General features: G+C 53.4%; 6 protein-coding genes and 1 pseudogene across 10 annotated transcripts in view; 3 read left to right on the top strand and 4 right to left on the bottom strand.

Annotated features, from left to right (window-relative positions):
- Positions 1 to 5680, bottom strand: part of HINFP (histone H4 transcription factor) — an 18751-nt gene extending 13071 nt beyond the window's left edge. Inside the window, exon 1 of the mRNA XM_075546705.1 lies at positions 5618 to 5680. The gene's annotated coding sequence lies outside the window, so the exon portion shown is untranslated. The remainder of the gene's footprint in view (positions 1 to 5617) is intronic.
- Positions 5681 to 10479: 4799 nt separating this feature from the next.
- C2CD2L (C2CD2 like) lies at positions 10480 to 20037 on the bottom strand. 2 transcript variants are annotated; one of them, XM_075546703.1, is made up of 14 exons: positions 19362 to 20037; positions 17190 to 17285; positions 16686 to 16805; positions 16420 to 16530; positions 16220 to 16336; positions 16016 to 16127; positions 15768 to 15876; positions 15200 to 15264; positions 14976 to 15103; positions 14713 to 14887; positions 13972 to 14070; positions 13689 to 13825; positions 13316 to 13601; positions 10480 to 11508 (listed from the first exon to the last, which is right to left on the bottom strand). In XM_075546703.1, exons 1-14 carry the CDS (start codon positions 19713 to 19715, stop codon positions 11297 to 11299), a joined length of 2121 nt encoding a protein of 706 aa, XP_075402818.1. In that variant the 5' UTR covers positions 19716 to 20037; the 3' UTR covers positions 10480 to 11296. The 2 variants fall into 2 exon arrangements, with proteins under 2 accessions (XP_075402818.1, XP_075402819.1); XM_075546704.1 differs by having other exon boundaries at positions 13689 to 13822.
- Positions 20038 to 28181: 8144 nt separating this feature from the next.
- DPAGT1 (dolichyl-phosphate N-acetylglucosaminephosphotransferase 1) lies at positions 28182 to 35242 on the top strand. 3 transcript variants are annotated; one of them, XM_075546697.1, is made up of 9 exons: positions 28187 to 28690; positions 28941 to 29061; positions 29205 to 29418; positions 29603 to 29749; positions 33246 to 33330; positions 33684 to 33872; positions 34230 to 34317; positions 34483 to 34635; positions 34714 to 35242. In XM_075546697.1, the coding sequence occupies exons 1-9, from the start codon at positions 28530 to 28532 to the stop codon at positions 34777 to 34779; spliced, it is 1224 nt and encodes a 407-aa protein (XP_075402812.1). In that variant the 5' UTR covers positions 28187 to 28529; the 3' UTR covers positions 34780 to 35242. The 3 variants fall into 3 exon arrangements, with proteins under 3 accessions (XP_075402811.1, XP_075402813.1, XP_075402812.1); XM_075546696.1 differs by having other exon boundaries at positions 28182 to 28690; positions 34483 to 35242; XM_075546698.1 differs by lacking the exon at positions 34714 to 35242 and having other exon boundaries at positions 28183 to 28690; positions 34230 to 34336; positions 34483 to 34620.
- Positions 29761 to 33239, top strand: LOC142445142 (vacuolar protein sorting-associated protein VTA1 homolog pseudogene; annotated as a pseudogene).
- Positions 35243 to 36023: 781 nt separating the features above from the next.
- On the top strand, positions 36024 to 37134 carry H2AX (H2A.X variant histone). The gene has a single exon (XM_075546702.1). It carries the CDS (start codon positions 36121 to 36123, stop codon positions 36550 to 36552), a length of 432 nt encoding a protein of 143 aa, XP_075402817.1. The 5' UTR covers positions 36024 to 36120; the 3' UTR covers positions 36553 to 37134.
- Positions 37135 to 37339: 205 nt separating this feature from the next.
- HMBS (hydroxymethylbilane synthase) lies at positions 37340 to 45087 on the bottom strand. 2 transcript variants are annotated; one of them, XM_075546699.1, is made up of 14 exons: positions 44912 to 45087; positions 42022 to 42075; positions 41716 to 41788; positions 41354 to 41403; positions 41210 to 41265; positions 40784 to 40861; positions 40262 to 40339; positions 40078 to 40153; positions 38799 to 38912; positions 38573 to 38611; positions 38223 to 38342; positions 38016 to 38069; positions 37836 to 37922; positions 37340 to 37746 (listed from the first exon to the last, which is right to left on the bottom strand). In XM_075546699.1, exons 1-14 carry the CDS (start codon positions 44942 to 44944, stop codon positions 37576 to 37578), a joined length of 1083 nt encoding a protein of 360 aa, XP_075402814.1. In that variant the 5' UTR covers positions 44945 to 45087; the 3' UTR covers positions 37340 to 37575. The 2 variants fall into 2 exon arrangements, with proteins under 2 accessions (XP_075402814.1, XP_075402815.1); XM_075546700.1 differs by lacking the exon at positions 44912 to 45087 and adding an exon at positions 44669 to 44778.
- Positions 45088 to 47230: 2143 nt separating this feature from the next.
- VPS11 (VPS11 core subunit of CORVET and HOPS complexes) lies at positions 47231 to 58499 on the bottom strand. The gene is made up of 16 exons (XM_075546695.1): positions 58290 to 58499; positions 57274 to 57422; positions 57041 to 57176; positions 56551 to 56714; positions 54812 to 55059; positions 53980 to 54181; positions 53467 to 53618; positions 52509 to 52695; positions 51557 to 51703; positions 51282 to 51470; positions 51001 to 51162; positions 50666 to 50805; positions 50373 to 50575; positions 50117 to 50288; positions 47816 to 48038; positions 47231 to 47701 (listed from the first exon to the last, which is right to left on the bottom strand). Exons 1-16 carry the CDS (start codon positions 58474 to 58476, stop codon positions 47537 to 47539), a joined length of 2826 nt encoding a protein of 941 aa, XP_075402810.1. The 5' UTR covers positions 58477 to 58499; the 3' UTR covers positions 47231 to 47536.
- Between the last annotated feature and the right edge of the window lie 8968 nt (positions 58500 to 67467).

The raw sequence follows: 67467 nt of genomic DNA, 5'->3' as shown, positions 1-67467 counted from the left end.
GGAGGTCTAGACAAAGACATGTACATGCAAATATATATAGGAGGATGGGGAAATAGATCTATGTGTCTATATTTATAGGTCAAGTATTAAGGTGGCGGAAGGACCTTGGGCCTCTACTCAAACACTCCCTCAATGCATGAATACCTTCTTTTATTAAATTGGAACTCTATGATGCTCACTCTCCCGACACAACGGCTGGAGCCAAAGTGGGTGAACAAGTAAATGTGGTGAAGAAAGCTGATGGTGCCCGGCTATCAAGAGATAGTGACTGGGGTCTTAAAGGCTTGAAGATAAACAAGCGGCCATCTAGCTCAGAAGCAACAAAGTCCACATGGAAGAACACACCAGCCTGTGTGATCGAGTGGTCCCAAAGGGATCAGTTACCAGGCATCAAAGAACAAAAAATCTTATCATTGACTGCACACCTCCATGATAGGATCGCTGAAGACAAATGGGTGCATAAGCAAATGTGGTGAAGAAAGCTGATGGTGCCCGGCTATCAAAAGAGATAGTGTCTGGGGTCTTAAAGGCTTGAAGGTGAACAAGCGGCCATCTAGCTCAGAAGCAAATAAGCCCACATGGAAGAAGCACACCGGCCAGTGCGATCACGAGGTGCCAAGGGACCAGGTATAAGGCATCATGCAAAAAAAAAAAAGATATGTGTGTATGTATGTGTATATGTATATATATACCATATTAAATGAAGGGGGAAGTGCAGAGTGGAGACCCAAGGCCCAAGTGTTGGCCAATGGAAATCCCCTCATAGAGGGGTTTAGGAGAGGAGATGGGTTAATTAGGGTGTGAGGTAGTATCGATGAAAAACACAGCTTTCCCCCAGATCCTGGATGCTTCCTCCCCCCAACTACCATGATCCGAATTCTACCTTGCAGGCCTGGATAGGACAGAGGCTGTACACTGGTGCATATGAGGGCTGGAGGCACAGGGAATCCAGGGTGGATGATACCTTCAGGACCAAGGGTGTGAGGGGCGATGCTGGGAGAGTGGAAGGTGAGTGGGTTGGAAAGGGGCAACTGATTACAAGGATCCACATGTGACCTCTTCCCTGGGAGAGGGACAGCAGAGAAGGGGGGGAAGGGAGACTCCGGATAGGGCAAGATATGACAAAATAACGATGTATAAATTACCAAGGGCACATGAGGGAGGGGGGAAAGGGGAGGGAGGGGGGAAAAAAAAGAGGACCTGATGCAAGGGGCTTAAGTGGAGAGCAAATGCCTTGAGAATGATTGGGGCAGGGAATGTATGGATGTGCTTTATACAATTGATGTATGTATATGTATGGATTGTGATAAGAGTTGTATGAGTCCCTAATAAAATGTAAAAAAAGAAAAGAGGAGAAAAAAATGATTAGGGCAAAGACTGTACAGATGTGCTTTATACAATTGATGTATGTATATGTATGAACTGTGATAAGAATTGTATGAGCCCCAATAAATTGTTAAAAAAAACATTTTGAGAATGATGGCAACAAATGTACAAACGTGCTTGACACAATGGATGTATGTACGGATCGTGATAAGAATGGTACGAGCCCCCAATAAAATTATTTTTAATGCATATGATCTAGCAATGTATAAATATAAATATATGTATGTGTACACACCCACACATATCCCAGAGAAATCAAACCGGGGCTATAAACACATATATGCACAGCCATGTTCACTGTACTATTCACAAGAGCAAAATGACAACAATAACCTAAGATTATCACTGGCTGAATGGCCAAAGAAACTATGCACGTATCGCTTCTCGGCCTTTTGGCTGAGATCAAGTGACGAAACTATGCACGTATATATATAATAGAATGCTATGCCATGTTAAAAAATAACGATGAATCCACGAAAACACATCATAGTATGAATGAACCTGAAGGACATATAGTGCTGAAATACGACAATTACTAAAGGACAATTACACAAGACAACTATTAAAAGAAGTACAGAAAAGGCTTACACACAGAGAGAAAGGAAGGGGAAGGGTCTTGCGAGAGAGTAGATGCACAGTAATGAGGGTGAAGTTTAAGGCAATGTTCCATCCTGCAATAACAGTAATAATAACATCTCTGAGCAGATACATAGGTAAGCATAGAAGCTGAACAGGTCTGTGAGGCTGCATGTGAATATACCAATACGTGTGTTTGCATGACTATATGTAGCAGAAGATATATACTGGGTGTGTGTGTTTAATATCTGAAAAATAGGCAATAGGACAAAAAACCCCAACAACTTACTCTTGAACACAGAACCCACAAACTAAAACCACTGCCATCAACTTGATTCTCATGCCAACCCCATACAGGCTTTCGGAAACTAACTCTTTACAGGAGCAGACAGCTCAACTTTCTCCCACTGAACCACTTGTGGGTTTGAACCACTGACTTTGTGGGTAACATCCCCAACACCAACAGTGCCACTACCGCTCCTTCTCAAGCCCCAAGCCAAAAGACACTGCCATCTAGTTAATTCCAACTTGTATCAATCCTGCAGGACAGAGAACTGCACCTTAGGGTTTCTGAAACGAAATCTTCACAGGGCCACGCAGCCTCATCTTTCTCCCCTGGAATACAGAAAATTTAAAGCAAAAAGAAGAAATGAAGTAAAAGAGTTGAACATAAGATTTCAAAGAGCAGCTCAAAAAGAAAAAAGTATTATAATGAAATGTGCAAAGGCCTGGAGTTAGTACATCAAAAAGGAAGAACATGCTGGCATTGCTCCCATCCACACCTTGAGTTGCAGTACTGAAGTCAGGTCAAAAACTTGAACGCTACAGATGCATCAAAGGAAGCACTACCCAGAGTTACCGTACCAAGTGAACTGGTTGACATGCAACCACTTCAGGAGCCTGCATATAATCACGAACTGATGGTACTGAAGAAAGAAATGCAAAGTGCGCTGAAGGCAGTAGTAAAACACAAAGCTCCAGGAACTGACAGAATACTGATTGATGCAATGCTAGAAGTGTTCCTTCATCTACATCAAGAAATTTAAATAAATAAATTTAAAAGACAATTAAATAACTGCCCAATCTCCTGGAGATCTACATTCATGCCCACTCCAAAGAAAGGTGATCCAACAGAATGCAGAAAATATCAAACATTAATATCCCACACAAGAAAAATGTTGAATTTTAAAAACAGTTATAGAATATTAACAAAGTACTATCAGAAATTCAAACCAGATTCAGTTGGATCTTGGCTGAAAGCAGAGACTACTAGAAAGATGTTCACTTGTGTTTTATTGACTATGCAAAGACATTAAAATAGCACTAAGATTGGTTATTATACAATATTGAACTGTGTTCATGCAGAACCTGTATGTGGACCAAGAAGCAGTTGTTCAGAAAGAACAAAGGAACAAGGCAAGGTGTGCGACAGGAGTGTGTTCTTCCACCACACGCACTCAATCTGTATGATGAGCAATAACCTGACGAGCTGGACCAAATGAAGACGGCAGCAACAGGATTGGAGGAAGGCTCATGAACAAACTGTAATATGCAAATGACACACACATGCACTGAAAGCAAAGAGAACATGAAGCATTTACTGGCGAAGATCAAAGAGTAAAGCCTTCAGTATGGATTACAACTGAATGTAAAGAAAACTAAATCCTCACAGTAGCACCAATAAGCAACAACATGTCCAGGATTTCATTTTAGTTGGATCCACAACCGATGCCCATAGAAGTAGCAGTCAAGGAATCAAAGGACATATTGCACTGGGCAAATCTGTTTCTCAAGAGCTCTTTAAAGTATTGAAAAACAAAGTGACCACTTTGAGGACTTGGTGTGCCTGATCCAAGGCATGGCACTTTCAATCACCTCCTATGTCCGTGACAGGTGGACAATAAATAAGACCTATGACGACCTGGTCCATTTCAAATAGGGTGTTTGTGAAGAATTCTGATTAGCAAGATTACAAACTGATCTGTCCTGGAAGAAGTACAACCAGAATGCTCCTTAGAGCAAGGACGATTAGATTGTGTCTCCTGTATCTTGGACACATTAACCGACGCGAACAGTCCCTGGAAAAGGACATCATGGTAGAAAAGAAGACCCTGGGTGGCCTGGACGGACACCGTAGCTCTAACGGTGGGCTCAGAGACAGTGAAGATGGAGATTCACGCCGGGCCGGGCAGCAGTTCATTCTGTTGTACACAGGGCCACTATGAGGCAGAGCCAACTTGATGGCACCCAGTAACAAGTGAAGTTAGCAGCCAAGGTGCAAGTGCCCGACTCCAACCTAACCAAGGCACAATGGAACAAATCCTGTCCAGTTTTACACCATCACCATGGGTGGTTGCAGAGGTAAGAACTATTAGTTTTTCTACTTTACAAACGTAGAAATGGGCTCAGAGAGGTTGCTTTAGCCAGGGCCACAACACTAGGAAGGGACAGACACAGAATTCAAACCCAGGAAGGTTGGCTCTCTTTTAATTCCCACATCTGCCTTGTCTTATCTCTTATTGTCGGGATCCCCCCTCCTCAGTCTTCCTAGCTCTATACACAATCACTGGGACGTGAGGCTTTTGTCTGTTTGTTTGCACCAGAACATATTTCGTGAATTACATTGTTTCATCAACTGCGCTGTGAGCAGCCTGTGACTTTTTCATATCTACAGGGACAGCAAACATCCAATAGGAGTACTTTACATGTTTAAATAAATCTGTAACTTATCGCTGCATTTCAGGGGTGTCACTTAGCTCATCTGAATCTGTTTCATGAAACATAAAATGGGACACCAATGTCAGTCACAGGTTTTGGATTCAGGAGTCCTGGTTAGCATGCACCAACATTTACCAGCTTCCTGACCTTGAGCAAGTTACCTAAAACTCCCCATTTGGCATAGGAAAAAGTAGACCTATCTCAGTGCATTCGGGTTTAAAATAGATCATGGATATTAAACACACTTAGCTCAACACACTGCTAAAATCCAACAAGTGTTAGCAATTAGTGTTCTTGCCAATCTAAATACCAGCTCTGGGAGGGGGGAAAAGTCAACGAAAGGTCGAAACTCACTGCCATCGAGTCCATGCCGATCCTATAGGGCAGAGTAGAACCCTTTGGTTTCGCCCAGTCTTTCTCACACAAAAGGCAAAGTAAGGGAACCCCTAACACGTATTCACCTGGAATCACAGGAAGGAACAACCAGCAAGTACACATCAAAAGGACACTAAATTAGAGGAAAAGGGCCCAGAATTACCATCTGGCGAAGAGACGAGACTGATGCGTGAGGACCATAACCAAACAAAGCGTCAGGGGGGGAGAAAGAGAAGAGAAATCTCCGGGGGCAGACGGACAGAGTGGGGCGGGGTCTGAGCCAAGGCCGCAAGGGCAGGCGGAATTTGAAGAGAAGGAAGGGGTCTTTCTAGGCAGGTGGAACCTCTCACGCGACGCCCCCCAGACTTCCGAAATCCTCCCCGCTAAGACGTGGCGCTGTCCGAGTCTCCGCTGTAGCGAAGTCGGAGTTAGGGAGCCGGGCGGACGGCGTGGGTGTGCTGAAAGAAGCCTCGCCGGCTCCGGACGAGCCTGGCCCCCGGACGGAGCCCCCGGACGGAGCCCCCGGACGGAGCCCCCGACCAGCCCCAGAGCGCTCGCTCACCGTCGCTGGGCTCGCGGGCCCCTCCGGCGCTCCCCGCACCGCGCACCATCTCCGGGAAGAGAGCGTGAGCGACGGCCGGCCGCAGCCAATCAGAGCCCCCGGAGCTGACAACAGCCAATCACCGCTGCGCCTGACGGAACCCGTGCGAGACCAAAACACGGAAGGGGCAGGACCAGACGCAGAACGCGTAACAAGGTAACGCGGAACCGGGCGCGGGTGCGCCTGAAGCTGCGGAGGCGGGGCTTCCAAGGGCCCGAATTCCACCGAGTGCGCAGACTCCGTGCGCGGGACCCACGGACATGCGCAGTGCTCCAGCGAGGCTCCTGCAGCGGCCCCCGCGCGGCGGCCTCCGCGCGTTAATCTGCCGGCCCGGGCTTGCAGGGACGCGGGCGGGGGGGCTTGCCGCTCAACGACGCCCGCCTGCTCGGCCCAGGCCGGGCACCTTATCGCTGTTCTCCACCGCCTTACGCTCCTCGCCCCTTCAATAGTGGTTTTCTGTGCTGTGCTCCCTGGACTCGGCGGACACCCTTGTCATCCACCCACTGGTTCATGAATCATGCTTGATTCCGCCCTCACTCTTCTTTTTTCGTGATTTGTTTTTTTAGAACCCACTCTGGCCCCAGCGGAGCCTGGGTCCCCCTCACTCTTAACAATGTGGAGCCTAGCCCCCTAAACACGAGGGTCCTCAAATTCATCCACTTTTTCTCACCCCCACTACCCCCATCCTAGACCCTGCGGATTTTTAAGCTAGTTGATTGCTTCCCTCCAAACCACAGGGCGCTGAAATGATCTTTTCAAAATGCAAATCGTTTTCAGGTCACTGCTCAGCCACATAAACAACTGAGAGGATTCTCATAAGGCTCTTGGGACACGGCCTTAACCTTCCTGAGACTTTCAGGCGCTTAGCACCTTGGGCCCTGCCTACTTCCCTAACCCACGTAGTACAGCGCACTTCCTGGGCTCCACGGCGCCCTCCCCTCCCCTCCTCCCTCCCTCCCCTCCCCCGCATAGTTCTTTTTATTTCTCCTTCACACCAAACCTCTCATACCTTGTATGAGTAACCAACCTGCCCATTCCCCTATTTATTTTCCTGGCCGATTCCACTCACTCTTCTGAAAATGTAGTTATCTTTTTTTCTCAAGGTTTTGTGTGTGTGTGTGTGTTTGGCTGCTTTTGACGTCTTTTCCCTCTGTTTCAGCCACTGGAGCTTTATCACAAATGTTTGCTGCTTACTTGTCTGCTGTCCGCTCTAAACTATGTTCCTTGAAGGAGGGGAAGAGATGTACTATTCTTCACTTTTATAGCCTATTGGTTGAAACTCAGCGAAGGGTTCAAGACTTATTGGTTATATGAATGATATAGCCTAGTAAAGTTCACTTGTAAGATTGATAATTATTTTATTCCCTTGCATCATCCTATCTATTTCTTTGTTCCCCTCACGTTTTTATTGTGCATTAGGCCTTTCTGGGTTTTCTAACTTACTTAACCTTGTGTAATGAGAATGCACATTGAATATTCCATAGAAATAAGATGTATTTAAAGATACCTTTAAAAATAGTACAATTATGCAATCAGAAGCTTGTTCGTGAGTTTTGCTGAATTACAAGCTGTAACAAGGAGTCCTGGTGGCTAGTTGTTGTGCATTGGGCTGTGATCCACAAGTTCAGCAGTTCAAAGCCACCAGCGGCTCTGCAGGAGAAAAATGGGGGTTTCTAGTCCCGCAAAGGGTTCCAGTCTCAGAAACCCACAGGGACACTGTTATCCTGTCCTACCAGGTCGCTATGAGTCGGCATCAACTCGATAGCAGTGAGTTTGGTTTTGGTTTATAAGCTACCCCTGAACTCCAGCATGTATTTAAAATTAGGTGTTTTTAAATATAATTCAAAAGTAACATAAGATATGCTTTATCAATGTTATGCATTCAAAGTGCATAGTTGTGGTAGTACTTCACAAATAGGCTCATTATGCTGTCGTTGCTGTTAGGTGCCTTTAAGTTGGTTCCGACTCATAGTGACCCTATGTGCGACTCTGTAAGCTGAATGAAACAGCCTGCTTCTGCCCCATTCTCAAATTGTGGCTGTCTTTTGTTAAAGAGTTTGATAAAACTGTGAGCCGCCTCATGACAGATGGATGTGGAGAACATCATGCTGAGTGAAATTAGATAATAACAAAAGGACCAATATATATATTTTTTAATTCAAGAAAGAGTTTGCATACGGAAAGAAACAGACGTTGGTGGTTAGCAGGAGGTTAAGTGATAGGCTAAAGGGTAGCCAGCTGTTAACTGGGTGAAGGGAAAATAATGCCCTGCAAGAAGGAGATGGGGAGACAATGACCCTGCAAGAGGGAGATGGGGAGACAATGGGTGGAGGGGACAGAGCAAGCCATTGGGAGGTTTGGCAAGTTTCTTCAGTTGTTGAAGGCAAAAACAATGATCTTGATATGTGAACCCCCACCTGATTTACTATGTATTTAATTTGCCATTGGAGGAAATTGTTGCATCCACTATGTCAGTCCATCTCATTGAAGTGTTTCCTCTTTTTTCGTTGTTGACCCTCTACCAAGCATGATTTCCTTCAGCAACTGAGCCTTTCTGGAAATATGTCCAACGTACATGAGATGGCGTCTCACCATCCATGCTTCTGTCCATCCTTCTTCCAAGACATGTTTGTTTGTTCTTTTATTCAAACTGTATTTCAAGTGCATCGGTTCTTTGTCTTCTTTATTCATCTTAATTCAGGTCTGTACCACAGATGATGATGCTTCATGTTGAGTTAGCAATTTCAGGGGGTGGGGTGGGGGGAGTTCATTCACAGCTGTGTAGAATCAAAGACAGATTAGAGTGCAAAAATGTCAGGGTAGTTCTGGGATTCACATGTTTCCAAAATCTGAGCCAGTGTCGTGCTGCTGTCTAGCATCGTTATTTCCATCTCAATCTGCTTCTCTTGAAAATAAGCCTACAGTTTGGCTTGATACTTCATCTGTTCTTCAAAAACGTAAAGCAAAATTGATATTCATCAAAAGTGTAGATCTCTTCTAAAAGTGTGACGTGGGCAGAGTTGATGAAACTGTATTTTGGGTTTCTTTTGGATTTCACTTTTACATGCCTCGTTCAGAAGTGTGACCAGGCTCTGTATCTTCTTCACTATCAAAAATGTGCTTCCAAAGCGCTCTGGGGAGCTCAGCCTGGAAGCAGTGGTTTCCAGTGACACTCAGTGCACAGGCCCAGTGGGAATCAGAATACCGGCCCTACCTTTAACAATATAAAAATGAAATAGCCGTACTCCATGGCCCCCTTCCCCCAAATTCCCACAAACCTGGAAATGATTATTCCATCCTGGGCCCCCTGTGAAGTAGAATCATAGAAATGTCAGGGCTGGACATGACCTAGGCCAACCTTCATTTTAGAGATGAGGAAGTTCAAGTCCAAAAAGAGAAGTGCTCTACCCACGGTCACTCTGTAGGTGTGTGCCAGACTCAGGTCTCTGTGCTCCTGGTCCTGTGCTGTCCGATACCCTACAGCAGCTTATATGGTCCATGTCTTATGGAAGGGCCCAGAAAATAGTAACAAGGGACATAGGAAAGGGCTTCAAAAAGTGTGTGACAAAGTGGAATTGAAAGATAGTGGAATTTTCTGGAGAACCTGTTAAAGTCCCCTTGTACTATTTGCTAAGACTCACATGTATAGCTCCTTGCCATGTGTCCCCATTTGTGAGTGAAAGAGGTTTATTTGTTTACTTGAAGTAGACATGTCATTTCTAAAGGTAAATGTTTACACCCATCATGCTGTTCAACCTTTGTCTTCATCCGCTCCTGAAGTTCCTATCACCCTAACAGAAGCTCAGTGTCCCCTAAGTTTTGTGGCTTTCATACACCCTCCCACTCTGCTGGCCCTGGGGAAGCCCAACCCACTCGGATCTCTCGGTACACTTGCCTATCCGATATTCCCTATAAATGGTTTTGGTTTTGAACCTTGTTTGTGACTTAGGGGGATCGTCATTTTTGCTGATCAAACCTTCTAATGGCTTACCCACCTCCCTTTCATAGGCTATTATCTTCTTCCAACGGAAGGGCTGTGATGGCGACACACTTAGAAGACTTCCGCCTCCTAATCGGTCTCTTCTGAGGCAATGGCTAGCACTTACTAAGGACTGAGTGTTTGCAGACAGAGCTCGAAGAACTTTCTATTTCCTTCTCTCAGAGCTGAATGAGGGAGCCACTAATACCACAGTCCTCATTTTACAGCTGAGAAAACTGGAATACTCAGATGTCACATCACCTGCCTAAGATCAGACAGAGGAGCACTGATGGCCCAGTGGTTATGCAATGGGCTGCTAACCACCAGGTCAGCAGTTTGAAACCATCAGCCGCTCCTTGGAAGAAAGACCAGGATCTATTCCCATCAAGAGTTACAGTCTTGGAAACCCACAGGGGCAGTTCTACCCTGTCCTTCTGTGAGTCAGCATCCACCCGATGGCAGAGTTTTTACTTGCGGTGCTGAATCCTTACATAGGAAGTCTAGCTCCACTCTGGGCTCTGGACTCTATGATTACGTCCTCCTGGAAGGAACAGCTTGCCTATTCCAGCAAGGACCATAACAATACTGTATGAGCCAACTGACTCTTTTTTTAAATTTTATTTTCCTGGTTGGCTTGTTGACTTGTTCATCCTTCAGAGACTCTTGTTCCACTTATCCTATAATATATGCTCCATCTTCCCGATAGGAACTTCTTAACCACTGTATTACATGCCATCTACCTCACCTCGATCTCTGGGCCCCTGCCTCCCACACCACCCCCTCACTGCTCACTCCTCTTTCAATAAATAAATAGATAGATAACAATAACTAGTTATCCTGTAGATAAACTCTGATTTGACTTTTATTTAATAAATTAAACTCCACGCCATCACACAGCAATGGGAATGCCTCCTCTCCCACATACAGCGTGCAGCCTTGCGCCTGCTCCATCCGCAGTCTTGCAGTAAAGCCCCTTTGGTCGTCGCTCTGGGGAGCCCTTCCACCAGGCCCGTGGCTCGCCCCCTCCACGGAGCCCACGCTCCCGGGAAGGCATCAAGTACAAAAACAGTAATAAAGGGCGAAGGGGAGATGAGGAGCAGGAGAGGAGGTGGGGACTACCTGCCCCATGGCCCCACACCGGCCCAGCTTTGCAGGAGCTGCCAGTGTTCCGAGGCCCACCTGGTGCTGGTTGGAGTGGGGACTTGAGGAAGGCATGAGGGCTTCATCCCAAAGGGAGCTGGCTCCCCTGCTGGGACAGAGGGGAAGGTCACGGGGAGATGCCCTCTCCTGCCTAGTCACTGAGGGTCCCGGAGCACACATATAAATAGAAAAGGGAATAAATAAGGGCGGAAGATCAGCTGAGGCGCTGAGCACCCCGGGACTCCTCGAGGGTCCGGTGTCAGAGGTCTCTGCAGAAGCCCCCCATGTGCCCACACAGAGGTCCTCACTCCAACCACCCACTGCCTCGCCTCTCGGCCTCCGCTCTCGCCATGCCCGCTGGGAGCACCCTTCCAGCTGGCCCCCCAGCCCAGGGTGGACAAGGCTTCCTGGAGCCCACAGGGCTTCCTGGCCTGGAAATCCAGGGAGGGGGGTTGGAAGGTGTGGGAAACGGGTGGGCAGGCAAAACTCCCACACTCAGGAGGTCTAGCTCGGGAGGGCCCTCAGAGCTGGGGGCTGGGGTTGCCATTAGCCTTGGGTTTGGATTTGAAGGAAAAGCGCTTGATGAGGCGGCGGGAAAAGCTGCCGGCCTTCTTCCGGACGCTGGGCGCAGCCGCGGTGTTGGAGAGGTCATCGTGCGATTGGCTCAGACCCGCTTCCTTCTGTCGGGGCCTCCGGCGGAAGATGAGCTTGGTGCCACTTCGCAGGAAACTCACTGTGGGGAGAAGGGGGCAGGCAGCCAGGAGAACGCGTGCAGGGCACGGTGGGGTGGGGAGCTGAGAGCTAACAGGGGTGGAGGGGTAGGAGATGCAGAACAAATCCAGTCCCTGGCGTTAGAAGCCAGACTTGCTTCAGAGAAAAAGGGGACAAGGAGCCCTGGTCCCGCAGTGGGTTACCACAAGGGTAGCAGTTTGAATCCACTCTTTCTGCTGCCCTGGAGATTAACCGTCTGGGAATCTGCCCTCTAAGGTCCCTGTGCGCCTCTCGGGCCGCTGGAGGTGGGAGCCAGCTTGATGGCAGTGCGTTTTTGAGTTTTCCTCTCTCCTGCAGGACAGAATGAGTGGCCCTGCCCTAACAGACTGGGAGGATTGTGCCTTTGTAATATGGATGACAAAGGCTGAGTCGTCCGAAAGCCTATAAAGCCACCGTGAAGCGAAAACATGCCAGCACGTGAGCAATGGTGTGGGAGCTTCAAAGAGATCCATTCCAGCCCAGCCCAAGGAGGAAGGGCTGACCCAGAGGCTGCTGGGAAGGACTCATCATCCCCCAGTGATGCCGCCCTCCGTCCCCAAGACACGTGTGGTTGAAAGACTCAGTGGCAGAGGATGGCCATGACTTGGGGCAAGCAAGTTTCAAAGAAGTACTACATCTGTCCCCAGCTGTCACTGTCAGAGGGGTAATCAATCCTGGAAAGCCAAGTTCGGGTCAGATAGTTTATGCTCCTAGGGGAGAGGGCGCGGAATGAGAACATTTCAAAAAGATGAAAACCAGAAGCCAAAGGAAGACAGGTATGTAGAGTCACACACACACAAACAACCAAAAAAAAACTCAGGCCAAGGGCCATGCGATTTGGCTTCTCAGATCCGGGCCAGGAATGAAGGCTTCGGTTTGCCCTTCCTGCTCTGGCTTCAGAGCCCTTGTGGCACCATGGTTAAAGCATGCAGCTTCTAACCTAAAGGCCTGTGGTTCGAAACCCACCAGCCGCCTGGGAGGGAAAGTTTGTCGGTCGGTCTGCTTCTGGGGAGGCTCAGGTCCTTGGAAGCCCCGTCCAGAGGCCTTGTCCTAAAGAGTCCCTATGAGACAGAAATGGGTCTGCGCGTTTGGCTTCTAGGCTGGCTGAGGTGAGCTAAGAGCTCTGACGACATCTTAGGGGGGAAGGAGAGGCAAGCTGGCTTGTGGCACTCACACCCCTCGGTGTCCATGGGCTCTAGGTCACAAAACAAACAAAACCAGCTGCCCTCAGGAGATTCCAGTTCAAGGTGACCCCATGTACGGAGGGGCTTCGAAAAGTCCACAGAAGAATGCCGTTCTTTCTCCATGCTGTGTCCCCGTGCGCCTTTGAAAGGAAGCCCCGTCCTCCCTCAGAGTGGACTTGCGTTCCACAGCACAACTGCAGGTTTTCAAGGAGACTGAGACCACCTTGAAGTGCATCGCCAAGCCTGCCTTCCAAGGCACCTTCAGGTGGACTTGAACCAGCAATCTTTTTGTTCATAGTTGAGTTCTCAACCATCTTGTGCCACCCAGGGAGTCTCAGAGATCACGAAACCAAACCCACTGCCACCGAGTTGATGCCCCCTCAGAGCGACCCTACAGGGGAGTGAATTGCCCCAGAGGGTTCTCAGACCGGCAGCCCTCACGAGGGCAGGCAGCCTCGGCTTCCTCCCATGGGGTGGCTGGTGGGTTCAAATCACTGACCTTGGGGTTCGCAGCCCAACCCTTACCCTACGGGACCCACCAGGTCATGAGACTGGACATAAAACAGAGACAAGTGGAGGGGAGGCGTCCTGCCAATATCTGCCCACCTTTGTGGTCCTTGAGGCTGCGGGTCTCCAGGGCACCCGTAGACCCCGTTTCTGACTCCACATCATCCACGGACGGTCTCTCAGAAATGTCTGACCGGGTGGTCTCATCTGCTTCCTGGACACTGGTAGGGCTGGAGAGGGCATCCAGGGGTCCTGGGGACATGGCTAGTGGGTCTGAGGGAGATGAGGAGGGACCTCCGCTGCTCCCTGCCTCATCCTGCAGGGAGGCTTCCAAGGATGCCACATAGCCCAGGGACAGTGCCAGTTCATCCTGCGCGATGGGCACCTGGCACGAGCGACAAGTTTTCAGTGAGTGCCCGCCAAGTGAGGGCCTCCTCCCCCCCCTCTACCTTCTCTCTCCTGGGCCCATTACCTTGGACACACCCGAGATGATCAGAGTGCTTCGCTTGGTGGGTGTCTTCTTGGCCGCCCGCCCACTGGGCTCAGTCAGCTGGCGAATTGCTGTCTCGGCAACAGGGTCCAAACCATTGGAAAGGTGGCTCTCTCCTGCTAGGGACACATAGTAGGATGGACACCCTGACTTCCGGGCCCTGTTCCCTCTTCTTGGACTTGAACGCTTCCTGCCTGACCCAGAGTTGTTTGGACTCCGGGGTCCCAGTCCCCACCAACCCTCATCCAGCCCGTGCCCCACTCACGGCTGCTGTGCGAGGTGCTGCTGGGGCCACTGTTCTCACTCAGCACAGTTGTTGTCTTCTCGGTCACCTCCACCTTGGACGGGGAGCGGGAGGGGGAGTCTGGTGGGTGGGGGAGGGTCAGTGAGCTGCTGGGAGGGGCTTTAGAGTGGCCCCTACCCCGTATTGTCTTTGTTGAGCCCAAGACTTGGGCTGGCTCTTGGTGACTAAGAAGATGGCACGGAGTCACTTGGAGGGGAGGAAAGGTCACAGGGGACACGGGAGTGTGAGGAAGTGCCGTGGGGTGCACTGAGGATGTGAGGGGGTGCTAAAAGTGTGTGGGATGGGGTGTCAATGGAACTGGATGTAGAGGACATTCCCTGGAGCCCCAGGAGGTGAGAGGGTCCCAGGGGTGAGGCAAATACAGGATGCTGAGGGTCGACTGAGCCAGGTGGACTAGGGGAAGGGAGAGATGTAACCTGACAGAAGGGAACTGGGGATCTGGGAGCGCGGGGGGCGGGGCCCTGCCTGTATGAGGTGCTGGCAGAGTCAGAAGGGCAAGGGGAAAGGTTGAGGAGGAAAAGGCTGTAAGAGGGAGTCTGGAGAAGACCAAGACAAGGAGGCAGGTGTGGTAAGAGCTGAGCGACATGCAGGAAAATAGGGTGTAGATACAATATGCCTTCCCGCCCCTGCCCCTGCCCCTGCCCCAGGCCTGCAGCCCAGGGCCCTTGGCAAGATCTGGCCTCCCAGGAGCCCCCTCTTTACCTAATTTGCCATCCACACGGGGCCGGGACTGGACAGTGGTGACCGTTGTGACAATGGTGCCATCGGGCATGATAGTCCGGTCCAGCTCAATCTTTTTGGTAGGTGTGATGCTAGGGCGAGGTGTAGAAGGGGTCGGGGTGCCTAGGTTCCGGGGGGAGCCCTCCTCATACTGAAGCTGCCAAGGGAGAGAGGGCAAAGGGGCAGGTCCTCAGAGACGGCCCTTCTCCTGTGTCCTCCACATCCCCTGGGGCTCAGTCACTCACCTCTGCTGCCATGGTAGCTGCGGGTCCCAGGACCTTCCCTGGCCCTGGGGTGAGTGGACACACCTGTCTTCGAGACAGTGGTCTGGAGGGTGAGCCCACAGGCAGGGTGGCCTGGCCCAGGAGTTCGCCTGGGGGAAGGGGTGGCACTGTAAGCTGGACTCGTGGCTGGGCCCCACTGGGCATCCACCCAGCAGTGCTCCCTCCTACACCGTCCCCATACTCACTGTCCCCACAGGTGCTGCTCCTTAGTACTTTAAGGGTAAGCTCCCGGCTCTGGGGGCCCAGATCCCTGGGGACGAGAGGAGAGGAAACATCAACAAGGTAAACTCACCCTTGAGCTGAGGCAAGAGGCAGAGACCAATGAGATGGGCAAGAATGCCCTGTGATAGCTTCCTTCCTTTCGGACAGTCTCTCTGCCCAAGACTATGGGATGCCGCCCCTCACTCAAATCCTCCCTGCCTCCCTAGCCTCAAATCACCCACTTTGCTCAAGCTGTACCCTTAGCCCCCTGTTTTTCCTCTGTTGAAATCTTAGACTTGCTCTAGGGTATGGTTTAAATACCACCTCCTCCAGGAAGCCCACTCTGATTTTTCATTCCCTTGTACCAAAGAACCCCTCCCATCAAAGTGCTCCCCACCACCCTGATTGGAGGGCTTGTACCCTCTCAGTTATGTGCATGTGGCTTTGCCTCTAGCCTGTGATCAACCAAAGAATGGGGACTGTAGCTTCGTCTACATCCGTGGAAGCCAGCTTGGGGTCTGATGGATGCTGGGGACAGGGGCCACTCCTTACAGTGCCAGGTCCTCTGTCCACTCCACCTCAGGAGCGGCCCTCGTGGGCTTGGTCCACTTCTGTTGCAAGGGGTTGTCCAGCTCAGCGACGCAGCACAGCTCCGCAGTGCCTGCGGGGAATGAGACGTTGGAAGATGCCAAATGAACGGTGGGAAGTGAGGAGGAATAGAGAGGATGCCCCTTGGTGGAGGGGCAGGGGGTACCTGCCACCACGGCCTTGTGAGTCCCCTGGTCCCTTTGAAGTCTCACCTCCCAGCTCACTCCCCAAGTGCGATGCTTGAAGCTGCCGGAGGAGTAACCGAGTGGGTCTGGGGATAGCTGGCTGAGCCTGAGGCACTGGGGGTGGCTTCTCACTGGGTGTCTAGGAGCAGAGAAGGAGGTAAGAAGAAGAAGAGCCTGAACAAGGCAGCCTGGGAACAGGAGCAGAACCGTGGGCTGGAGCGGCCCGCTCACCAGGCCTCCAGGGGCCGAGCAGGCCCGGAGGTTGACCATCATGGCTGGCTGGGTGCTGACAATGGCATCCTCGATCAGTTCCTGGATAGTGGAGAGCTCCACTTGTTCCTCGCCTCTCTACAGGGACAAGAAGGAGAGGTGTCGCCTCCAGCCAGCCTCACCCTCCCTGTCTGCTCTCGCCTCCCTGCCCTGGCCCTTACCTCCCTGGCCTGCAGCTTGGGCAGCACCACCAGGTGGAGATCAGGGCGATCAGGGAAGGCCCAGGACACCAGCAGCCCCTCACCGGGGATTTCCTCCAGGTTGACTTCCAACTGCACACAGGGACAAGGGACTGGTTTGCTTGCTCCAGCTACCCCCGCTCTCAAGGCTTGCCCTCCCCAGATCCAGCCCCCAGAGGAACCACTCTGCCACAGCTGACACAATGGATCCCCCACCCACACCCAACTGTTCCCACATCCCCCTCCACCTGTGTTGGTGGCAGTGTCAGAGTGACGTGGTAGGTCTCCATGGAGACGGCAGCAGGGGACTGCTGGGTCACGGAGACTGGGAAGCGCACCTCCTCGGCGATGAGCTGGCAGTGCAGCACCTGACACAGGCAAGGCAGGGTCGGCAAGGTGGAAGTGGCCAGGTCTGCTCTCCCCGGCCCTGCGGTGGTTCAGCAGACCCTTCCCCACTAGTTTTCCTTAGAATTTTTCCTCTTTGAGGTCACACCCCTCTAAAAGAATCAAGGAAAAGCCAAAGACATCTCATCCCAGGGAACTGCAGGGATGCGCAGAAGGGTCATATTTTGCACCCAACTTCAGGGGCACAAGGGGTACTCCCAGACTTCCTGAAGTCAACTAAGCTTGAGTCCCCAAGTCATTCATTCAGCTCAGGGTAAGAACCCCACGGCTAGAGGACACCTTGGGGCTCAGCCCCTCTTGAGGGGACAGGAAGGGGGAAAAGAGGGCAGTACCTGGCAGACCCTTACCATGGTGTGCTCTGATTGGTCTAGGCAGGTCACATGACCGATGCTGGCTCTGGGTGGGAGTTGGGGCACTTCCTCAAAGGTGATTTGGATGGAGCTCTGCGGGAGTAATATGGCACGTATTCAGTTCTCTGGGACCGCCCTGCTCCCCACCAGGGCTGTCCTGCCCAGAAGCTGGCTGGGTCTGGACACTGCAAAGGCCTGAGCTGCAGGCTGGCTTCTGGCCACTCCTTGGCTGGGGCCCTTAGGGCAGGAAGTACCCCTCTCAAACTCTGCTTCCCCAGAGACCACAGCTGCTAGGAAGACTGACAAGTAGGAAGCTGGACCACCTCAGAGATGGGGTTCCCTGGAGCAGCAACTCTGGGTTCCTCCCAGAATTCCAAGACTCTCCTTCCTCTTCTTTCTCCACACCCCACTCCACCCCCACCCCTACCCCCAAAGGAAGTTGTAAGCAAGAGAAAAACAAAAGATGTTAGTTACTGCCTAGATAGAGGGAGCCTCAAACGCTTTGTGGAAACATCCCATTATCATTTCTATTTTCTTGGACAGATCGTCTTTTCCATTGTCCTTTCATTCCACTTGCCCATTAACTTCATGAAGGCCCTTCATGGAATAGCCCGGGAGAGGAGCCACAGAGTCAAGTGCAGGATGAAAGCAGGAAGGTCGGTTCTGGTCGGACAAGAGCTAAAGAAACAAGGCTGACCCTTCTCCACCAGATCACTGGGATGGAGGGCACTGAGGACCTGGAGGCTCAGGAGGGTGACCTACCCGTGGTTTGGGGTCTTCAAGACTAATTCAGCACAACCTTGGGGAACATGACCAGAGGTGTAAGGAAGAAAAGTCAAGTCAGAGGGCTCAAGTGCCCAGGGGCCAGGTCAATTCCTCAGGGTTGACAGCAGGGTGGCATTAGGGAGCAGAAAGCCGATTATTAGCTCAGGCCTTGAAAGAACTGCTTCTGAACTCTTCCACAGCAGAGTGCTCTGGCCAGGAGAACGGAGATTTAGGAGGGGCCCAGAATGAGCTGACAGCTCTTCTCTGGATCCTGGTAGAGGGCAGGCAGCAGAGCCCATTTGGCTAGCAAAGTAAGCACAGCTTCTGTAGCTATCTTGTTCCATGGCCAGGCCCAGGGAGAGGGCAGCTTGGCCTCCACCAGTCTCTCCACTTCCTATAGAGAAGGCCAATGTCCAGCTGAGTCAGCTGTCCTGGGAAGTTGCTCCTGACCCAGGGACAAGGTACAGGCAGAGCTGGGTGGAGGAATGGGTTAAGGTGTCGGCTGCTGTCTGCCAACAGCTCCTTTTGCTGAGCAGAGGAGACGACGCGATTGCATGTGTGTCCAGGCATCAGGGGAGCTAGTAGAGCATGACGCCCCAGACTGTGGGGGTGGGGTGGAAACAACCCTCCCTCGGAGCCAGGGCTGGTGGATGGTGCTGGCAATGAGAAATTGCTGGGCCAGGATGGGAGGCCTCTACTTGCCACCCCACCTCGGTCTCATGACTACTACCATGCTTCCTGCCCCACTTCCTGGGAGGCCAGATGCCCTGGTGCAATGGGAGGAAGTAGGTTGAGTTGGTTTGTAACTGACCATTAAGGATCAGCTCCAGGCTCACTCATCTACTGCGAGGTACACGGGCTGTCAATCTGGTCTCCACCTGACACCTTGCCTCCCTTCTCCCAAACAAACACACCCCTGGCCAGCCAGGGAGCTGGGTGTGTTTGACAGTAGCAGCGAAATCAGTAAGGGATTGAGGGGGTCATTCGGGCTCTCTGGGACCTGCCCGGACCACAGCAGGAATTTGCGGGCATGAACTGTTAACCGGGAGTGGTAGCTTGAGGACCAGTCAAATTCCTTCTGCAGGTGCACCTGCCCCCACCCCCAACCCAACCCAGGCCAGGCTGAAGCGCCATCAGGCAGAGGGATTAGCGTTGCTATGAGAACAACAATTCGTGAACAGGTTTGGAGCCCAGAGAGTACCTTGCCCACAGGAATAGACGCTCTGGAACACAGCCGGATTTGTGCAAACCGCCCCCCACCCCCACCCCGAATCTCCCAGCCTCTGTCGGAGAGGAGAGGGGGCCAGAGGGTTCCCCAATCTCTTTGGCTCTTCTAAACCCCCACAGACCCTCGGCGGCAAGGAAGGGCTACCGGGCTACCTCTGCGACCCTCTCCCAACTCACCCCATCCTTGCAGGCCTGCTCGTTCAGCGCTCGCACCCAAGCTCGCTGCCAGTTCTCCCGGAAAGACTTGAAGGCGAAGAGCGACGCGAGGAGGCCCCGGACGCCTGGCTCCTCGGGGACGCCAGCCCGAGTCGCCCGCAGCCTCAGCAGCGAGCGCCACACGCCCAGCTCCCGCAGGGAGCCCGTGGGCTCGGAGGCGAAGGCTGGCCCCGGGCTCTGGCCCCCGCCGGCCCGCGCCCGCCACAAGCCCCGGGCGTACTGCAGCAGCCAGCCGGCCACCGTGAGCAGCGAGGCGGCGAAGAGGAGCAGCAGGGCCGCCCAGCCCACGTCCCGCCGTCCCCAGCCTGGATCCATGCTCCGCTGGCTCAGTCCCGGCTCCGGCTCAGCCGCTGCCCCGGGGGAGCATGGCCCGAGCGGGCCTCGGGGTGGGGGCGGGCTCCCCCGGGGCTGGGCGCGCGCGCTCGAGGCCGCTCCCGGGCTAAGCGCCGGGGACCCGGGGGTGCCAGGGATCCAGGGAAGAGATGCTGCGGCGGGCGGGGGTCGCGATGCCGAAGCCCCTCTCTCTGCGGCCGGAGCCCGTGCCCCGCCGGTCCAGCAAGTCCACGCCGGGAAGGTGGCCGGCCGGCCGGGCGGAGGACTGGTCCGCAGCGGCGCGGGGGCTCGCGAGCAGACACCGGCTCCGGGAGCGCTGCGTGCGCAGAGTTGACACTGACAACCCGCCGCCCGCCCGCCCGCCCCGCCCCCACCAGCCTTAAAGGAGCCGCGCCCGCGCGGGGGGGCGGGCCGCTGGGGGAGGAGGGCCGGGGAGGAGGCGGGAGCGGCGCCGGCTCCCCGAAGACGCCGCCGGGGATCGCGTCCTCCCGCTCTCCCAGCGCACAGCCAGCGCGAGCCCGCATCACCTCACTGGCCGGAGATGGCCACCTCTGCTTTCCCGCGCGCCTTAGATTTCCCTAGGCGGGAAGCCCCCCGGGGGGGCGGTTTCAGGAGGCAGGGACTCCCACGGAAGGCACCGCCCATCTCCCCCTACACCCCCACGCTCGCAGCCTCTCGGTGCCCGTTTCCTAACGAAGCTGGAATCTGGATAAGGAGATGCGGCGCTTCCCTCCCAGGTACGCGTGGCTGACAGGTGACCCCCGTAGATGCTGGGTCGGCAAGCACGGCGATCGAACCTGAACCTGGTACAGGTTGGTTCGAGAACGTGGAATATGGAGCCCCCGCCACCACCACAGGCCCCCACCCCCTTTCCACCTGGGAGCTAGGATCCCGGAAGGAACCCTGTTAACCTCCCTGCCGGTGTGGCTTCTCCTGGAGCTATTTCCCAAACCCGAGGTTGCTTCTGTTTTTTAAAATAATGTATTTCCATAGTAACCGCTGCTGTCTGGGGAACACGTGTGGCGGGGGTGGTAATGATGGGGGAGCTGGCAGCGTGGCGCAGGGCTATCAATAGATTCGGCCACAAGCCCCTGCCAGCCAACTCTGACGATCCCAACCAGCCAGGAGGAAGGGTGCAAGCACACCCCCGCAGCCTCTGGTTCCAGGCATGGGACTGACTTAATCCCTATAGGGTGAGGGCTGAGCTTTGCTCTCTGGGAGCCAGGGAAACCCCCATCCCTAAGGAGCCTCTTTTCCTTACACTTGAGAAGATCTTGAGCACGTGGTCCTTATCTCGGAGAAGCACGGAGGAAGGGGTTGTGTTCTTCTCCCCAGTGCAGTTAGTAATCTGAGGTGTGAGTGACCACAAGGGAAGGAACAAAGCCCTCTAAAGTGTGGCTTTGTAGGGCTAAGCAGAGCCTGTCAGGTCAACAGTAGGGTGCTTGAGCCCAAGTGAGTGAGGGTGGGGTCACCTGGCAAGTGAGTTCCTGGGTTTCACTGTGAAGCGAGTTGTAGGGATCATGGGGTAAGTTCTCCTGCATCACCCCTGGGCTCCAAACACCATAGAGACACCTGCAGGCTGGGCTTCTAACCTCAGGGGAAGAGGAACAGGAAACCCAAGAGAGGAGAGACGGGCCAGAACCCAGGGACCAGGGAGAAGTGGTCAGGGAACAATTCAGTTGGGCCTGGGGGCAACCGGTTCTGTAGGAGGTTTTGCAGGTGCAGGGATTTTACTGTGAAAACTCTCTTCCTCCAAGAACCGTTCTCCAACTCACAACCTTCCAGGGACCTACGTTCCCTGAGCTCCTGGATTTATCCCCTCAGCTTCCACTGAGAAGTGATGGATCTGGTGTGGGCGTCACAATTCTGTCTCCCATGGGCTCCCTTCACAGTCCTCCCCATCTTCCAGCCACAAGTTCCTTAGCTCTCTGGCACGTGTGGCATTCTGCTGTATAAGAAGATGTCAAAAAGTATTGCCACAAAACAATAGACGCCTCTATTCAATAAAAATTACAAAAAGTGAAGGGAATGCTTATTGACATATCAATTGTCTTTGTAAAGTGTGGCTTTGAAGGGCTGAGCTGCAGAAAGTCTATGCTTCTGAGGGCAGTATCTCCATTCCTCGAGCCCTTCCCCGAAGAACTCCAGGCTCTTTGATTTACACCACCTCAAAACAGACGTTGGAGCATCTGTGGCAGTTACACAATCTCCTGTCAACTTGTGAAGGGGTGGGGTCTAGCCTGTCAATCAGGTCGCAGCTTGACGGCCTCATTTGGAGGCTGGAGGAGATAACAGCTCCCTGGAGGCCAGATAAACTCTCTGCAAGACTTTCCTGCTGACAAACACATGGAGCCAAGCTGACAGAGCCAGAGCCCTGGAACTGGAGAAGCCACGTGGAGACCCGTGCCAGCGCTGAGATGCTTCCACCGCCACTGGATCCACAAGACTTCCCACCTTTCCACTGGTCTGTGATTTCCAGCACTCTGCATCATTGCATGCGTGTGTGAACCTGAAGAGGAATTTGCAGAATGGTATCAGACATATGGGCTAATATCGGGCTTATGGACTCGATCTGGACTGGGCTGAGATGTTTTCTTCATGTACAATGGCTCTTTTGATGTAAAACTCTCGTATACACATGTGAGTGTCTCTGGATTTGTTGCTCTAGTCTACCTGGACTAACACAGCATCCTTGAGGATCTCAATTTGTATTCCTTTTCAGTGGTGTTTAGGGAACAAGAAGCAATCTGAGAGGGCAAAATCAGGACTCCAGGTAGGTGAGGTGAGTTTCCTCCATGGAAGGAGCCAAGACAACCACTGCTCCCTGCCAAGAGGAAGCAGGTACGTTGTCCTGATAGAAGAAAATTCCTTGGCACACCATTTCCAGCCTTTTTCTCACCAATAAAGCTTTCACTTTTCTAGACCCTTCTTCATAGTAAGGCCCCATGATCATTCTGTCCCTCAAGAAAAGTCTATCAAGATCACCCATGTGAGATCCCACACAGCAGTCACCGTAACCTGGTAACCTGAGCTGACCCCTCTGCCTTGAACTCAGTAGGCCCCGAAGATGGGTTTAGAAGCCACTGTATTAAATGGCTGTTTCTTTTTGAAGGGCATCTAACAAGACGAAGACCAGTGTACTGCTGAAGCCACCACTGGCCACAGGAGTATATCTAAACACAATTGGCTGGGAATGCACTGTGCACAGATGAACTGCAACAGTCGGCGAGCTGACAGGCTCTGCGGAGTTTTATTTATGCCCATTTGCTCATTCCTCAGATTACTAGATCTCATTTTTCTACTCATCAGTACATTGTTAAATAATAGGCCTTTGAAGAGGGAACACTGGTGGTGTAGTGGTCACATGTTGAGCTGTGATCCGCAGGGTCAACAGTTCAAAACCACCAGCTGCTCCAGAGAGAGACAGGACTTTATGCCCTTAAACAGTTACAGTGAACTCACAGGGGCTGTTCTATCCCGTCCTACAGGGTGGTTGTGAGTTGGCATTGACTCAATGGCAGTGAGAGGGGAATGTCTTAATCATCTCTCTCATAATCAATCAAGGTGCTTAAAATCTACTGAAGTCAATTCCTTCGAGGAAGCAAGTACATTTCTATCAGGAAGAGCGTCCTACACGCATAGTGAATGTAGCCCCTGTTGTGCAAACCTCAAAGATCAGTGGGTCCCATGATATCTTCCTCAAGCAAAGACCTTCCAGAAAGGCTTGGGGGATCTGGTTCCCAAAGGTCGCGGGCCTTGGAAAGTCTACGGAGTTCAGTTTACTTTGTGTACAGGGGCTCACCGTGGGTTAGAATCAACAACCAGTGGTCTGCTTGTCTCAGAATGTGCACTGTGTTGTCGATGGTCAGGACCATCGAGCTGGTCCTGACTCACAGGGGCCTCATTCACAACAGAACACAGCCTGGTCCTGCGCCGTCCTCCGAGTCCTTGTGGGCGTGAGCCTCCGGTGGAAGCCACCGTGGCAGTCATCCTTTGCGTTTGTTTGGTGTGCACAGTAGGGATCGGCAATTTCTTTGCAATTTTCGGTAGCCTAACAAGCTATTTCAAGATACTGGTAAACATTAGGCATCTCTATATTGTATCCTTTAAGAAACTATCACTGGAACAGGGGAGCTGGGGGCTTGCTTTAAGAACTTGGACAGACTTGGAGTGGCAGGTTAGGACGGACAGGAGGAGCCACAGAGTTACATGGACAGAGCCACACGGGTGGTTCTGCAGGTGTCACGGCTCAGACTCTCCAGAGACATTTCAGGTCTTTGTAGGCAGCAGAATGCAACTTTGGGCCACATTTTCCCTGACAATCAGACTTGATACTGAATTGGCTGTCTTCACTGGGAGGCACTTGAAGCTACTTAGGAGCAAATGTACATTTAAGACATTGTTTCAGCGCAAGTGACCAGCCAGTCTCTTGACAGCTCCCTGGGTCTGTGATGCGAGTCCTAGAACCAGTTTCGGTATTCAGGCAAATGCTTGAATTTTACCTGGACAGGTATACAAATTCAAGTGTAATCAAGTCATGTGTATGTTTTTTCTTCCTTGGCTTAGTCTCATAATCAACTGGGCATTTATCATCATGGGAACAAAAAGTTTCAGATCCTATCCAAACAACCACGACGGGCAGCCACATGGATATGTGGATGATGAGTCCCTCGCATTTTCCCTTTGAACAAATCCGCCTTTTTCCCACAGTGGGGGTGGTTGTGAGGAGGGAAAGCTAATGCGCTCCAGAGAAGAGAGGCAGCGTTTCTCAATGCTAGGCTGAGAAGGAAGGTTTATTGGGACTGGCCTCCAGTATAAAAGGAAATCCACTCAGACTATCCCCCAGACCTATGGGACTCCCAGCCTACTCCTGATCAACAAGATAACAATGTGCAGATCATCTCAAGAGAGACGAATGCTGTTTCCTCCTCTGGGGACCCCACAGGCTCCTCCTTCCCACCTGCTCCTGACATTTCACTTTCCCTACTCCCTGTTTGGGAAGCCCTTCCCCTCTTCCCACCTGCTGAAATCTCTGATCTCATCATCCCTCGCCTCCACTGACAATCAATCACTACTTCCATGCCCACCAGATGCCCTCTGTACCCGTGGCAGAGACTTGGAGCCATTTTAAGTGAAGCTGCCTTGTCCCGAGGTAGCTGCTCGCCCTGAGCCCTGTAGACACACCTGTGGAACAGAAAACACACGTCTCCAGGGAGCAGCTCCACGTCGCAGAGCACAGACACACAGAGGAAAACATCATCAGCAGGATCATGATGACTGGAAATTTGGTGGAACATTACGAAGTAAATTGCTGGCGTTACTGTGTGTGTGTGTTTCAGATAGTTGCCATTGTGTGCCTTCTGACTCATAGTGATTTTGTACGTGTTTCAATAGCTGGGTTGTTAGAAATGGACCACCAGACCTTTCTTCTGAGGTGTCTCTGAGTGGACTCACTGCCAACCTTCCAGTTAGCGGACAAGCACTTTACCTGTTGGTGCCACCCCGGGTCTCTGGAGATGTAAAGGGTGTTAGTCGCGAACCGTCCAGTCCAGTCTACTCAAACTTGTGTGTCCCCATGTGTGGATCTTCCTCAGAGGTGTTCCTGACTGCGGTCTTGAGGGGAAGCAGACCCCAGAGCGTGTCTGCTGGAGCCAGTGAGCGGGTGAATCTTTGGATTGTTGTGATGTGCCATTGAGTCGGCTCTGACCCTTAGCGGCCACATGCGTAACGGAAGGAAACACTCTGTCCGTCCTCCCAAGTGTCCCGTGGCAGCCGCCTTCCTCTCCTTCACCAAGCATGCGGTCCTTCTCCAGGGCCTGGTCTCTCCTGACAGCACGTCTGCAGTGTGCGAGATGGAGACTCGCCAGCCTTGCCTTGGGATTAGCACTGGAATACTGTCCAAGAGTATGTCAAAGGCATTGTTACAAAATCACAGAAAACTTTATTAAGCAAAAATACGAAAATGTGATGCAGGATCCACCATCGAGGTCCACCCCCTTCTGAAAGCGCTGTAGCCGTCTCTGCTGTCCTCTCCCAGAGAAGGGTGCGCCGCCGTCCTTCGGGGACTCCAGGTGGGCTCCCAATGGTCTTTGAGATTGGGGAACAAGAAACCCCATCAGGAATGTAGGGTGGGTGAAGTGAGGTGAGGTTCCCCGGTGAACTTCTCTTAAGACAGCCTTTGCTAAGGAGCAAGCGCATTGTTTTGATGCGAAAAAATTCCTTGACACACTGAGTTTTTCTTACCAATACATTAAAAAAGAACAAAAAAAGAATTTCCATTTCATTTCCTTTCAGATTTTTCTTCCCTTCCTAATCTTTACGTAGGCTTTGGAAGAGGTCCTGGGGCAGCACCTGCAGGTCTAAATCGAGGTGGGGAGCAGGGGTGGGGGAGGTGTTGGTCCTTACAGACTTCCGGTGACCGGTTTCTGACCGCCCAGCTGTGAATGGCACAACTCACGCAAGAACGTAGCTTCAAGTACAGCTTGGGAAGCACGGTTGCGTCAAAGACGCTTGCTTCGGAAACGTCTGACTGCTGCGTTCTTGTTCCGAACTTCTTCATGGCCGTGGCCTTGGACACGCAGCGGGCGAGTTCGTGCAGCGAATGGGCTGCACATGGCCACCTCCTTTCTAGGTATGACCAGTTACGCCGTGTGTGTGCATGGGTGTGAGATATCTCGGAAGCAAGGGATACCAATACATTTTTTGTCTTAAAACTTCTTCCTAAAAAAACAAACAAAACTTCTTCCTAAGAAGCCCTGTGATCATCCAGTGTCCTTTGAGAAAATCTCTCACGATTGCCCTTCTGGAATCTCCACCTATGGTCACCACAATCTGGGGAGCTGACCTCTCTGCCTTGACAAGTTTAACTGCCTCAGCAGATTTCCTCCGAAGCTACTGTTCTGATTGGGCTTTTAAAAAAATTAATTTATTTTAAAGGGATCCCATTGAGACTAAGGTGAGTGAGTTACTGAAAACACTTGTCTGCAGCCACCCACTGACCCCAGAGACAGGTTTAAACACCTTTTATTTTGCATAAACCTATGTATGGTATGAGATGGGGCCCTAGTAGCAATGTTTTTACTTCATTTCATATATTCTTATTTTTATGCATAAAAGGAACAAATGTATGCATTCATGTCCATATATTCTTATTTTTATGCATAAAAGGAATTATGCATTCGTGAATCCATTATTTACTATTTTCTGTAACATCATCGATGTCCGCATACTTTCTAAATGATCATGACCTTCATGGAGCCGGGAGCCTTGGTGGTGGAGTGGGGTGTGGTGGGGCAGCCAATCACCAGGGAAGCAGTTAGATCTGCGGGAGATCTACAGCCTCAGAAACCCACCCCGGAGAGTGTGCCCTCTGGGGTCAGCCTGTTGGAATTAAGGTTCTTGGAGTTCATGTTGGAAGGGGCACTTCACACCTGACTGAGGGAAAGGAGGGACTGTCCTTGGCCTAAGGAAAGCCAGCCTGTCCCTGACTCCTGGCGACTTCGCATTCAGAATGGAGGTGATGTCAGGCTAGTTCAGTGCTCTCTCTAAATCTCACATGAGTCTGCCGCAGAACGAAAGGGAAGGAAGATGCTGGCGAGCTGTTAATTGTCGGGAAGAAAACTTAGACCGAACTCGTGCTATCAAGTGGTTTCCAATGCATAGCCACCCCGTGCGGCAGAGTAGAACTGCCCCTGTTGGCTCTGAAGACGATATCTCGGACGCAGAGAGCCCGGCAGCCCGCAGAGGGGCTGGTAGTTTCGAACCGCTGACCTTGGGGGTGACAGCCCACAAATGAGAGGATGAAACCTGAGGCGGCGTTTCACAGGCTCACGAAAAGTCAGGTTCAGGTCTAGGCTTCTTAGTTCTTCGGTCGCCTTGGTGGCTCTGTAGTGATCCTGGACCAGAGAGCAAGCACAACCCTAAACTCACTGCAAAGAGTGGGTGCTGACTCATCGCGCGCCCCGGTGGGTTTCCGAGACTGAAGTAGAAAGGCCAGCTTTTTCATATTCCGGGGAGCGGCTGGTGGTGGTTTCGAGCCGCTGACTATGCAGATCTCAGCCCAGCTCGCCGTGGGGTGAAAACGAACGCCTGCCTGCAACTCCCCGGGGTTGCCCGGCAACTAGCAGTTTCGGGCGGAGAAGTGGAGTGGGCTGGAGAGGAAAAAGTACTTGCGTCAAGGTCAAGGTCAAGACTAACGTCGCTTGGCAAGGGCTCTTCGAGCGCCTGCTCTTTAGAATTGAGTCTTACGTCATCCTTCCAAATGGTCCCCGAGTTTACCTGGGACTCTGAAACACGGGCCACAGGTGGGCGACGAGGAGCAGGGCCCGCTCCGCTTCCCCTCCGGGCTCCGGGGCACCCCCCCCCGGGGCACCCCCCCCCCGGAAGCGAGCCGTCGTGCTCCTTCAGGTGACGTGGCTCGGCCTGGAAGGTGGGGCCGGACACGTGGTCCGGGAGGCGCTCATCTTGCAAGGCGGCTAGGTCGGTCCGCTCTGCGTTGCACACTTGCAGCGAGGCGAACGGCGCGCGACCGAGCCTGGGGGTCGCTCGAGACTTCCTTTCCCACGCGTCCGTGCCGACCGCCCGCGCAGGTGAAAGCGCGCTCCCGGAGGGCCGCCCCTCCTGCCCTTACTAAAAATGGCTGCCTAGCGCCTTCCCCGCGGGGGCGTCTGCCCGAGAGCCGGGCGGAAGCGGCCGCAGGCTCGTCGCCGCCCAGGCCCGCGCGGTGCTGCCCGGCCGCTGCGCGAGCACTCCGCCCGTCGGCCGGGAAAGCGGCGCAGGGCGTCCCGGCGGGCCGCCATGGGGGCCTTCCCCGAGTGGCCGCTGCCGCTGCTCGTGAACTTGCTGGGCTCGCTGCTGGGATTCGTGGCCACGCTCGCCCTCATTCCAGCCTTCCGCGACCACTTCATCGCCGCCCGCCTGTGCGGCCTGGACCTCAACAAGCCCGGCCGGCCGCAGCTGTGAGCCCCGGGGGGCGCGGGGGGCGCGCCCTGGGAGGAGGGCGCGCGGCGTGGGCAGGGCCGCCCAGACCGTGCGAAGACACGGAGAGAGCGGATTTGCTTTGGGGAAGAGGTGGGGGTGGCGCCTCGGGGACCCCAGCAACGGTGCCTTGCACCCCAAAAGACGGGAGGGAGAAGGTCATTGGGATACGGAACGCCGGCCCTGGTGAGCGACCACGCCCCCTTCCCCCCCTCTGCTGCCGGGCTGCAGCCCAGAATCTCAGGGAGTCATCAGTGGCGCTGTTTTCCTCATCATCCTCTTCGCCTTCATCCCCTTCCCTTTCCTGAACTGCTTCGTGGAGGAGCAGTGCAAGGCCTTCCCCCATCATGAAGTAAGTGGACACTGGGAGCTGGGAGTTACCTGAGAGTTACTATTGGGGTGGGGGGTGGGGGGACGCTGAGAAAGCAGGGAGTCCCGACAGGAGAGGTGCTGTGGGACTGGGCTTGAGTGGAGACCGGCCCGAGCCTCCCCCAGTTTGTGGCCCTGATAGGTGCCCTCCTTGCCATCTGCTGCATGATCTTCCTGGGCTTTGCCGATGACGTTCTGAATCTGCGCTGGCGCCATAAACTGCTGCTGCCCACAGCTGCCTCACTGCCACTCCTGATGGTCTACTTCACCAACTTTGGCAACACCACTATTGTGGTGCCCAAGCCCTTTCGCCCAGTTCTTGGCCTGCACCTGGACTTGGGTGAGTAGCCCGGCCAGTATGGTCCCTATGGCTTCAACTTTATTCTCTCCCAGGTGCCCTGGTTCTGTCCCTGTGTCTTCTCAGATCCTTTCCAGTGACCCTTCACCCTGTCCTCCACCCTTAGCATTTCTCCCAGGAGAAGGTTCATCAGAATCCTTCCTAGGGTGTCTCGTTCTGCCCCCAGGTATCCTGTACTATGCCTACATGGGACTGCTGGCTGTGTTCTGCACCAACGCCATCAACATCCTAGCAGGGATCAATGGGCTAGAGGCTGGCCAGTCGCTGGTCATTTCTGCTTCTATCATGGTCTTCAATCTGGTGGAGCTAAACGGTAGGTAGGAGTGGGGGTAGGGGGACAGAAGTCTGGGTGTTCTGTGGCTTTGGAGAACTCCGAGAGAAGCAATATAGGAGGCATTATAGGAGAGAAGCTATTTATTTTAAAAAGAATAACTAGTATTAAACCTGAGAAAGAAAAATAGCAACCCTGTCATCTATAGAAAAATTGGCACTAATAAATAGGTCATGATGTTCTTTTTTTTTTTGGTCATGATGTTCTTATATTGAACATAAACAATTCTACAAAACCCCAACATCAGACGTGGTCAATCTCTGACCATGATGGAAAAGGCAGAAACCAGACCACTCCGTCGTCACATCTGAGCACCAGCAACACCGTAAGAACACTGTAAGTCACAGGAGCGACGTGCTTCTTTATAGCAATCATTCCGTTCCTCCCACCTCTAAAGAGTATGCAGATGCTCAGTGAGAGAATCATCTTGCTTTTTGACAGAGCAACAAGCCTCATTGGGTCCTCTTAAAATTCCTCAAAACAAACCCTGCACTGGGAGGAGAAAGTAGCCCGTGGCCTCATCGCCCCGGAGACCGGAAGAACTAGATGTTATCTGGCTACCACTAACAGCCAGCGGATCCTGATAGAAGCGGAGAAAAGGGTGGCATGCAACTCATAACCTTAAACAGTCCAGCCTGCCTCAGCTGATGGATACTGGAGGATTTCCTGAGACTACTGCCAGGAGATACTCCAGTCATTCAACTGAAACCCCTCCTGAGGTCACCTTTTCGTGAAGTAAGAGAATGTACACCTTTAAATAATTTATCTACATGAGACCAAATGGTCAAAGGATACTCTAAAACCGAGGAGGGAGGGGTGTGAAGCCAGAGAACGTAGATACTTGAAACAAAACATCCAGAAGTGAATTAATGAGGGTGTAATACACTGTAAAACATTTAACCAGTGTAACTGAGCAATTTGTGTAATCATTTGTTAACGAAGAACCTACTTTGCTATGTATGCTTTCACTGAAACCAGCATAAAATATTCTATAAAACAAACCCTGTAATGAATCCCTCCTGACACCATGGTTCCTAGGGCATGTGGTTTCCACCGCCTCGCCGGCTACGCGGGAGCAACCCCAGCCTTGATGAGGTGCTTCTGTTGATGGGCACCAGCAAGTTCTTACTAAAGTTCAGCTCTTGTCAAGCTTCTCCTTTAAAGCCCAGGCTAGCTCCATGGACGGGCGCTTTGCTTTCATCAGTGCTCTTTTACAGAAGAGAAAATATGCTTTGAGAAGTCAAGGCCGTTGTGACGAACGGCCAAACAGCCAGGAAGTGTACATTGGTATTCAAACCTTGGCTCGAATGGCCTGAGATGAACTCAGGACAGCGATGAGGAGGGTTATCGGAATCCCCGCGGTGAGCTCCTGGGGCAGAGATGGTGTTTGCTCTGCCGTCCGTCCCTGCTTCCTCCCCCAAGTTGACGAGTATACAGCAGCATCTGAGGACAGCATGTAGGAGTGACCAAAGGACCCTGCCATGGCCTATTCCTGTCCTCTCTAGTCAATGCACACCGTAATAAAGATTAATAGGAACATCAGTGTCCTCAATTTTCATCAAAACGAATGGATCCGTTTGAAGCTCTTCAGGAATAGTTGGGTGATAAGGAAACTAGTACTCAAGAAACTGTTGCTTGCGTCCATTTGGAGAATTATGCTTTGAAGATGTTTCTGTCCACAGACAAGAGTGCGGTGGGCAGTTTCACAAAAATATGTTCAAATCCCGCTACACTGCAAGTCTTTCCCTAGCTGGATGTCATCCAGTCTTTGGATGAAAATGGAAAACACAGCGTGTACACAGTGGAAGGCGGTCTATATCCTCGCTGTTTAGGGAATGGGGAGTCTGCTCAAGCAAGGGCCTGTTGGAATTGCTGAAGATGATAATGCTGAAGAAGATGAAAACACTGGAGCAACCTCTGCCCACTCCACCACCTCAGCCATCACCTTCAACTTAGGGCCCAGGAGCATGCCATCAAGCAGCTCTACTGGGGTACAGATCCCTCCCCGTGCTCACGCGCCAGCTAAGACCCCCCGAGTGCCTCATGGCCTGGGTGTGACAAGTAGTGCTATGCCACAGACAATTCTGGCCATTGGTCCCCCATGTTCACATGGTTCCCACGGGCATGTTTGTGCAACATCAGAGACCCTGTAAATATACAGGCCATGCTTGGCAACGTGAAGACGTACCTGCTGAAACTGCAGACGGCTCTCAAGTTACTGATAACATGCAGAGAATTAAGAATGAAACTTTTGGACAACAGATTTGTGTATTTGAGGTCTGACGAGCTAACGGTGTGACCCTGTTTCCAACCTTCCTAATATCGCGACCCTTTCATACAGTTCCTCATGTTGTGCTGAGCCCTCCAACCATAAAATTATTTTTGTTACTACTTCATCACTGTCATTTTACTACTGTTAAGAATCGGGCGAACCCCAAAGGGGTCGCGACCCACACATTGAGAACCACTGCTCTAAGGAGTACAGTGGTCAGGAAGATGTCAGTTTTTCTGCCTATGGGAGTGGAACCTGTGTCCGTCTCCGACTCCCATTGAAGTGTAGCCCAGCAGCCTCAGCCAGTTTTCACTGTCTGTAGACGCAAAGTCGTCTCTGGGTAGGGACCCAGGGCTGATACTAACAGGGTCTGGGACGACTCATGGAACCCTGCTTCCAAAAGTGAAAGCACATCTATAAAGCACATGTTGGCAACAGGTTTGTACCTTGATTTACATATAGTCAAAGAGGCGTTTTTGTTTCTATTTCAAGCGGTGACATTGGAACACATGGCTGATCCTTGCTTTGTCAAAAAACTCGATTAGAGACCATGCTTTTGTTTTTCTCAAGACATCTAAAACAAGAATGGATGCCCTAAGCTGTGAGATGTGAGGGATATAGATGCCCTAAGCTGTGAGAGATTCTGTTGAAAACTCTCTATTTCTGTCAAGAGTTAAAATTGTCACGGAACCTGACAAAGTGAAGAGGCAGAATCTTCATTTTGTTTAGAATGCTGGTCTGCCAGCTGCTTTGCTCCCCCTGAAGCTGAACCGGCACTTGCTCTGTGGGCGGGTTACTGCATGCCTCAAAGAATGGGTAAAAAGCCATTTGTATTTGTGCCTGGAAACTCCGTGTTTTAAGTGAAGCTTCTGTGCTGCTAATGCATCCCGTAGAGTGAATAGCTAGGAAGGATGCCGAAGATGACAAGAACTCAGATTCCTAGTTAACTGTACACGTTTCATGGGGAATCATGGGTTTACTGTGTCATCTGCATTTGCGTTATATAACAAAAATAAGTAAGAGGATTATACGAGCTCAACTTAAAGTTTTTGTCATAGCTACCAGAGGGGTAGTGGGTTCTTAGAAGTGACTTGGGACAGGTGGACAGAATAGGGATAGGATTTAGAGTTGTACATAAGAAAAGAAAAAGCATGCAGGCCCAGAGGCTACTTCAACTTTGCCTCCTTCTTTTCTCCACTCCCAAAGGCGAATATCGGGATGACCATGTCTTTTCCCTCTACTTCATGATTCCCTTTTTTTTCACCACCCTGGGACTGCTCTACCATAACTGGTAAGTAGGAAACTCGAGGCTAAGAGGAACAACCCCGTGACCCTAAGACAAGATGGACCTAGTCATGGCCCACTCCCTGGTGGGGAGGCTCAACCTGTGTACACCTGAGTTGGGTGTTGTCGGCAGCGTTCTCAATCAGAAGCATTCTAAAATTGTTCCCTAGACAGCAATATCTGGGGGGAAGTTCTGTGAAGCCCACAGGAGTAGATAACTTCAGAGCCTTGAGTCTTTCAGAGTTGCTGGAATCTCCTTTGGGTCAGAATTGGGCCCGTCCAGCGCCCAGGGGATGAGGTGTGAGAAGAAAGGTTGCTCATGTTTCCTGCCATCGATTCAGGTCCTTTCCCCCCACACAGGTACCCATCACGGGTGTTTGTGGGCGATACCTTCTGTTACTTTGCCGGCATGACCTTTGCCGTGGTGGGCATCTTGGGACACTTCAGCAAGACCATGCTGCTCTTCTTCATGCCCCAGGTCTTCAACTTCCTTTACTCACTGCCTCAGCTCCTGCACATCATCCCCTGCCCTCGTCACCGGATGCCCAGGTAGCCCCTTTGGGTACCAGGATAGGAAAGGGTAGGCCTCCAAGCTCGGAAGGGACATCATCGCCTTTTCACTTGGGATGTCTAAAGCCAGCTCGATATGTGTTGTGCAAAGGCATGGACCCAAAGTTGGGTTAACTTTCCAAGTGGGTAGACCTTTAGAGTTGGCAAAGCACGTTCACTTTTATAATCTCACTTCATGCGTGCAGCCATGCCGATCACACAGTAATAAGCAGCAGAGCCAGAGATAGATCTCAGGCTGGTCAGGGTATTTCCTATTAATTAACCACTGGGAGTGAAGGGAGTTATTTTGAGTCACGAATGGTCCCGTCACATAAAAAGCTGTGTTTGTTCCAACAGACTGAATACCAAGACAGGCAAACTGGAGATGAGCTATTTCAAGTTCAAGGCCAAGAGCCTCTCTTTCTTGGGCACCTTTATTCTAAAGGTAACAGGGTAACAAGGAGGTAAGGCCCTAGGCAGCCCACCTGAAATTGGGGAGTGGAGACCCAAGGCCTTCCCCATGTCCCAAGGGGATTTGGAAGCATTCAGCACATGCGCATTCCTGAAGCATAGGTATTAGCTGAGCAGCCTCGTCTCCGGTCCTTTCCAGGTAGCAGAGACCCTCCGGCTAGTGACTGTGCGCCAGAGTGAAAATGAGGAGGCCTTCACCGAGTGTAACAACATGACCCTCATCAACTTGCTGCTCAAAGTCTTTGGGCCCATACATGAGAAAAATCTCACGGTGCTTCTATTGCTGCTGCAGGTGAGGCTGGGGAGAGGGCCTATACTATCTTATCGTACATTCTCCAAAGTTCTGACTCCAGTCCATTTCTCCTTGCAGGTTCTGGGCAGTGCCATCACCTTCTCCATCCGATACCAGCTTGTCCGACTCTTCTACGATGTCTGATCATTGCCCTCTGTCAGCAGTCGCTGGGGTTCCTGACTCAGGACAAGATCTTTCTGGACCACGGACGATTGCCTCCCAGCCCAGGCCTCTCCCACCCAAGGGGACAAGTTTCCCTGTCATTCTCCATATTTGTTCTTGACCTTTGACGGCTGGGCCATTCCTACCCTCTAATGACTATTAATTGAAGTTTGCGGGTGGCTTTCCTCAACCGGCCGCTGGCCCATGCCATCCTCTCCTTGCAGTCTCTTGAGGTGGGCAGCTTTTATGCAGCTACCCGCAATTCAACATCCAGCCTTGATTCCCAAGGAAAATGCTGGGCGGTGGGATAGAACTTGCACTGGAGATAGAGACAGATCCCAGGTGACTTGACTTTTGATTAGTAATTAAGTGTTCTGATTAGTAGGAGCTGATGTGGGGGCCAGGTGCTCCCAGTGGCATAATAAAGTGCTGTGTTTTTGTTGTTCCTCTAGGTATATTCCTTCTGTGGGCATTTTAGGATAAGATGAATGTTTTGGAAGGGGCATCTCAGTAGGATGTCTGTCTCTTTTCTTTCGGTACATCAGCACCTTCTAGCAGAGAGAATTGAGACCAAACTGAACATGTTGAATAAATACTGAGATCCTAATACTGCAGGGTTGCTATGAATCGACCTCATGGCATTGACTTTGGGTCTTTTAGTACTCCAGTATTAAATTTGAGGGCCCTGAGATTGGCGCTGTTTTCTTGCTTTGGGTCGAACTTTCAGGGGTCTCATTTCTTTCCCCATCAGTCGTTCTGTGGGAGAAAGGTGAGGCGGGCGGCTTCTGTAAAGATTTACAGCCTCCCTCGGCAATTCAGTGGTCGCCATGCTTCGGGAGGAACTCCGTGCAGGCGATTGAAAAGGGTAGCCCTACTTGTCGCTCTTTTCTCCTTTAAAAGCCCTTAGGCCAGCCCAGATTTCCCAGAGGCTCTTTAGGCGGCTTCAAACTCCACCCCCGCTGTCTTCCGGGTCTCTGTCCAGACCGCAGCGTTTAAATCTCGCGCGCTTCACGTGCATTGGCTGCATCACGAACTAGTGAGCCGCTGCTCCTCCGCGCCTTTTTACCCGGCTAAAAGCCTTTCAAACTCGGCCAATCAGCAGGCGCTCTTCTCGGACCGAGGCGCGTCCCTGCAGGGTTAACCACAACCAATCGGCAGCCGCATTAGAGAAGCGAGCCAATCAGGAGAGGGCGGGGGTTGTGCCTCGGCGGGGTATAAAGCGGGCCCCTCCGCGCGCGCGGCAACAGTTGACTGCGGCGAGGAGCTGCGTGCTGCCTCGTTCCCTTGCGCTCCGTCCTCCAGCCAGTCGCTACCCCGCGCAGCATGTCCGGGCGCGGCAAGACCGGCGGCAAGGCCCGCGCCAAGGCCAAGTCCCGCTCCTCGCGCGCTGGCCTGCAGTTCCCGGTGGGCCGCGTGCACCGGCTGCTGCGCAAAGGCCACTACGCGGAGCGGGTGGGCGCCGGCGCGCCCGTCTACCTGGCGGCCGTGCTCGAGTACCTGACGGCCGAGATCCTGGAGCTGGCGGGCAACGCGGCGCGCGACAACAAGAAGACGCGCATCATCCCCCGCCACCTGCAGCTGGCCATCCGCAACGACGAGGAGCTCAACAAGCTGCTGGGCGGCGTGACGATCGCCCAGGGCGGCGTCCTGCCCAACATCCAGGCCGTGCTGCTGCCCAAGAAGACCAGCGCCACCGTGGGGCCTAAGGCGCCGGCGGGCGGCAAGAAGGGCACGCAGGCCTCGCAGGAGTACTGAGGGCCCCGCGCGCTCGTGGGCCCTTCGGCCGCCCTGTGCCACCACAAAGGCCCTTTTAAGGGCCACCGCAGCCCTCACGGAAAGAGCTGAGCCACGTCCGGGCCCGCGCCGGCCGCCCCTCCCCCGCGCATCTGCTTGCTGCCCCGGACCCGGCGGGGCCGCCCTTGGGGGCTCCGGAGCGGCCGCCTTGGCGCAGAGGCTGCAGACCGGGCGGCTCGGAAGGTGAATGGGGGCGGATGAGGCGGGCCCTGCGCCGCCGGCTCCCCGGCTCGGTGCCCGGCCGGGTCGTGACACTCGCGTCGCGGACGGCGTTGGAGGAAATCGGTCCTGCCTTCGCGCAGGTGACCCCTTGGCCGCCGAGCCACGGGGCTCACGACGCCCGCGCTCCATTCCACCCACGGCCCGGCACCCTTTGAGGCTGTGCCCGGCGGCCACTGGGTCGTGCCTGGCGCCGGCCGCGGCGAGGCCCGCCCGAACTGCAGTTGTCCGCTCTGCGGCCGCGGGCCCACGGAGCCAGAACCTTGGGTCCTGGAGGCGCTTCAGATGGACTCATTTTATTAAATGGTTTTCTTTTTTCAGAAATGTAGTGTTTTCATTCTGAGAGTTGAGATTGTGTTTTACATATCTGCTGGGGGAATTATATTTGGGGAATAATCTAGATTCTAGATCAAAGCTCTAGTAATTGGGTGAGTCACAGGATTTAAAATGAGGACTCGAGGCAGCCAGAAAGTCCCAGGGAAACTGGGCAGCTCTTCGTTGCTTAAGTGTGGAGTAAGTGGCTTGTACGTTTCTCATTTACACAAGGACACCCTTCAGAAGGGATTTATTAGTGGGTGGGTTACATGCTGGGCCTTGGGCTTCGTTCCAGAGGGGCACCCATCACTGAGGGCCTCCTCAGGGTCCCAAGGCCAGGCCGGCCCCAGGGATAACAGGGCAGCCACAGTGGAGTTCGGATGATCGCTCAGCTCGCAGTGCTGGATGGGGCACTGGGCCGGCCACAGGCACCCGTGTCATCGGGCCGCGCTACTGAGCCTCCTTGAGCTGCCGTGCCACTTCCAGGATGTCCTTGGCGCCTTTGCTCAGCAACAAGTTGGCCAGGCTTATGCCCAGGTTCTCCGCAGCCAGCTGGGCTCCCCGGGGAATGTGCCGGGCTGTGATGCCCACCAGCTGTGGGTCGTCCTCGGCACCATCGGACTAGGGAAGGAGTGGGGGGTGGGCAGTGAAAGATCAAGGTCTGAGGCCTCTGGTTTACTACTCCCCTCCCCACCCTCCAGGCTTGGTACCTGGGCTGTGACATCCACCGAGGCCTGCATGGTCTCTTGCATGCTATCGGACCCATCCAGACTCCACACGCCTCCGGTCAGGTACAGCTGGGAAAGAACACAGCTGCCTCAGCATATTCTGACAGGGGCTTGTTTAGGAACCTGGGTGCTCTGCCCTGCCGCTCAGCCTCCCTCACTCACTTGGCCATCCTTCATGGCTGTGTGGACTGCCACTGGCACACTGCAGCCTCCTTCCTGCAGAGAGGGGTTCTCCCAGTGAGCTCCAGGGGCCCAGACACAGACCCGCCCCCTACACCATGGCACACCCAAACACTTCATACAGAGCATTCACTTGCTGCCCCCAGCCCCCTCATGGCAGGGCTCCCAGGCAGTGCGTGCGGGCCCTACCAAATGCCTCAGGAAGGCCCGCTCGGCAATGCAGCGCAGCAGGGTCTCCGGATCATGTAGCACCTCCACCAGGTCCAGGAGGTCTTGGTCCTTGGCTCGAACTTCAACACCCAGGGCCCCCTGATGGAAATGATAGCCCAGGACATAAGGCCCTATATCTTTCCTCAACCATCCTGCCTGCTCCCCAGAGACCTCGGCCAGTGGCCTCCCTGTCTATGCACCCCAACCCACCCATCCCCCCCAACCTAGAATGCTTACTCTGGGGGAAGCAATGCAGAAGTTGTGATAGCAACTAATTGGTTAAGAACAAAAGGATCTTCAATGTGCTGCCTTTATCAGGTCCCACATACCTGGCCCACAGCATACATGCATTTCTCAGGATCCAGGATCTGCAAGGGCAGAAAAGGAGGGGATGGGGCTTCCAATCATACAGGAAACGGGCTGGGAAAAGTGGGAGTCTGGCCTCTTATCCCCAACCTTCCTGATCTGGGACTTGTCTTCCAGCTTGTGTCAGAGACAGGGTATCCAAGAGAGCAAGAAAAATGACTAACTGGGGAGAGAGGAGGCAGTGCCTACCTGTCCCACCCGGCTCTGCCAACCCATTCGCTGCAGGCCGGCGGCGGCCAGGATGATGGCGCTGAACTCCTGCTGCTCATCCAGCTTCCGGAGCCGGGTGTTGAGGTTTCCCCTCTGTGGGCAAGAGGCTAAGGACCACACATGTTGGACAGAGGGGCCCCTCGGGCTGCTCCCTCTGCCTGGAGCAGTCAGTCTTTCCCTGTCTACCAAGATCTCTCAATAACAACAGCTAACACCTGCACCTACTACAGCAGGCACTGTTCTAAGTACTTCCTCAATGCAAGAACACTTTGTTCTATTAAACTGGCATTCCATGATGGTCACCTTCCCTACATGATCGCTGAAGACAAATGTGTGCACAAGCAAATGTGGTGAACAGAGCTGATGGTACCCAGCTATCAAAAGATATAGCGTCTGGGTTCTTAAAGATAAGCAAGCGTACATCTAGCTGAGAAGCAACAAAGCCCACATGGAAGAAGCACACCAGGTGTCCATAGGATCAGGCATCAGAGAACAAAAATCATATCATTGTGAATGAGAGGGAGTGCAGAGTGGAGACCCAAAGCCCATCTGCAGGCAACTGGACATTCCCTCACAGAAGGGTCTCAGGGAGGAGACAAGCCAGTCAGGGTGCAGTGTAGCAATGATGAAACATACAACTTTTCTCTAGTTCTTTAATACTTCCTCCCCCCACTATCATGATCTCAATTCTAACTTTACAGATTTAAAAAATTTACAGATATAAAAAATGAGATGCAGAGGTTAAATATGTTTCTCAAGGTCACAAGAGCTGCGAGACATCTTTCCTGACCCCTAAGCTCATGTTTAAATATCCTCTGAGAGGCTTCTAGAGCATTCCCTACTTCTTCCACTGGAGCAGTTAATTTTGAAATTAGTTTTCACAAGAACACTGTATTATGTGGAAGCAAAAACAACATAACAGCATAGAAAACAGCAACGGCAGTACCCCCTGCCCCAGAAGCACTCACTGCTCAGAAGTCCTCCGCATTATCAGTGCCTGCCTTGTTGGCCTGTCTCCCTCACTGAAATGTATGTAACTCGCCCTGTGCAGGCCGAGTGTTATCTTGCTCACCCTTGTCCTCAGTGCCAAGCTCTGGGCTAGGGCTAATAAAACCTTCAAAGATTTTGAGTATGTGGATTGGTGGATGGAGAGGCTGACAGCCCACTTCTCCATGGGAGCCCTTCCCCAGTCAGGAATTTCAGCATCTTCTGGACCTTCCTTGTCTTCCTCCCCCATACCTTCTTATTAAAAGGATACAATGCTCTTGAACTCCAGGTGTGGGAATTTCTGATGCAGCTGGGCGGCTCTGCGGAGGGAGCTAGTTCCTACCACGCTGCTCCGAAGAGAGGGGTTTTAGAATGAGAGTTGACACCAGGCAGGTGCTCTTCCTGCCCTCTTCCTCCCACCCCTTGACCAGGGTGTCTCTCCAGACCCCGCTCACCTCCGCTCGGGCAAGGTTTCTAGGGTCTTCCCAACAAATTTGGGGTGGAAGACAACAGCATCATAGGGGATCTCCCGCCTGGGGGTGGAGGGAAGGACAGAGAAGGAGGGATCCATCAAGAATGACCTAATTCCCTCCCCGTAGCCAACTAGCTGGCACTCCTCAGGGCACAAGTGTTTCAAGGCATGGTGACTGGCTGAAACACCGGTGCTCTGACCCCACCCTGAGGCACCTTGGAAGGGCCTGGCCCTGGACTTCAGCAAGCTCACAGCCCGGACAAACCCTGTGGAGCACAGGCCTGTCCCCTCCGATACCACGCGGTGGCCTGGGGTTGGGATCCACCCAGCAGCCATGAACAGCATCAACTAACTGGCTTTTTCTGAGTTTTCAGCTGTGGTCACCACCCTGTAGGGCACGGAAGACAAGCCTGGAGGAGGCAGAGGGCCACACCCAAAAGGGAGAAGGGAAGATGACCACGCTGCCTACTAGGCGCCCAGGCCCCCTTCCTTGTAGGACTCTTACTTGCAGATCGCTCCAATAGTGAAGCCCGGGGGCAGCACGGTGGGTAAGTCCTTCAGGGAGTGAACGATCAGGTCCACTCTGGCGATGGGAGAGGGAAGGAGAGAAAGGGTCAGAACAGCAGGCCCACCCCTTCTTACTTATTCCTGACTCGAATCCCAAGACAGCTCAGGGTAAGTCGGGGAGCAGGCCCGCCCCAAACTGCAGACCCCTGGGTCTTGCCCTCCAGCAGGCCTGGCCCCTCACCAGCCTTGCCCTTGAGGCAGCCAGCCATATGGTTCCTTTTCTGTAGCCTACAAAAACCCAGTCACAAGTCCCTCCAGCCTCCCTAAGGGCCCACCTCCAGCAGCACCTGGCACCCAGGTCTGGAGCGCCCCGGGGTCCCTGCAAGTCTCTGGGTACACCCCAGGCTCTTGGCCTCTCACTTACTCATTCCTCTCTAGGGCGAGTTCCAGCTCCTTGGTAAACAGGCTTTTCTCCCCAATCTGCCGGGCAAGAACGAGGCAGAGTGAAGGACTGGGAGAAAGGAGAGACAGGAGGCGGGGGTAGAAGGGCTGGGTAAGCTGTGGTTACCTTGGAGAGGGCAGTATCAAGAATCTTGTCCCCAGTGGTGGACATGGCAACTGGGGAGAGAACCAACCAACCAAACAATCAATCAATCTAGCACCTCTGGAGCCCCCTCTGTGCCCAGAACGGTGGGCACAGAAGTACAGAAGGCCCAGGCCCCGCCCTTGGGAACTGTGGTCAAACACATAGGATGGGCACATTGATCCCAAAAGACTTCCAGCCTGGGAGCCAGAGCTGGAGAGGTTCAGAGGAGGAAAGAGCCCCCCAAACTGGGGCGGCCAGAAAGCGCTCTCAGAGCCAGGCTTCTGTCACCAGCAAAGCCAGGTGTGTTCTCCCTCTAGAGGCCCCAGGCTTCCCAGAGGACTCACCGATTTCAAACTGCAGGCCAGGGTATAAGGCTTTCAGCGATGCCACCACGCTGTCTGTCTGTATGTGAGCCAGCTGTGGACAGACATTTGGATGAGTCCTGATCTCCCCTGCTCCTTGCCCGAGGCTTGGGCCCAGGTAGGGACAGGGAGATTCTGGAGGGATCCGACTTCACACTGGGGCTGTGCGTTCCACAGAATGCACTTGCTGCTCCTCAAAGGGTATGATGCAGACACCCCTCCCTTCATCCCGGAGCAGTTGGGAACTTACCCTCCGGGCACCCCTCCTCACCCCTGGACTAGACTCACCTGGCTCTTACGGGTCCCCACTCGAATCACTCTCATCTTTGGGTTGTTGTCTTCCTGCCAAAAAAAAACCCCAAACAGTTTGTTCTTTTCGTTCCTCGAGCCCCTTGGCGAGAAGGAGACTCCCGGCTGGGGAGAAAGGAAGCTCCGTGCGTGCGTGCCCGTGGCCAGCTATGCCTCTGCGCAGAGAAAGAGCTCGAGACTGGGCTCCTCGCCCTCCTCCAAAAGCGGGATGCAGACACAGAGAGAAGTGATGGCTGCAGGAACAGGGCACCGAGTCCAGGCAGTTCCTGGTGGGAGTGCTGCTCACGGTCAGGTGGACACACAGATAAGGCCCATCAGCCTGGCCACAGGGAGGGTGGGGCTGCATAGGGGAGCTGGCGCTGAGTCACTGGAGGGACAGCCAGACATGCACATCTGACACATGAGTGGGATCCGAGGGCTACCACAATAAGAGTCCTTCCATCTGGCAGGAAGGCACGCAGTGGTGCGTGGTGCAAACAGTTCCCAGGCTCTGCTAACCAAAAGGCTGGTGGTTCAAGCCTACCTCAGGACAAAGGTCTAGAGACCTACTGCAAAATCAGCCGCTGAAATCCCTGTCCTGCACGGGTCTCCTCTGACTCCACCACTCAGCGGGCGCCCGAGGGGCCCGAACGGGCTCGTTTCCCCACCAGATGTGTTTCGGGCTGCGTGAGCTGGCACACAAAATCAATGCCTCGAATGTTCCCCGAGACCGAGAGGCCAGGCTGCCTAACACAGGCTGCCCTGTCACGCCACCTCCGATCTCACCAAGGAAGTGGCACAAACGTGCCAAGGACTCCAAGGAAAACGCCTCTTCCTCTGGCCAGGGCACCTTGCCCAGCAGGCAGCACCTGGGCTCCAGGGTCCCAGGCAGATGGCCTGTTTCGTTCTGGATCAGACAGGAGCCACTTTCAACTCTCCCTGTTCTGGGGCCTTGCCCTTTCTCCTACTGGGTGGCAGCTCAGGAAATGAACCTAACATCCCAGACCTGCTGGAGCCGACAAGCTTTTATGCTCGGTGGCTCTGCCCCTCACATTTTAGTCAAACTGTTCCATTAGGAAAGGAGCATTTACTGAGCAAGTTCCGCTGCCAGGCTGCTAACCAATAGATCCTGCAGGAAAAAGGCGTGGCAGTTACTTGCATAAAGATTTACTGCCTGGGAACCCCCCCCCCTCCCCAGGAGCCCTTCTACTCTACCACCAGGCTCCATATGTCATACCTGTCTCAAAGGCATGAGTTGGTTTGTATGTTATTTTAATGAATTTGGAAGGAATCCCAATCCTCGGGGCATGCATCTCTGTTTACCTGCCCTGGTATTAGGGTACAAAATCAGAACCAAATCAAACACACTGCCATCAAGTCAATCCTGACTCACAGTGACCGGCTACGAGAGGACAGAACTGCCCCAGTGGGTTTCGGAGACCGTATCTGTTTATGGGAGTAGAAAGCCCCATCTTTTTCCTGCGGAACTCGTAGTGGTTTGGAACTTCCGACCTTACAGACTGCAGTCCAATGCACAGCCCCCAGGGCTCCTCTTGGGGTATGAACAAGACTAAATCTCAAGTATGCCTTAAGGGGCACATTTATTAAGTCTGAAACAGGGCAGGGACAAGGCAAAGACCTATCATTCGGATGAGGGAGCCCATGAGCACGAGGTCATATGACGTCCACGTGTTTAGAGCCTTCAGTGAGACAAGGCTGGGCAGGCACAGAGCTGTCACAAAGGCATGCTTGGCAGTCCCACAGGTGGGACTCCAGAAGTAGGAAGGGGACCATGATTGGGACATAAACCAGACTCATGCTCCTCCCAGGCAGGGAGCTACCCGACTTTCTAAGGCCCTCTGCCTGAGAGCAAGAGTGTTCACAACCCTGGTTAAAGGTCAGACGGAATTCCCCAGGGACTTAATCACTTTCTGGAGACTGGGCTTTTGTGTGGATTTTGTGTTTTTTCAGTTATCCACAAAGTACCAGGTGCTCAGTACCATTTGGTACCGTACAGAATTAGCAAATTCTGGCTCTGAGTGGGGAAGGAACTGGCTCCGGGTTACACAGAATGTTGACAGAAAGCACAAGGTACAACCTAGGTTTTCCTATTCCTAATTCAAGGCCCTTGAAAGGTGGGCAAGGACAGCAATCCCACTTAGCAGCGTGCTGGAGTGGGAATGATAAGCAGCTGCTCCCCCTCTTTCTTATCTCAGGCTGGCAGTCGCCTCCAGGGACTTCGTGGTCTGAATCTGCAGCAGCCCAGAGTTCAGAAGCTGGCTGGGAAGCCGCACGGGCTTCCCGACCCACAGTAGAAACCCAGTGGCGTGGCAGGGCCGGCGAGAGCTTGGGCTCAAAAACACCAAGTCCCTTGCTACCGAGTCAAATCGGAGATGGGCGGCCCCCCGAGTGTCGGAGGGAGTGCGCCTCGGGGTGGACGGGAACTGAGGCCGTTAACGGACAGATGGCCGAGTGGCCGGCCACACTTGCACCATGGTGGTGCGCTGTGGTGAGGAGACTGGGGCGAGTGTGCTCTCCTTGCCCGATGCAGAGCGGGCATCTGCCGCGACGCACCGCCCCCGGCTGCGGCCCACCAGGCCCACTTAGCCGAGTCCTGGGGGGGGCTCACGCACAGCAGGAGTCCCACCTGGATCACCGCAGAAAGCGGGGCCCGCCTGGACACGTGCGACCCCGGGAGCGGCCGGCCGGTCCCCCGCCCCTCCCCGTGGAGGTCGCCGCGGGCCCTTTAAGAGCCAGCCGGCGGGCGGCCGACAGGAAGTGACGGACCCGCTCCTCCGGCCAATCGAAGACGGAGAATGGCGACCCAGGGGCCAATCGCTGCCCCGCGGCTCGCGAGGCGGCGTGGCCCGCGTCTCGGCTCGGAACTCACCGTTGTGGCAGCCGTGTGCCCGTTACCAGCCATGGCTGGGCTGGGGAGGCCGGCCGGCGCGTCATTAATGTCCTCGGGGGCCGAGGGAGGCCAGAGGCCGCGGCCGGCGCGCTCCCCGCAAACCCCAACCTCGACGCCCGGCGCGGGGCGGCGTCACTTCCGGGCCCTCCCCCGGCGGCAGCCCTTCCCTGGGGCGGCGATCGGGTTGCGACAGACTAGGCGTTGGCCCGCTCGGATTGGCCGGCCCCATGTGCCGCAGGCCTGCTTTGAGAGCGACCTTGCCCACGGATATACCCACGGACTGCCTGCAACGGCCGTCCTTCCAGCAACTCCTCAAAACCTCAGCTGCCATCCAGTCGATTCCCCTCAACCTATCGGGCTGGGTAAAACTGCGCTCTTTATGAAAACAGAAAGCTTCCTCTTTCTCTCGCAGAGGGGCTGGTGGCTTTGAACTGCCGAACCTGCCGTTAGCAGGCCAACGCTTAATCAGGACCAGGGCTCTGGACAATTTTCCAAGGAGAGCCAATTAAGCAACAGTTAGCCCAGGACCCTGCTGTCAAGTTGATTATAATCCTTAAGCAACCCAACAATAAGTATTTCTTAGGGTTTCTGAAACAGAAGGCACCCTCTCTTCCTCTCCAGGCCAGTGTTCAAGCCGCTGACCTTTTGGCCCCAGCCCCCACACTTCACCCACTGCACCTCCAGATCTTGCCAAGGGAGTAAATATATACTCGTCTAGAAATCGAAGATTCTAAAGTGGTTGGGAGGTGGGGAGTTCTGCTTTGGGGGCAGGAAACTTATGGTGTGAGTGGAATGATGGGAAGTTGGAGGAGGAAGAATGTGAAGAGGGTTGCACAGCTTGACGGCCATCAATGCCACGGAACTTTTCGACATATAGAAGTTGTTGAGATGGTGTATGCTTTTATGATGTGCATTTTCACAAGTGGGAAAAAGTGAAGAAGCGGCTCTTGAGCAGGTCACCCAGCATGGCCCATAAACCAGACTCATCTTCCTGTGATAGAGGCATACCAGGGGGTTTCCTGAGGGCTGTTTTTTTTTTCAGAAGTAGGTGGACTCTTTGGCAGCACACCTGAGACTCAAACCTCTGACATTTAGTCAGCAGCAAAAAATACCCTCTAGAGCGAGGCCTCCTCCAGAAAGCTCGTGCCAGTCCTTCCGCTGGCTGTGGAAGGGCTGCTTTTCTGACCTTCCCCTCCTCTGTTCGCAGCTTTGCTCCAGTGGAAGTAACAACTTGTTGATTTTAAAATGAGGGACCTGGTTCAGAGGTTAAGTGTCATGCCGAAGACAAGGACTTCAAAGTGGCTGTGCCAAGACGGTAGTGTTACAGGGTCATGGCCTCTGTACAAGTGCTTTCTCCGTGTGAAGTCCCCATGTGCTAACCACTGAACGTCCTTTGTGAAGAAGACCGCTGTACAAGGTCAGGTGGTAGAACCCCCAATGCCAGAGCAGTTAAGGGTTTCGCCGTTGGAGTCAAACAGCAAACTCAAGCCAGGCCAGCTCCTGCCATTGTACTGAGGCGCTACCGACTGCATCGTTTGGTCTGACAGGGACCACCACGCCCGTTACTGCCTTCCATGGACTCCATCCCACTGGGGCAACTTCCCGACCTAGGCCAACCCAAGACCCACAGACACCTAGCAGCACAAACTGCCGCTAACAACTACAGGAAGGAAGCTCATTTCAATAAAGGGCCTTTCAGCCAGCTGCTAAGGAGCCCAAGTGGTGCAGCAAGTTAAATTATGGGCAATCAGAAGGTTGGTGGTTCAAACCTATAAGCTGTTTGCTCTGCTAGCGAAAGATTAGGCAGACAGCTTCCATAGAGCAGTGGTTCTCAGCCTTCCTCCTGCCGCGACCCTTTCATACAGCCCCTCATGTGGTGGGGACCCCCAACCGTAACAGTATTCTTGTTGCTACTTCATCACTCATTTTGCTACTATTGTAAATCGGGCAACCTCTGTGAAAGGGTTGTTTGACTCCCAAAGGGGTCTCGACCCACAGGTTGAGAACTGCTGCCAGAGACTTACAGCCTGGGAAAGCATACAGAGCAGCTCTGTTCCATCAGGAACCGTCAGAATCACCTCGATGGCAGTGGGTTTGGTTCACCTGTTTGTTACCTGGTACCAGATACAACAAGACATAATCTAGCCAATATAGGAAATGAGGCTGAGTCACATGCCCTTCCAGCAAGGGAAGTGGGGCTTCTTCCCACTTCCGTGGGAGGGCAAGTGGAACTGTAGCAGGACAGAGGGAATGGAGTACATTATGCAGTAGTTAAGAATCACCACAAGGCCCCCGGCATAAATCCTTTAGCCCCTGAATCATTATTTTATTTATAGCCTGGGGGAGCAGGGACCCAAGCACAGCCTGGTGCTCTATGACGGGCAGGGACTACAGCAGTGACTGTCCGCACTCAGGGGGTGCCCTCCCTGCTAGTCTGGTGTCACCTACACGGCTCAGAATGGTCAACAGAAGCATCTTGGGCAGCCTGAACAAGAAGCTGGCAAAGGAAGTGCCTGTTAGTCCTGAAACTAAGGAGTCCAATCGAGTGAGGTCCTGGCCCAGCTGTCCGCCTCCACCGTGATCACACTCCTCCCCGCAAACTGCTTAAGTGCCCCGCTTGGAGGGCAGGAGCAGGTCCCGCTGCAGCCCAGCCTCCAGGCTTGAGGGCAGTCTGGCTGTGGGAGGGTCGGTCAGCAGAGTCAACTTGTTGAAAACACCTCGGCCAAAGTAGTCGGCAATCACGGAGAAGCTGTCATTAGAGCACTTGAGCTGCGGAGAGGGAACGCAGACTTCAGGGGTTCATTTCCCAAACGCTCCCACCCCACAAACCCGGCAGAAGAGGACAGAGCCCTCGCGTGCTCCCGCACGGCCCACTCAGCCCACCTGGTGCTGGAACTGGTCATGGAGGTCTCGTTTCTGTTCCTGGGCACGGATCATGTCCATGACCTTCCGGTTTTCAGGGAGACAGGTGGGGCAGTCGGCATCGCTTTCTGAGTAACTCTCAAAGCAGTGTTGGTGGAAGGAGTGGCCGCACAGGAAGTGGACGGAAGGCAACTCCAGGGCACTGTTGCAGATGCTGCACTTGGTCTTCTGGAAAATCTTAGGACTGGAGACAGGCAGAGAGGCCAGCAGTGAGGGAAGGGCCAGGAGCCAAGTGGGGAGAGAAGGCGGCTGGCGGTGATGAGACCAGGTCCCCAAAATGGTTTAGTGAGAGCAGGTATACTCCTGCAACTGTGGGGTCGAGGAGCAGATGGACAGGTAGAGCCATAAGCCTTGTCTTACCATCCCAAGGGGATCCTTGAGTCCAAAGAATCTCTGCCTGCTCACCGCCAAGTCCAGGGAGCCCGGAGGGACGGAGTTTCTCTCTCATCTCAAGGACCATTAAATTGTCTTTTGGGTCTTTACTCGGGTGTGACCCTTTCAAAAGGCCTGTCCTGGGTTTTGTGTTTTCAGTCAATAATAACTCTGACCACACTCTCCTCCTCCCAATACCCTTCCCCATCCGTGTTCTCTTTAGGACTCATCACTAGGATTTACTCCTTGAACATGTATGTGTGCGCCTGCCTCTTCCGCTACAATGCAGTCAATGCGGAACGGATACACTTCCTCTCCCATGCATACTGTACAATGCGAAGGACACAGAGGCTTAAGCGTAGGGTTTAACGCCTAGCATGCTGCTGTCCGTCGGCATCCAGTTGATCCTGCCGCCCAGCAGCCCAGTGCATGCAGCCGTGCCCTTCCAGAAGCAGCTCAGCAGGCCTCGCTTCTGAGGTGCCTCTGGGTGTTTACACCAGTCAGGGCTCCCTCTGTCTCTGGCAAATACTTCTAATATCCACTTTCTGCATTCTCTAAACAGGATTTTCTCCTTCAAAATGGCTTCCCACAGCAACGCAGATGTGCACGCAGACCAGGTAAAACAAAGGAAATCACACAGGACAGCACCTGCTGCAAGTGCCCTCCAAAGCCCAACAAGTCCTGGCCTCCGCAGCCACCCAGTGTCCGGCCTTCCTCATGGAGCTGCTCAGACACGTCAGCGATATGGTCTGGGAAGAGTGCGTAGGAGCCCCGGTGGCGCAGTGGTTGTTTGGCTGGGATCCCAAACTCCATTCAGCAGCTGTTCCAGGGGAAAAAGACAGGGCTTCCTCCTCCTGTGAAACTCACAGGGCAGCCCTCCCCCATCCAGTAGGGCCACGGAGCCGGCACTGGCTGGATGGCAATGGGTTTGGGTTTGGAGAAGAGTAGGTAGTACTCGTGCAACTGCGGGGTCGAGGAGTAGATGCTCGGGGAGACAGACTGAGTATACTGGAAGGGAGAAGGCGCATGGATATGCACATAGGTGACACAGGACCCTTGGGATGTGTGTTCACTGCTGCTGCCAATATATCCATGAATGTGGTCGAGCAGACAGGTGGCAAAATTAAGGAAATGTCCTACGGATAACCAAGCATCGAGTGACCACGTTGCTGGGCCTAGAGGATCAGCCTATCGTCCCAGGGATACCAAGATCAACTGGCATAGGAATAACAACTGTTCCCAAAGACAGTATTTTATATTCTGATCTGGTTACATAGCAACTGGGGTATCTGAAGCTCATGAGCAACCAACTAAGGTACAACTCTGGCTGGCTCCCGGAGCAGAGTGAGAAAACTCAAAACACATGGAAAAACAGTCCAGTGGACTAGCGGATGTCTACAATATCAGTCTCCAAACCCTGAGAGCAGAACTAGCTGATGCCTGGCTCCCCCGCCCAGCTGCTCTGAAGAGGATCACATTCAAAGGTCCTGGAAGGGGGAAGGAAATGTGGAACAGAACTCCAGATCACAAGAGAGACCAGGTTTACTAGTTGGATCAAGACTGGCAGAACCCCCAAGGCTAAGGTCAAGATACGAGCTCACCCCATATTAGCATCATCCACCATTAAGATCAAAAGGGCAGCATGTACCCAAGAACAAAATCCAGAGGGCGAGGAGAGGAGGAGGGCTGGATCCAGCAAACGCCGGAGGAAGCGGGCTAAGTGACAGCGCTGAATTACTGCGTATGGATTGTTGACGGAAGGTAAAACTACGTCCACGACGTAAACCCTCACTCAACTCACAACACAAAGGCTTGTTAAAACAGGCACGAACACCCTGTGAAGAACAAGGTTATCCCAGGGGACCTCGATACAGCTGCACACCCTAGTACCTGGCCTTGAGCTCCTGGATCTCCTGGCGGATGCGGGTGGTCTCCTCCCGGTATCGCCGCACCCGGAGCTCGTCCTGTGCGATCTGCTGGCTCTGTTTCTGCAGTTTCTGGACCAGGTAGTCCTTGATGACGGACAGGGTGGCAGTGGAGTTGTGGGCCAGGGTCTGCACCACTGCAGTGGGGGCCCCGGGAGGAAATGAGATAGTGCATCAACAGCACCCTCCGGATCCCCACCCCGACTCGGTCCCCCACGTACCTAGCAGGGGCGGCATGAGGTTCTTGGTCTCGATGTGCTTCAGCACCGCCGCCACGTACTCCTTGCAGTCCTCCTCTTTGCGGGCGAAGTAGCTGAGCGCCTGCTCCCAAAGGGAGGGCTCCTGCTGCCCGTGGCGCTCGCACACGGAGATCACCTGCCGGTACTGCTCGTGCTGCATGTGGTAGTGCATGATCTGCTGGAAGCTGCGGCAGGGGCAGAGACACGCCTCAGAGGCTGCCCTGGAAAGGGACCTGGAGCCCCGGCCCTGGCCCAGCAAGGCCCCCTACTCTTACAGCTGCCCCTGCTCGTAGAGGTACAGGACCCCATCCTGGAAGTCGTGCATCTGACACAGCACCAGGGCCTTGTCAAAGACACTGGCGAAGCGCCCGCTCTTCAGCAGGGAGATGGCCTCGGCATGGAGCTTCTCTTTGACCTAGGAAGGAGGAGGGGAGAGCTGCTGGACAGAAGGGAAAATCCCAAGTCAAGCCTCGAGTCTCTGTAGCCCAAGGGCTTCTTCATGGAAAGGGATCACTTAGCCCCCAAGGGTGAGGCGGGACTGGTGGCTGCTAAGGAATGCACCAGAAGGGTCTTTTCTCCAGCGCTGCCCAGGGCCCAGGCCAGGCCTCACCTGCGGGTCTTTCTCATGGGCCCAGTTCTGTAGCCGCAGCTCCAGCAGTGTGTCATAGATGCCCTGAGGGGAGTCGGGCTGCACTTCACTCATGTGCTCCAAGAAGGCCTTCAGCTCTCGAGGGTTGTTGGCGAAGATCGGGATGAACTCCTCAGAGTTGGCCTGGGAAGGCGAGGCAGGAGAGGGGAGGGGAGGGGAGGAAACGGAGTGAGTGAGCTTAGTACCCCCGGGTCCCCTGAATGCTCCTTGATGACCCAAAACTCTTCTCCCACAAGCCTTACCCTGCAGGTCCCAGCATCCCTTTCGCTTCGGCCTTCCGGGCTGGGCCGATAGTCTGTGCAGAGCCCCTTCAGCAGCTGGGTCGTCTGCTCGGGCACGTGGTGCATGAGGGTCTTCCCATAGCGCTTCATGTTGCTCTCTGCCTGCTCAAAGGGCAGCTTGCCGATGTACCGAAGGGCCTCCTGGTAATTCTGTGCAGAGGTACAGGCCAAGTGAGCCCTGTCCCCAGGGAGAGTCTAAAAATGCAGGCAGCTCTGCCCAAGTCCCAGGCCCCAACCTTAATGTCCTCCAGCTGGATCTTCAGGTACCACTCGTGGTGTGCATGGTTCTCAGCCAAGTAGAGGGCGTGGGAGTAGTAGCCAGCCTGCCGGAGGACCTTGATGGCCGTCTCCACATCAAAATGCACTTCACTCTCGCTCTTTGTCTGCGGGGAACGCCAGAGTCATCCACCCCCAGGTGGAGGGAAGGAAAGGAGAAGGCGTGCTCACCTGAGCCTCACACCAGTCTTTGTGACAGACTGTGCTCGCGAGAAGCAACCATCGAATGCAGCACCTTCTAAAGGCCTGCTGCTTCACACATGCCACTCACTCCTCAAAGCCATGCTCAGAAGCCGGGTTACTCGTCACCTCATTTTACATATAAAGAATCTGAATTGCAAAGACATGCGGTAACTTGACCAAGACCATGCCCCAAACCAAACTCAGTCAGCAAGTTGATTCGATTCATGGTGACCCTATAGGACAGAGTACAACTGTCCTGTGGGGTTTCAAGATTGGAGCGGCTGGTGGTTCTGAACTGCTGGCCTTGTAGTTAGCAGCCCACCTGGTCACCACTGCCCCACTCGGGTTCCTCCTCTACCAAGACCGTGAAGGTAGGAAATGGCAGAGCCTGATTTCAAGCCTGGGTAGTGTGGCTCCAGAGTCCCTGCTTGTGAAATACTCAGGCACTCTGCCTCTCACAGATGTCTGACAAAAGTCAGCCACTGTCCTCTGCCCCTGCCTCGACTCCTTGCAAACACGGCCACCTCCGTTGGATGAGCTACCACGGGAAGGCTGGCACCACAGAACAAGCAGGGAGACTAGCTGGGGCAGCTGTCCCTCTTCTGTGTCCAGTGTCATGGGTCCTGCATCCCTTCATAAGGCCACCTCCTTCCTGTCCCTGCATCCAGCCCTGGTGGAGCGATTTCATGCTGGGGGTGGGGCTCGAGGAGCCCTCCCACCACACCACACCTTGATGAACTCCTCCAGCTTTGAGCTGTCCTTGAGTTTGGTGTAGCAGTTGAGCAGCAGGGTGGTGTGGTCGGCATTGGCCAGGGACTGCCGGTGCAGGGTCTGCAGGTAGGCAGTCAGGTTATGGATACGCTGGGCATCCAGAAACTTCCGGATCACATAGGATGGCTCCAACTTTCCAATGGTTCTAGGGAGACAAGTGCATCAGAATCAGGGCACTTCCCAAACTTGAACGGGCAGAGGAGGCACTTGCAGAACTTGTTCAAACACCAGTACGGTTTCTGAGAGATTCTTCTGGCTTTATTAACTAACTCCTAGTCCAGGGGGTGTGGCTGCTCCCAGACTGTGTACACACCGAGCAGCAAGGCCCCTCAACACTGACTCAAATTTGGTTGAAAATTGGCATTCTAGACAGAGGTAAGCTGGGTTCCTTCCAAACCTTTACGAGGGCAAAAATGCCAAGAAAAAGAACGAGGGGAATGAAGTATGGAATTAAGATATAAACATCCTTGTCTATTTAAGGAAATAAGTTATAATGAATATTAAAGGCCAAGCTAAAGCTTAAAATTGGAGGTACTCATCAGCTCATTTGAGAAGCCCTGGCGAAGTGGTGGTTCCAAGTTGAGCTGCTACCTGTACGGTCAGCAGTTCGAAACCACCAGCCGCTCCTCAGGAGAAATGTGAGATCTTCCACTCCTGTAAAGAGTTACAGTCTCAGAAACCCAGAGGGGCAGTTCTACCCTGTCCCACAGGGTCGCCATGAGTGGGAATCAGCCCAATGGCAGTGAGTTTGGTTTGGTTCATTAGTTCACGTGGACGGTCCCATTCTAATAAACTATCCTAACCTGCCATTCGGAGGACTCCAAGTTTCTGCAGAAGGCACACTCCTTGTGGAGATCAGCCTCTCGCCCGGCCTGCCCCTGCACTCAGAGCTCTCAGCCCAGTGCTGCAGACTGACCGGATGTACTGGTGGACTGCCCCATCGTGGTTGCCCTTGCTGTAGAGATGGTCCCCATACTGCATGAAGATCTGGGCCAGCCCATCACTGTCCACGTGCTGGCTCTTGGCCAGGTTAATGGCCATCTCAAATAGGTTCTTCTTAAACAGCATCTGGAAAGGGAGAGGCAATCAGAGAACTGGGAAATGCCATCCTGAGAGGGCACATCCTAGAAGGTGCCCACAGCACACCATCTAGCTAGACCAAGCGCAGGCCTGAACCTCCTAGCTTGCAGCAAGACCACTCTCGCCTCACCCGCAAGGCTCTCTGCAGACAGAGGGCGCCAGTGGCCGCTCTGGCTGCAGGCTAGCAGGCTGTTACTTTCCTCTAGGCTGCCTCCCAGCCCTTTACCTAAAGTCCACCCCAGAGAGGCCAAGTAAGATGAGGACCCAAAGGGCAGGACATCCTGGCCAAGGTGACTGAGGGAGCTTCTTCCGGGGTCTGCGGGCAGCTTGGGGAACCTAGGGGCCTTGCCTCCAGTTTGGTCTGTGTGTCCTTCTCCTGCAGTGCGTGGACCCGCCCATCCCGCGTCAGCACGTACAGGGAGCCCCACTCAGCAAGAACATCCACTACATCCTCAAAGACGGCGCTGTAGGCGATGAACTTGTTGCACAGGTCATAGATGTTGAGAAGTTGCTTGTCGGAGCTCTGGGAGTCCCTGCTCGTAAACTCTGACCTGCGTGGGGAAGGGAAGAGTCCCAGTTATCTGTCTCTCCGCTTGTCTCAGCGCCCCCATCTCCCATCACATGACGCTGTCGCAGCCCGTTCTACCCAGAACAGATCACCTCTCTGACCCAATAATATGCAGCCCTGTGTGAGACGTGACGAAGAGAGAACGCGGAGACCTGATCAGGATCCAGTAACTGACGCGAGCGGATGAAAATATGAAGAACATCCACATGAACAAACTCACCGGCACCTCAAGGGCATCAGACACTGTGCCTGCTACTGAATGAAGACCAAGTACTACTTCACGGGGGGTGGGGGGACTTCCACCATGTGGAGACTCACCCCGTGTCCCCTCTCAGGCTAACCCAGCATGCTCTCGCCCTCCCCAGTCCCTTAGTCCTCTACCCAATTTGGTGTGATGACAGGATTGTAAAACAACGAAACAACAAGTCTCAATTCCTTGGAGTATCCTAGCACATGGGCTACCCTGGCATTGGCGGCTGCAAAAACGCCCATTTTCCAATGAAAACTGTCACAAGAGCTGGTTGACAGGATCCAGGCAGTAAGATCTAAAAGCCAGTAAATTCTGGGGGACAAGTTCAGCGCCCCCTGCCTCTCCCTTCTCTGGTATCCTTACTTGGGTGAAACCTTCCGGTCACGTGAAACGATGACAAGGTAGCCTCTAAACCAGTGAGCAATGAGCTTCTGGCCCTCAAAGGCGAAGCAGGGCCCCCGTTCATCAGGCTGGTACAAGTAGACACACTCATCCCCAGCCACAATGAACTGCAGGTCCTGAGAAGGGTCACTTAGGGCGGAGCAGCGCAGCCCACAACCATGGGTATCCAACTCCACACGCGGGTAGTCCTTCCCAGAGACGACGTAGGACTGCAAGAAAGCAGAAAGGGATTACCAGGCAGCAACCTTGGAGGAGGACGCGTCTAAAAGCCTTCAGAAAGGGACCCCCACCTCCACATTGGCTTCCTCTTTTTGCCTCTGAACACTCTTTTTGACTTTCCCTAGCTGCTCGCCTCTTTTACTCCCCATTCCCTTGAATGTGAGCGTCCCTGAGTGATGCACGAAGTCCATGTGCTGAACTGCTCGGTGGGAGGTTCAAGTCCACCTGAAGGAGCCTCAGAGGAAAATTTTGTCGATCTACTTCTGAAAAACCCCAGGGAGCACAGTTCCGACACACAGGGGTCACCATGAGTCAGAACGAACTAGACGAAACTGGCTTGGTCGCCATTCAATAGAAGCAGGGCCCACACTTTCTTTCCATCTCTATGTGTTGGCAGACGCTGTCCAGCGGGTTCTGGCTGACTCATGGCGACCCTGGGCACAACAGAAACACCGCCCAATCCCAAGCCATCCTCACAGCTGTCCCTGGGCTGGAGCCCACCAAGGCAGCCACTGTGTCAACCCATCTCCTTGGGGGCCTTCCTCTTTGCTGCCCCTTCACTGTAGCAAGTACGATGTGCTTCTCCTGGGACAGGTCTCTCCTGGCCACATGTCCAAAGTATTAAGACAAAGTCTCGTCATCTTTGCCTCCCCTGTACCAGCAGTACTTGACACAGGGATTCTGCATGCAGCCGAAATGAAATGCCCTTCTACTGCTCTGGCCAAAGAGTGTTCCCGAGACAGCACCCATGTGTGCCAACTCGCGGGCATGCATGGGCAACACAGCAAAGCACTGCCAAGTTCCCCGTCACCATGGTTATGTTGGAGCCTACCATTGCAGCCACTGTGTCATCCACCTGGTTGAGGGGCTCCCTCTTTTTTGCTGACCCCACTTTACAAGCACATCCTTTTCAGTGTGCTGACCCCTCCTGATAATGTGTCCAAGTCTCACCACCCTGCCTTCTAAGGAGCATTCTCATACAGATTTCGTTGCTCTTCAGACAGTCCATAGTATAGCCAATATTCTTTGCCAGCACTGTAATTCAAAGGTGTCAGTTTCTCTTCGGTCTTCCTTATTCATCGTCCTGTTTTCACATGTATATGAGGCCACTGAAATTACCCATTTCAGTGCACTTAGTCTTCAGAGTGACATCTTTGCTTTTTAATAATTTAAGGAGCTCTTTTGTAGCAGCTCTGCCTGATGCAACCCATGGAAGACTCTTACAATTTAGGGATGGATATATGCAACTGATTCAACATCTCTTAACAAGTTAGGCAAAAAATTTCACATCTTCCTACTATAACCCGAGAGGTCTTTCCCTAACTTTGCCCTGTCTCCAGAGGGAAGAAATACAGACAGTAAACAGAAAAATGATACAAGGCTACATGGTGAAATAGTAAGCATCCCACTTCTCCACTGAGGTCCTTACACCAGACCCCTGAGCAATAGGAGACCCCTTTCCTGCCTGCTCCTGGTCATACCTGAACATTCTCTGTGGTCACAACAAACAAGTGAGTGGTCTTTCCTGCTTGGCGAAAGGACAGGCCAGTGATAGGATAGCTGCCCTTGTGTAAAATCTGGGTCTTGCTATGGCGGTCCCGGGTGATGTCGCCTTTGTTCAGTGTAACACTTCCATCAGTGAAACCTGCAGGGGAGCAGGCAATAGCACTTCAATGAGGCTGAAAATTTCAAGAAGCACAAAAGAGAAAAAAGACCACTGCAGGCACTCAAAGGAACGACAGCTTTCTGACAGCAACCTTCTCCGATGAGGACCAAAATGAAGAACAAGAAAGCTGGTACTCACCAACTCTTCTTCAAAGAATAAAATTAAGTGCCACCTTGTGCCAAATTCTAAAACCTCAAAGGCCTTAATTTAACATGAAAATAGTCTCATGGAAACAGTGTAGATGAGCTATAGAAGCTACTCCAAAAACATCGGAAGAGTGTTAGCTTTGCCTTCTTTCTGCTTACCGATGGCCATGAAGTTGAGATTTTCATGAACAGTCAGACAAGACACGACAGTGGGCTCTGTTCCCGGGATGGCAGGGAAGATACGTGTACAGAGAGGGTTCCCCCCATCTCTCTTCTCCAGGTTCCAGATTTTCACCTGTGGGCCAACCAATCTCAGGAGTGTAAATGACAGTCATCCTCCAACAACCATTCCCAGCCGGCCCAGCCTTCACCATCTCCTTCCTGAGACTCACCAGGGGGTTGATGCCCTCTTCATCCTCACCAACAGATGCTAGAATATTGTGCTGCTTCAGCTGGTACAGGTGTGTCACCCGCAGCTTGTAGGCCTGAAAGCCTGTAAGCTGTAGGGAGCGGGGCAGGAACCAGATCTGACCTTCCATATGTGCGGGGCAGTTAAGGAGCAGCCTCCGTCCCAAGGAGAGATACTTAGAACCAAGATAACAGCATTCACCCCACACCAAAATGAAACTCGTCATCAAGCCAATTCTGACTCCAAGTGACCCCTACTGGACATGTCAGAAGGACCCCTGTGGATTTCGGAGGCTTCAAATCTTTATAGGAGCAGAAAGCATCAGCTTCCTCCCCTGGAGAGGCTGGTGGCTCTGAACTGCTAACCTTGAAGTTGGCAACCCAAAGCAAAACCCACGATGCCACTCCATGTTTGCTCAATGGATGAGCTCGCATTCACACAGCTCTTCATTTCTCAAGAATGCGTCTACATATCCCGTGGGCCTTCCAACCTCACAAGACAAAAATTTGAGACCAGAGTTTAGTGGCAGCAATTTGAAGAACAAAGCAGTACACTTCCGTCTCGCCTCTTCTTCGAAATTAATGGAAGGGATGAGGACTTCTGTATCTTTTACACTCATCTTGCCCCCCCCCTTTTTTTTTTACTTTAAAGATCTTTAAAATAATCTTATAAAACTGGCATTTGCACTCCTTTTACAAAACAGTAGAGCTGCCCCTGTGGATCTGAGACCGTCAACCTTTAGGGGAGCACAAAGCTCCCAACTATCGCCAACGGAGCGGCTGATGGGCTCCAATCGCCGACTGTGAGGCTAAGTCCCGCAGGTGACCCCTCGTCGCCAGGGCTCCTTAACCGGAGCCACAAGGAGAGCAAATGACTTGCCGAGTGACCACAGACAGAGCACCGGGCACGCGGTTCACGGGCAGTGGCACAAACCCCTCGGACGGGCAGACCGCCTCCTTAAGGAGCCGCGGGCGCAGACAAGCTCCGGAGGAAGGATATCGCCCAGGACCAAATTCCCTCGACCCGAGTCGCAGACCGTGATGCCGGGAGGGAGGCAAAGGAACTTGGACGCAGCGGGTCCCGCGGCAGGTGCGGCCACAGGAGCGGCTCCATCACTGCCCAGCGGCTCCTTCACCAGCTCCTTGTCGAAGAAAACGAAGCGCCTCCACTGCAGGTAGGCCGCCATCTTGGCCAGAGGCCCCGCCTCTGCTCGAGAGGTCACGTGGGCGGCGCCGGCGGATCACGTGACGTGGGGCGTCCGCTTCCGCGTCCCCGGCGGCGGCCCGGACCGTGCGCGCGCAGGCGCGCGAGCGCCCTCTCGCGGCGGGCGGGGCGTTAACTGCCGCGGTGGCTCGGTGGGCGAGCGCTGGCGGGTCCCGGACAGGTGGGCAGTCAAAGCCAGCCGGCCACTCCACGAGAGAAAGAGGTGGCGGTCAGAGAAGTGGCCTCCGCGGGACCCTGGGGCCGACCCACTCCGTCCTAGGAGATCGCTATGAGTAGGCACCGACTGGAAGGCACTAGGTTTCTGTTGTAAATCGCTGCCACTGCTGGCTGACGTGCTTCCGAGCGCGGCCCCTGGACACACGCGTTGCCCTGAGTGGGAAGGACTGGAGAGACTGTCATCCCGGTTGGTGACCTGGGATTCGCTGGTGTGGTCTGCCCTCAGGCATGCTTGAGGCTTGGGCGGAAACCAAGTCGATGGACCGGACTTGGGGCTGTTTGACCAGACTCTGCTGAAGTAATTGGCCTCTCTGGGTTTCTCTGTCAAGAGCGGCGGCTGCTAGTAAAAATACCTTTCTCAAAGAACCGGAGAAATATGTATGGGATGGGCTCTTCCATGACCCTGGGCCTTAACCCTTTTTCCTTGAGTGCCATTGGGACATAAACAGAACACAGCCAAAAGCCTAGCTGTGGCAGCGTCAAGAACTGAGTTCGCTAGGAATTGTCAAGAGATTACCTGTCCGCTCTCCAACCCCAACTCCGGCTAAGCCAGCTCTGGGTACAAACAGGAGCTATCCCCGTGGATAACCGGAGGTGTGCTGTTTGCATGCCACAAAGAACATTATGGAAGTGACAGTCATTTTGAGTTGGCATGGAAATATGAAAAGTGATCGTGTGGTTAAGCATGAGTATTTTTTAAATTAATTTTTGCATCCCCCCCAACCTTGTTGCAGTGAAATTTTGCACAGTAAAATATTTTCCAGCACCTCCAAAACTTTTTACATTCGGAACACTATGATCTTCATTCCCACCTAAGGTCCTGGAAAGCAGGGGCTACGTCCTATTGACCTTGAACTGGGCCAGCAGAGCACAGGAGAGGCTGTAACTTTGGCTGAAGGAATTTGTAAAGACGACTCTTACCCCATCTGCAATCTGGTTGGTGGGAAAACAGAGTCCATTTGTCTGGTGATATAAATACACGAAAGAAACTGACTAGCTACCACCAGAATCATTCCCAACTCCCAGTTCAATTTTCTTTCCTGTTTGTCACACAAGTATTGGAGCTGCTTCAGGCTCCATGATGTGGGCAGACTCGTGCATGGGAAGCGGATTGGACCAAGTTTTCTGCAGTCACCAGATTTGGGGGATGATATGCTAGCATGTCAATTGTTAAGACTATGAATCAGACGTGCTAAAAGAAGCTGTTGAAAGAAAAGAAACACGTGACCAGCAGGCAGGGTTGCATCTTTGTTGTTGACATGGATGTGCCTCCTACTGTCCAGTAGCAGAAACCAGGAGTCTGTCTTCCTCTGATGGCTGATGCTGGTGCAGCCTGTGACCACTGGGTCGTCTCATTATCCATTGACCTGTCGGAGCCAACCTCTCCCTGCAGTGTCTTTCTGGACTTAGTACCAACAGTGCAGTGAGTTCCTTAATATGACTCTTCTAACGATAGTCTTTGCAACTCCCACTAAACAGCTTTTCCCTAATGTGTCTGGATAAGAAACGATGGGGAAAGAGATGGCTAGGATTATATGATTCAGTTGTGACTGTTAACAGAGCTAACTGCGATGGTGAATAATTGGACCAAGCCTGGGGATTGGTCAGTTTTTCCCACCTGCTGGGTTTGGAACGAGTTACCATAGAAAGGGGAAGAGAGGATCTTATTACTACCAAGAAAGAAGATGCTCTTTGCCCGACTGCCACCACCATGGACACCAGCATGTGCAGGACATCAAGTTGGCCAGAGTCAGCAAAGTGCTGGGCAGGCCCAGCTTCCCAAGGACAGGGCACACAGGTGCGCATGGAGTTCGTGGAGACATGCACAATGTGAAAGGCCCCGTGCTCACTCTGTTGGAGTCCCAGTGACAAGCCCAGCGTCTTCACTCAGGCTGCTGTGGGTCTCGGCTATCTGGTCTACCACTTAATCAACAGGGATGAATGACGACTGTTCAATAAAGCATTTATATTGTAAAAAAAGAAGAGCCAAGAATGGAACACGTTCTGTGGACCTTGTAATGCCTACACATTTTACGTCCCCGACTTAGGGACAGAGAGCTGTGACACTACAGCGGCAGCAGAGGATGGCAGCAGCCGGACCGTGAGCCAGAGCACAGGACAGAGCAGGTGGCTTCCCAGCCCACAGAAGGAGTACACCTGAGTGCCTTCAGGCAGAAGACTAACTGATGGAGTATGGGGTCCCTCCAGGCACATAATTGGGGAGCTGGGTTTGCTGAGATGGTGAAGTGGGGTGCCCTTTGCCACTTATTAGCAGTGGTGAAAGAGCCTTGTAACATTGTGCAACTGGTCAGAGAGAGGCCTACCAGCAGGCACAGTCGACAAGAGACTATTCTTCCAGAAGAACTGTGTCCGGAGCGGTTATGCTCCTAAACTGTAACCTGTTAACGTCCCTAATAAAGCCCGTCATGGTAAATATGGTCTGGGGGTTCTCTGTGGTCGCTGCACTGACTTAGCCGACCTTGATGAGTAGAGGGCCGTGGAAGGGACAATTGGTGTCAGAAGTGGTGGGCATCGCGGGAGGGCAGGGCCATGCCTGATTTCCACCTGCTGATAACAGTGCCTCTCCTCCCTGACCAGGCCCGTCAGATGCCGTGCCTCCATGCCCCAGTTCATACCCCCTTCATTCCGCTCCTGGACACTGCCTGTCCTTGAAAGCGCCAGCTCTGGCCAGAGTCAGAGCATGGAGCTCGTCTGCCGCTATCAGGGGGACACATGAAGGACTTGGTAACAAACATTGATTTCATGTAGTGGATCATCCCTAACAAAATGCGCTGGTAATTTCTTTTAGAAGAAGCAATACTAGACTAATCCCAAGAGTTGGAGATTAAAAGATGTCCCAAATATCCGACTTTCCCAAGATGTTATACAGCTCCGCGCCCTGCCCCCCATCCTCCCTTTGGCACAGGGGTGGGGAACGTCCAGCCAGGAGGCCGGATAAGGCTGGGAAATGATCGGTCCCAGCTGACCTCCCACCCTCACCAAAGAGAAGCCGTTCCAGCTATGACTTTAGGGGGCGGGGGCGTTACTTAAACGCTTGACCAAATAGATCAGACTCATTTCCAGGTTTTGTATGACCTTCGAGTTATAAATACGCAATGGCTCTTGACAGGAAAAAGGCCCCCATCCCTGCTTGAGTATATTCCCTCACATCCCTGGGTTCTGTGTTTCGCTGCAATCCCTCGCTGCAACGAAACTAAGATGCCTCACGTGGTTGTGGGAGCTGCTACGTCCCAGATCCAGGGGTCAGGCAGAGGCAGCCAAATGTTCCAGTCAGGTGCGAAAGTCCCAGCAGGCCCTCTACCTATGCTCAGCCAGGAAATGGAAGTCTCCAAAAAGGGGAGGCTTTGGATGGAGGTGAGGTTTTTCACCCTCCAGCCATTCCGCTAAGGCAGCATTCTCAACCTGTGGGTTGTGACCCTTTTGGGGGTCGAACGACCCTTTCACAAGGGTCACACGCTTCACAGCAAAATGACAGTGATGAAATATCAGGGAAAATAATGTTATGGTTGGGGGTCTCCACCACATGAACTATAGGAAGCAGTGGTGGCAGGAGGAAGGGACAACAAAAGATGGAGACAGTCGCATAGTCTCGTTAGAGGAGGGTCATGAGATACAGCCCATCCTAGCCCTGTAACAGACAACCCCTCCAGACTGGCACCAAGGCCGGAGTCTCAGCATCGCAAACTGGAGCGTGACAGATGAGAACACGGCTGGAAGAGCCATAGTAAGTGATGGACCACATCTTCGCCGCCCCCCCCTCATTCTCTTGGCACTAACCCATCGCACATGAACAAAGAGTCTCTTCCCTTGCTCTGAGCCTCTGTCAAGGAACAAGCAGATTGTTAGGTTTTTCTCCCTGCAGAGCCCACTCATTCGCTCCTTTATCCTCAGCTCTGCCTCCTCCCTTTTGTCATTTCTTTCTACTCAAACTTTGTCACCTTGGGAAGGGACATCAGCTTCAGCTGTTGCCCCAGGCCTGAGAGCAGGTCACAAGATCAGTCTAACCAGTCCCCTTCATGCTGTACACGGATACAGGACGAGTGGACTGTCTTGACCACTAGGCAGTACGAGGCTTCACAGCCAACCCCAGTGTTGCAAGAGGAGGAGAAGGTACAACCTGTCCCATCCTGCCCTGGGGAATCCTGGCACAGGGTCGGGGATAGTTAGAATCTCATGCTGAGGGATCACCCCTGCTTTGACACTCCGGGCTGCATTCTGGTCCTTAGACTGCATCCAGCAAGGAAGAAAGCCATTTCAGGTGACATGGGACGAACGGCACAGTGGTACCAGCATCCCCCCGCACCCCCTTCTCCGCAGGCCCTCCTGAGGAATGAAGGGATCTCCCCAGCGGCCAGTTCTCCTTTGTTCCCGCATGCTGAGTGTGAGCACACAGGTGTGTAAGCCAGCCCCTCATGCCTTTATCTCTCCCCAGCCCCCATGTTGAGTAAATGTTTCCATTGCTCTTTCCAATTCTCAATCAAACCATACTCTGAGGGCGAGAAGCCGCTCGGTGTATCCTTCTGATCGGCTGTTTCTTGGCCCGTGGCTGCATCCTGTGGGCTGAACAGTGTGTCCCTTGGTCTGAGGAGATACAACAAGGTGGTGCCGATCTTGTGGTTCTGATCCAGGGGTGGAGGAAACTCTGCCCTGTGGACTGGACAAGACCATTAAAACCATTGAGTCTTGCTAGGTCAAGGCGACTGCAGGTGGGGCTCAAGGTGCAATACATCCAGGAACTTCTTCCAAAGCGACCTCAACGGATAGTAAGTGAATCACAATAGTGACGTTCACTCTGAGGGAGTAGCAAGGACCTTCCATTGTGAGCTACATGGGATGTGCACCGGTGCATGATGGGACAGACATGTACGTTTCTCACCGGCTGCCTGTATCTCAGTGGCTCAGAGGACACGTAGTGCCAGGCAGGCGGAGGGTACAGCTTCGAAAGTATTAACACACTGAGGGGAGACGACGGTGAGCCGGAGAGGATGAGACCAGATGAGATGCCCCTCACAAGCTTGATGCCCGTGCCGCTGATGATTGATGGCGACATTGACAACTCCTTTGTTGACCCAAGCTTCCATAACGCCAGCCTGCATCCTCACATCACCAGTCCTTGAAATAAGCACATCTCAGATGAAGAGTTAGGAAAATCCAGGCACCCAGGAAAGTCATCCCAAGTCCATGATACAAATGTTGGCTGCATTCCAAGTACAAGATGCAGGACTACGGCCACAGTCAAGACAAAGCAATCCCGTTGCTGGTGACACACACAGTGGATGGTCATTACCAATGAGGGGGGTGGATGCGGGGTATCGGTCTTTGCCAGAGAAACAGACAAATGACTTGCTGTTGAGGTCAAAGGGAAACCTTGTGGGGATGCATTATTGCGGCAAGGAAAAAAGCCACTAGAATGTTTCCACCGCGCAGAACATACTACACTTGATAGACGGGGAGGTCAAATTCGTCTGGAAAAGATCAGTGCTTTTCAGTCACGTCTGAAATCACAAGCTGCTCTCGCTGGGCATTGTGGGGATGAGAGACAACGTTTGCCCCAAGACTGGCACAGGGACGCAGACGCCTCACGTCGAGGGCGCGCTGGTGGCTGCGGCCGAGTCCGGCTCCGGGGAAAGTAAAATGGTCTGCCAGTGTTAGCTGCTCTCAGAACTGCCTCCGGGCAGATTGCAGACGCAGCACAAGCTGTTGAAAACACACCCAGGGATTCTGCAAGGGACTTTCAGTGTTTCTCTGTGACTTGGGATGAGCCGCTGTAAAAGATACTGCCCAACTGGCCGCTCCATGCAGGGGTAAGTACGCAGTGTGGCACACGCGAGGGAACTGCTGTCCCCGGAAGCCAGGCCTGCCACCACCAGAGGGGAGGCTTGTTCGAGAGACTTGTTTTAGCGATGAAAACACGGGAGCCCGCGCATGAAAGGTAAGTGGCCTAACTGTGGTATCGCTGGAGCTCCAGCGCACTTGCCTGGCAGGAAGAGTTCACTGCATTCGTCGGGAAAGAAGAGCTCTCATCACGTGCCCTGCACGCGCACCAACAAAGCCTGTGTGCGCAGGGGCTGCAGCTCAACCACCTGACAGCAACAGTAGTGCCATGCATCAATTTTGTCAAACACGAAGGGTTCAGAGGCCGCCAGGTTACGGTGTTACCGACGCCGAGGCTGGGGAGCTTGTCCCTCCCTGTAGCGCGTGGAGGCTGAGCAGCGGGAAGATGCTCGCGAGGTTTCACAAACTGCAGGATGAGGGCGAGATGAAGGGACCCCCATCGGGGACTCCAGGACGGCACGTGGCTGTGTGATGTGGCGCCCACGGCCGGCGCACAGTGCCAGTACCTCGCCGGGCCCACCGGCAAGCTGCGGGGTGGGGGGGGGGCAGCCAGGTTCTCAGCCCCCACCCCCCCCACCCCCGCTTTCAAGCAGGAATCCCTCTGAAGGGAAACTGAGACTGGCGGCCGTGCGCGCAGGAGGAGCAGCACGATATGCGTTTCCCGCCTGGGCAGGACAAAGCCTTCGACAGCACCCAACACGCCGCTGAGGGCGCGGGGCGCCTAGCCGAGGCATTTACTCAAGGACGCGCAGCGAGCAAAGGAAACCCATGGCACCCAGGGAGCAGCTCTGCTTCGCGGTCAAGGCGGAGCCGGCTGAGATGCCTGCACACCCACAGCCTGCGGCCCTGCCGCCCGAGAGCGATGGCGGACGGCCTGAGCGCTGGGTTCTGTATATGTTAGATAAGCAGTGGAGAATGCCCCGCATGGGGGGTGTGCGTTGAATTACGCATCTGTGTTCAGAACAACTTACTGCCGCGCGCAGTCCTTTAGCAAACTTACCATCGCAGGGAGTCTGCTGTGCCCCAAGCTGACCACCAGCAGGCTGGCAAAGCGGTTGTGAGGAGGCAGCAGCATCGGCACAGCCAACACCGACCCCACGACTCTCCCAAGAGAAGCAGCCCGGCCACCACACGAGGGCTGAGCTGACCGAGGGACCCAAAGTAGCAGGCTAATTTTTAAGCAGCTTATTTCGTATGGCCTCCTCCATCCCCTCTTCCCTGGGCCCTTCTGAGAAGTGGAGGCGCTCTATAGGCGGGGATCCTCTCTTTGTGGTCCCCGTGTTTCAATGGGCACCATGGTGTGTCCATCCGACAAGGACTTCTCTGGGCCCACTGCTGCGCTCGGTGACTGTGAAGTGGGAAAAGGGGATATAACTTAGTGACCTGATGTAGTATCTTTTGTTCTAAAATCCCTCGATGGGGTTTTCAGTTGCTGGGAGGATCCATTTGTAGCCCCCCCCCCCCACCTGCTGCCAGAGGTGTCAATGGTCTGATATAATAGATATCCTCCCTCAGGAATCTGCCCAGAGCCATCTGCAATCTCTTCTTCGTGCTGGCAGAGACACCAGTTCTCAGTGGTCTCTGTGCCTCAGAGGATGTGTGGGGAGGGATGCGTCTAGATTTATCCCATCTCTGCAGCACCCCCTGGGCTCCGGGCTGATTCCAGTCCCCTTCTGACCAGAAGGAGGGTTCTAAGGACGAGCCTGGGCATGTCCTACACGGATGCACCTCCGACATTCCCATAGCGCTTCCCACAGACCATAGCTTGAATAGTTTAATGCTCCATTGCCCGTTTGCCTGACCATCTAGCCAGGCATTGGCCACTGCCTGTGGGGAAAAATCCAGCTATGTGGCCTCTCTTCATGGTCCATTTCTTCTATCCTGACTAGGAACACAGCACGCTGCTCAGTGCTTGAGCTGACCTGTTCTTGCCTCCATCCAGTAAGGTCTCTCCATATGTTAATCTTAATGTATGCAATCTCCATCTCACATGCTGCCCATGCGGCCTGGAACTGCCATTTGTGGACCAAGCAACCTGCTACTGATCAGCAAAAAGTTATTCATAGGGCGCTGTCCATGTGGCAACGGGCTCTGGCACTTTCTCAGGCGGCTCCAGGGTGGACCTGTGAGAAAAGAGGCTACCTGCTTGTAGACACAGTGGGTGCACCCTGCTGTCTCCCAGTGCCTTGTTCCTGTGTGAGCCATTTCCCTTTGATTGCTGAGCTACTTCAGGCGCTATGGTCCTTTTGTGAGTGTTTCTCTGACTTCACCCAAGCCATCAAGGGTCTCCAAGGCTCCTGGATGATTGTGTGTCCTTCTTCCATTGGATCAGTCTCAGTCAGTGCCCAACTGCAAGTGAGTATTTGCCTTTCCAGTGGTGTGTATTGAATCGCAGCTTCTGGAAACGTCTGAGTCACAGGGCAGAATTCTGAGGTTTTTATCAGCAGCCATGTTGCAGACACCCCCAGAATTATGTCTGAACGTGGATCACAAGGGCCTCTAAGGGCAAGGAGCGTGAGCCTGTGCTCTGGAACTCAGACAGCCTGCTGTTGCTCAGGCCCTGTGGTACTCAGGCAATCATTTGCCAATTTAAGAGGATTAAGAGTGAAGGGGTGGAGTCTAGCCTGTCAATCAGGTTGTAACCATTGAGGCCTCTGTGTGGGCATGGCCTTCTCCTGAGGATTCTGGGAACTCCTGTATTTCCTCCTTGGAGGCTGAAGACAATCTCTGCTCAGTCCCTATGAGACATTCTTGTTGATAAGTCACATGGAGACAGGCTGAGGGCAGCTGGAGCCTCAAAGCTGGAGGAGCCACGTGAAGACCCCTGCCAGCGTTGAGATGTTTACAATGCCACTGGATCCACAAGACTTTCCACCCACTG

This window comes from Tenrec ecaudatus, chromosome 4 (assembly GCF_050624435.1).
Source record: "Tenrec ecaudatus isolate mTenEca1 chromosome 4, mTenEca1.hap1, whole genome shotgun sequence".
NCBI classification, from domain to species: Eukaryota; Metazoa; Chordata; class Mammalia; order Afrosoricida; family Tenrecidae; genus Tenrec; species Tenrec ecaudatus.
Note: the sequence above shows the minus strand (reverse complement) of the source record. Positions and strands in the feature narration are given on the sequence as shown.

Bases quoted from the DNA above. Each gene is read 5' to 3' on its own strand.
- C2CD2L (XM_075546703.1), bottom strand. From the start codon at position 19,715: ATGGATCCAGGCTGGGGACGGCGGGACGTGGGCTGGGCGGCCCTGCTG. The intron at 15,877-16,015 runs GTGAGACTTCAA...CATTCCCCGCAG, and splicing joins CTTGGGGAGTGAGCTGGGAG to GCACTGCGGAGCTGTGCTGC. The intron at 13,602-13,688 runs GTAATGGGCCCA...CGCTCGTGCCAG, and splicing joins TCATCTCGGGTGTGTCCAAG to GTGCCCATCGCGCAGGATGA.
- DPAGT1 (XM_075546696.1), top strand. From the start codon at position 28,530: ATGGGGGCCTTCCCCGAGTGGCCGCTGCCGCTGCTCGTGAACTTGCTG. The intron at 29,419-29,602 runs GTGAGTAGCCCG...TTCTGCCCCCAG, and splicing joins TGGCCTGCACCTGGACTTGG to GTATCCTGTACTATGCCTAC. The intron at 33,331-33,683 runs GTAAGTAGGAAA...CCCCCCACACAG, and splicing joins GGACTGCTCTACCATAACTG to GTACCCATCACGGGTGTTTG.
- H2AX (XM_075546702.1), top strand. From the start codon at position 36,121: ATGTCCGGGCGCGGCAAGACCGGCGGCAAGGCCCGCGCCAAGGCCAAG.
- HMBS (XM_075546699.1), bottom strand. From the start codon at position 44,944: ATGGCTGGTAACGGGCACACGGCTGCCACAACG. The intron at 41,266-41,353 runs GTAACCACAGCT...CTTGCCCGGCAG, and splicing joins TTGATACTGCCCTCTCCAAG to ATTGGGGAGAAAAGCCTGTT. The intron at 40,154-40,261 runs GTGAGCGGGGTC...TCTTCGGAGCAG, and splicing joins GAAACCTTGCCCGAGCGGAG to CGTGGTAGGAACTAGCTCCC.
- VPS11 (XM_075546695.1), bottom strand. From the start codon at position 58,476: ATGGCGGCCTACCTGCAGTGGAGGCGCTTCGTTTTCTTCGACAAGGAG. The intron at 54,182-54,811 runs GTAAGGATACCA...TTCCCCACGCAG, and splicing joins GACCGGAAGGTTTCACCCAA to GTCAGAGTTTACGAGCAGGG. The intron at 51,163-51,281 runs GTAAGGCTTGTG...TCGCCTTCCCAG, and splicing joins GGGATGCTGGGACCTGCAGG to GCCAACTCTGAGGAGTTCAT.